Source organism: Xenopus laevis, chromosome 1L (assembly GCF_017654675.1).
Source record: "Xenopus laevis strain J_2021 chromosome 1L, Xenopus_laevis_v10.1, whole genome shotgun sequence".
Classification (NCBI taxonomy): Eukaryota; Metazoa; Chordata; class Amphibia; order Anura; family Pipidae; genus Xenopus; species Xenopus laevis.
In genome coordinates this window covers 50,909,183-50,981,271 of record NC_054371.1, presented here as the reverse complement: position 1 = coordinate 50,981,271, position 72,089 = coordinate 50,909,183, and the positions used below count along the sequence as shown (strand labels likewise).

General features: G+C 36.9%; 1 protein-coding gene across 1 annotated transcript; it reads right to left on the bottom strand.

Moving 5' to 3' along the window:
- Window positions 1-25,937: 25,937 nt before the first annotated feature.
- On the bottom strand, window positions 25,938-65,269 carry hpgd.L (15-hydroxyprostaglandin dehydrogenase L homeolog). The gene is given in 7 exon segments (NM_001093507.1): window positions 25,938-27,431; window positions 35,708-35,871; window positions 44,100-44,176; window positions 48,182-48,278; window positions 58,845-58,951; window positions 61,921-62,044; window positions 65,088-65,269. Coding segments are annotated over 7 exon segments (795 nt in total). The 5' UTR covers window positions 65,181-65,269; the 3' UTR covers window positions 25,938-27,298.
- Between the last annotated feature and the right edge of the window lie 6,820 nt (window positions 65,270-72,089).

Genomic DNA, 72,089 nt, shown 5'->3' with positions numbered 1-72,089 from the left:
GCAAAAAATATATTTATTGAAATTAATTAATTTTTTTATATTAATTAAAAAAAAACTGACTGTATTCAGTGAAATTCCCCCCTTAATTTTGCTTGCTCTGACAACTGTGGAAAGGAAACTTCAGATGGCGCCTAACTGCACTGCAGGGAAATGATCATACTTTCAAATGGCATGGGGAGCCCCCACCTTACTTCCCAGAACTTGAGCAGCTTTGTTTATTTCCCTATAAAGCAGCCGGCGACTGTGTAGAGATTTGTATCCGCAGACCAAGTGCTCATATTCTGATTATTAATCAGTCTTGCTGTAGTAATATTATTTGACTTGTGCTATTTTGATAATTTATGAGGATGCCTAAGCTTAACCTCCCAACTGTGAAGCCCAGATCACACTGAGCATGTGCATAGTCTTGGTCTTGTAAAGATGTATAACATAGTTACAAGATGACCCCCCACGGCCAACTGTGAAAGCATAAATCATTTGTTTAACAAGGCTATGGTCCAGTAAGTTCATGTTTATGTTTTGTATACAAAATACAGCTTTTTTAGTATTATTCTATTTTAGACTTTAGTTCCCCTTTAAGTCCTTTCCCTAGGTTGAAGCTATGAACCACTAATGCCCCTTTTGCCCATCTCCTTTAATATTTGTGTAGTTATTGTAATAGATGGGTGCTACTGTAAGGTGACATGGTAATATTTGGGTGCTTTGAGTTTTGTGCTTTTCTAGGTAGGCAAAAAATAATATGCCAATATGACAAGTGCTATTAGGCGATTACAAAGCAAAGCAATGAATACAGATGATTTTAGCCCTTTGGCACCATTTATTTTGGTTAAAACAAATGTTGACTCTCAAACAGCCCAAGAGCTCCCCATCTGATATTATCCTACATGCACTATTGAATATACCGTTTATTTGAAAGCTTCATTTCAATGTGGCAGTTCAACTCTGAGCCATTCTACAACTGAATTTATTTGATATTCCTTTAAGCGCTTTAAGGAATTCATACATGCTCTTTAATATTTCATTATGCATACATAGGGATAGTTTATTATTTCTTCTGCTCATCAAAAATTCATCAGTTACTCCTGATCATCATCATTTATTTTTGTAGCGCCGACAAGATACGCAGTGCTTTACTCCTAATCGTTTGTCTCACTGGGAAGCCAGCTATGAGTATGTTAAATTTAATTCAAGCCCTAAGCTGTAGAAATATGAAGGCTGCTTGCAACGTTACCTGAAGGCAAAGCTGCTGAACTGAAAAGAGAACACTGAGTGCCTTTAGCAGATTTAACCTTTCCCGGATTGTTCTCTGCGTGACATGTGCGTATTTGACATCTTTTTGTGAAATGCTCTTTAAGGCAAGCTCAGTCTAGTACTTCTACGCAACATTCAGAATCATGGTTTGTCATCAGTTAAAACAAATGAAACTATATATCTTCAGGTTGACTAAAACCTGAAAGAAATCATTAGAAGAGAGGCACACTTCTGTTTCCTGTGATGCAATGATAAGGCATCAGCATGGCGGGTGCCTTCTGCCTCATTACAAATCTAACTGAGGAGGTATTTATAATAGCTGTAATAATGCTAAAAAAGAATGAAAAAGATAATATCATAATGTATTCATATGCCTGTTGAACACAGGCTTCTATGCATTCACAGACAAGAGGCCTGCCCGAGGAAGGTAGACAAAACAAAAGATTCTAGAACAGAATTCATCTGTAGAGGATTGGTTCCCATGGGTCTCCCAAATCTACCTGCTCTTGTTAGATCTGTGAGTCCTTGAAAAAATAAGTACAAAAAAAAAGAGCACAACCCTGCAAAAATATAGTTAACTACCTGAGTGCTGGTCAAATAAAATAAAAAAAGAAGACTTAATACAAAGAAAAAAATGTATTACCAAAAATCCAACGTTTCAAGCATAAACGGTGCTCTTCTTTAGGTTTTATCCCTGAGGAAGAGCACCATTTGTGCTCGAAACATTGGATTTTTTTTTTTAATAAAACTTTTTTTATATGTATCTCAAGCTTTGAAAGACACTGTCTGGGTGGGAATATTTTCTGTTATTTGGAACTTGCCACTGAGCAGCTGGAAGATGATCTTTTCTATTTGCCCCACTGTCAACTTTAAGATTGATTGATTGATTTACAGTGGTAGTCCTCTAGTATGGTTACCAGTTAAAAGACTGTGTATGGACCAGGGGAAGACCCAAATCATGTGGAACTTTCTATTTTCTGAAAATGTTTGGTGGAACTATTAGTACCATCATCAATTCAGTTGTTCCCCAGAAATAAAGACTTTCCTCAATTGCTTTCCATTATTTATTTTTTACTGTTTTTCCAAAATCTAAGTTTTAAGTTGAATGTTTGTGTCTTTGGTGTTTGAGTCTGGCAGCTCAGTAATTCAGGTGCAGACTCTAAACTGTTACAGTTTTGCAAAATTTAGTTGATATGTTTCTCAGCAACATCTCTGGAGTATTAGCAGAAAAGATCCCCCATACAAAGGAAGTAGAGACAGTCACACGAGTACCAGGAAATACACTCCCCCGTGGAGATTACAGAAAGATCCCTCATCTGTAAAACCCCAGATCGAAAGCATTTTGGATAACAGGTCCCATATCCCATTTTACGCTTTTTAAGCATGATTTTGATTTCTCTGTAATAATAAAACACTACCTTGAACTTGATGGTAATTAAGCTGCATAAATCCATATTGGTGAAAAAACAATTCCATTGGTTTATACAGGGGGTTATTTACTAAACTCAATTTTTTTCTGGTCAAGGTTTTTTGGGCAAAAACTCAGATTTGTAGAGAAAAAAAACCTTGAATTTTTCAAGATTTATTATACTCCAAAGAAAAAGTCAGAATCCGAAAATTTGCCATCTCGAACCTGTCGAGGACATGTATAAGTCAATGGGAGATGTCCCTTTTACAATTTGAAGATATCGCGATCTACGCTGGGTTTCGTCAGATAATCCAAAGAATGTGGGGGTTTTGGACAAATCAAGCGATTTGGACATCAAATCTGAAAAATTTGTACGATTTGGATTTTCACTTGATTTTTTTTCCTGACCTGACTTTTTTCAATTTTTTATTGATAAATACGATTAAATAGTGGATAGGTGTTTGGTTGAGCTTGGTTAATAAAAAATTAGCTAAATTTGAGTTTTAGTAATAACCCCCCAAACTGTTTAAATGACTTTTAGTAGACCTAAATTATGGAGATTTAAATTACAGAAAGATCCCTCATCTGTAAAACCCCAGATCCCAAGAATTTTGGATAACAGGTCCCATATACAATAAATAGTGCCTAATCGAGAATTTATTCTTTCTCTATATAAGATTATCTTGTGAGGGCTAAACATGATTTATATGTAAGTATATTTAACATTTTCAAATTTTTGTATTCCGTATTAGTGATATAATAAGTGATTTCAGCAGGCATGGGTTTGCGGCGAAATACCGCATTTCGCCATCTGCAAAGCAGCTTAAAAAATTTGTAGCGGCAAAAAGTAGCTGCAACAAAAAAAGTTGCCTCAAGAAAAAATGTCCATTGACTTTAATGCATTCAGATAAAAAGTCACTAAGGCAAGTCACCGCATGAAAAAAATGCCCATTGACTATAATGCATTTGGAGCGAGAAAAAAAGTTGTGCGCATAAAAAAAAAGTTGTGCGCATAAAAAAAAAGTTGTCACACGTCAAAAAAATTTTGTCGCCTTTTGACTTCAATGCATTTCGCAGTAAAGTCATTACAGAACATTGAAAAAAAAAGAACTGGGTCTCAAAAAACGGAGGTAATTTTATTTTGCTGTAAAATCTCGTGATTTAGGTTAAACGTATTTTATATTATTCTGAAAATATCATTCAAAATAATTAAATTTTTTAAAATAACTAAAAAAATCTATCTCTAGAAGAGAAATAATTTGAGAGCATTTGGCTTGGCTTCCCATATCTGCCAGTGCCACATTCAGTGCATATCTGCCACCTGCAACTCTTGCCCTGCTCCCAATAACCATACCAGGAAACCTGCTTGGCATACAGATAAATAGGGACATTTCGCTAACTCAAAAGGGCCATGCATATCTCTGTCTATTAACAAACCCAACATGAGATTTTCACATGATTTTGCACTGATGCACAACGATGATGAGGAGGAAACATAGAAAACCTTCACCATTATCATCTAGATTGACGACTGCCCTTCTGCCCATACCTGAAGGTACAGCCTCTCCTCCAGAATTTCTACTAGGCAAAGGAGATTGTTCAATAAAGATATGGGACCTGTTATCCAGAATGCTTGGGACCTAAGGTTTTCCAGACAAGGGGCCTTTCTGTAATTTGATCTTCATACCTTTAGTCTGCTAAAAATTAAATAAACCCAATAGGATTGTTTTGCCACCAATAAGGATTAATTATATCTTAGTTGGGATCAAGTACAAGCTACTGTTTTGTTTTTATAGAGAAAATGGAAACATTTTAAAACCGTCAATTATTTGTGAGAAGACCTTCCTGTAATTTGGAGCTTTCTGGATAATGGGTTTTTGGATAACAGATCCTATACCTGTATCTGAAAAAGAAAAACTTTTATCAGTTCCTGTGTAAGGTTTACAGCATTATTATTACTGATAAGCTCTTTCAAAAAATGAATTAATATATGTCAGATTGAATACTGGGATTGAGTGAACTTGAATGAACATATGAGGGTCACTTTAAAGGGGAAAAATCATACATGGTTTAAGCATTTTTGAAGACTGGGGAAATGTTACTTTCAGACATTCTTGTAAATTAAGCTATGAGAAATTCCAAATCTGAGCTGAAAATGGAATTGCAGAGGTCACATAATAAAAAAAGAACATTCAACAAAGACTAATGGACTAGGCAGCAAGAAATAGAAGTAATGATACAATCATAATGAGTATATTAACTGCCATAGAAACTGTGACATGAGTATCTTTTCAAGCCCTGCTCCTGAATTTCACAATAAACCTAATGTTCTAGATGAATTGTTCGAAGAAAATTAGTTTGTTCTTCCATTCTGCGGGCTATTTATACGAGGGAGCTAAGAGATAACATATGATGCAATTTCTAAAAAACGAATATGCTGTGGGTGAGATGAATAAAAAGCCTTATAAAACAGATATTTTTTCTTTAGCTGCATAAAGAAACAAGTCCCGTGTTTTGCTGAATTTGATATCAAAAGAAAATTCTGCCAAGAGTGAGAGTAGGGGAAAAAATTAGACCAAAAGATTTGGAAATATTTATGCTTATTTAAGAGTTTGTTAGTTGGCATGTTAGTTGGCACTTTCATTACGGTGGTTGAGATTCTAACCAAATTGTAATATATCCACCTCACCATTTTGTGCAATCTGCAGTATGTATCTAAATGAAAGGAGAATTTGAGATGGTAATTGGTTATACCCCCACCCTCCCCAGTGAATTTATTCGCTAGCTTGCTAGGTGGGGCTAGTGCTTCTATTCTTCCAAAAATGTTCTTGCCTGCCGTACTTTACAGTGAGTGTTCAGTTGTCATCTCCAATGCTCCTTCCAGGCATCCCTGTGTTTAGTGAAGCCTGGCACATGAACTCTACAGAAATCAGTGAAGATGTATGACACCACACATGCCCTTGCCCTGGGAGCAACTGTTTCGAGTCTATTGTCTGTTTCGAGTCTATTCTGAGTGTTTCTGAAACCGAGACCCAATTTATAACCTGCGTCCGGTACCAAAATCCTTACTTTTTACTGGTACCTGATCTGACATACAACTTCCTTATCTGCACCACAAACCACGAGTCACAATGAAACTGGAAATGCTGTTGCCACAAACTGGAAATTACATCATCACAAGCCACAAGTGACATCATCAATGATGTGGGAGGTGAAAAAAAAATACAAGGAGTAAAATTCACATATATTGCAATTTGACCTGCAGCCCCCCAGACCTGCACCCAAACCCAAGGGCCACAATGAAACTGGAAATGCTGTTGCCTCAAACTGGAAGTGACATCATCACAAGCCAGAAGTGACATCATCAATGATGTAGGAGGTGGAAAAATTTAGGAGTTAAGGAGTAATATTCACTTACATGGAGACAATTTGACATGCAGACCCTCAGACCTCAGTACATGCTTTTTTACATGTAACCCAGTGGTGGCCAATAAAAGGGCAACCATGTTTAGAAGTTTTAACCTTGAAAGCAGCAAGTAAGTTGCACGTAAAACTTAGTCTCTGTGTAAAATGTATAATGAATTAATAGAATTCTTAATGAATCAGATGAAAATTGAGTGTAGGACTGGCCAGATATGGGATGACTTTGACGTAGTTGGCCATCTTAAATGTATTGCAATATATGGACAAACAATCCCTGTTTTGTTTAAAGGGTAATGCATTTTTATCAGCTTAAGGGACAAAATGTCTGTGTCCTTAATATATTGGTAATGGATTTAGTACAGAGGACCTCTTGTATTTATAACCTGCTGGTACCTTCAGACACCTGACTCAATGTCTGGGAAAGTGTAAAATGATGGTGACACTCAGAAATACCCATGGTCAGTACTGAAAAGAGGGCCAGTACTGAAAATAATTATAATGGAAATACTTGTATAGAACCAGCACTCAGTCCAGGCATGAGAAGAAAATAGGTAAGGGAAACCAAAAGAGGTCTCTATTTAAAATCTTCAGTCCTTGCAATATAATAAAAATAAGTGGTATTGCATCTGTTATCTGGAAACCTGTTATCCAGAAAGCTCTGAATTACAGCAAGGCTGTCTTCCATATTTTATGCAAATAATCCAAATTATAAAAATGATTTCCTTTTTCTCTGTAATAATAAATCAGTAGCTTGTACTTGATCCAAACTAAGATATAATTAATCCCTATTGAAAGTGAAACCAGCCTATTGGGTTTATTTAATGTTTACATGATTTTCTAGTTGACCTAGGGTATGGAGATCCAAATTACAGAATGATCCGTTATCCAGAAAACCCCAGGCCCTGAGCATAACAGGTTCCATACCTATATATAACTGAATTGAAAATCCCTTGGGATTAATGGTGCCATCTCATGCACATGAAAATATCTTATAATGTATATGCATATAGTGGCTATCATTTAAATACATGCCACAGCTTTGGATATTATGCATGGAATGTAATCAAAATCATTAACTGAATAAACATTGACAATAATAAGAAGGAAACATTACATTTCACAATGTGATACTGATCTTGAAATGCTTAATTACATTTCAGATTATAAATGCCCATTAATCACAGACCAGACCTGTTTGATGGCGGCATATCATTCTGCTGCAAAATAATTACTTTTTCAGTACAAAGTATTATTATTTACACTGTGTATGGGTTCAGGCTATATCATGTGCAATTTCTTTCTCTGATAGTGGTTAAGGCAGTGTACATACTAAAAATCAGTTGCATTGTGGATCTTTTTTTTTGTTAGAAATTTTTGTTATATACAGCCACTGGCATTCATGCAGTATTCATCTGTATTAACTGTCAGTTTGCTATGCATAATAATGAGGATTATTGTGTGGTTAGTTTAAAATGAATGAAAAGCAATCCTTCTCAAGCACAAGATTAATCTGCTTTTACTTACGGTAGATTCATGTTCTTTTTTAATGCAAACATTTAGCACCAGCCTGACTGCTTGTGGCAGGCTTTAAATGTTTTCTATAGGTTAGCATGGGCTCTGATCTATTGTATAGGCCATGTGGCAAAGGTCTTAAAGGGGTGGTTCACCTTTAAATACATTTTTAGGATGATATAGAGAGTGAAATATATCAATTTGCAACTGGTTTTCATTTTTTTATTATTTGTGGTTTTTGAGCTTTTTATGTGCAATTTCAGCAAGCCGGTTGCTAGGGTGTAAAGTAACCTAGCAATGATGCATTGATTTGAATGAGAGACTAGAATATGAATAGGAGAGGACCTGAATAGAAAGATAAGAAACAGGAAGAAGCAATAACAATAAATTTGTAGCCTTACAGTGTATTTGTCTTTTAGATAGGGTTAGCGACTCCGAATTGAAAGCTGGAAAGAGTTTGAAGAACAAGGCAAATATTTCTAAAACTATAATAAATTAAAAATTAAGACCAATTGAAAAGTCATTTAGAATTAGCCATTCTATACCATGCTAAAAATAACTAAACCCTATAAATGAATGTGGCTAAAAATGTCAAATTTTATATACTGAACTAATTGCACCAGCCTAAAGTTTCAGCTTCTCAATAGCAGCAGTGATCCAGGACTTCAAACTTGTCACAGGGGGTCACCATCTTGGAAAGTGTCTGTGACACTCACATGCTCAGTGGGCTCTGAGCAGCTGTTGAGAAGCTAAGCTTAGGGGTCGTTGCAAATTATCCAGCAGAAAATGAGGTTTGTCTGTAATATAAGCTGATGCTACAGGGCTGATTATTAAATTATGATGCTAGCATCCTGGCGATCCTGGCACCTCCGCCGCCTGAGGCAGCAGCAGTTGCTGCTGCCCCCCCTCCCCCGGAAATTCGCTCTTAAAGTACCAGGAGCAGCATTTTTGCTGCCCCTGGTACCTAGTGGGGCGCTGCCTGCTGAGGCGACAGCCTCAACTCCCCTCATTGGCGAAGCACCCCTGGATGCTAGTTGCACTGGTTTCTGTGCTGCCATGTAGTAATTATCTGTATTAATTACTAATCAGCCTTATATTGTGACATTTCTATTCTATGTGTACTGTATATTGTGTGTCAGTCCCTAAGCTCAGTAAGTGACAGCAGCACAGAGCATGTGCAGTGAATCACGAATCCTGTTTTTATTGTTTTCTCTTTATTAGCGTTTTAACAGATGAAAAAAGAACAACTATACAGAAGTGCTAAGAGCATATTTTGCATAAAGTACCTTTAATGAAAGTGGTTTTTGCACAAGTCACTGCAGGAAAAAGGGCAAGTTATGGACTCGCAGTCGTAAATGAGCACTAATATTCAAAAATGAAGACTATGAATCCCATTCCAAAATCCTAATCTGTTTTCTTTAATAGTTATTTGATGATTTTGTGGTATGTTTTAGATTATTGTAATATCCAACCTATCAAATTTAGACATTTCACTGTCAGTGGGACATTAGCATTAAGATTGTGTTCACACAATGCCACTGGCTGATACACAGCCCCAGAGCATAACAAAGTGATCTCCAATCAGTGGCTTGTGACATGTTGCTCACCAACCCCTTGGATGTTGCTCCCAGTGGCCTCAATGCAGGTGCTTCTTATTTTTATGCAAATTTTGGTTGCATAAAAAAACAGTTATACTGCCAAACAGAGCCTCCTGTGGACTGTCAGTTCTCATAGAGGCTACTAAATGGCCAATCAAAGCACTTATTTTGCACCACCCATAAATATTTTTTATGGTTGCGTTGCTCCCCATTTTCTTTTACATCTGAATGTGGCTCACAGGTAAAAAAAAAAAAGTGAGGATGCTAGGGTGAGATAACTATTCCTAGGACCTAGCAGAGGAATAAATAAGAAGTTGCTGGGTGCTCTCCTGGCCCTGTGGGTAGAGCAAGCAGCTAGCCCCCCCAAGGATCAAACCCCTGCAGAGCCTAGCGGTTTCCTTTCCTTTTTTGTTACAGAATTACAGGAACAAAAAAAAACCTAATTTGTTAGCCATTAAGCAACAGAAAGAAATTGAGATTCAAATACATTTGAATACAAGCTTCTGGTTTATTCTATATTAGACACTGTAGTTAGGTACATGTACAAATATAAAATAAAAAGAGAGAAACCAGAAATAGAGGTAGGTTCTTTATAGTTACAGTATATTTATCTTCATATTTAATGTGTTTGAAAGTACAATAACTTTCATTTGGATGTGTTTCATGTATGAATCAGCATTATGTATCTGAATACTCTGTATAATTTCAACTTGTATTTTCCAAGAACTCACTCACACCCTTCCTCCCTCAGTTCTTATTTTGCCTGGCTCAGTTCTTTAAATTCTGGGTTAAATAGGTTTTCCTTACTTTGGCAGATCTAGGGGAAATTTGGCATGAAAAGGACCATAATAATAGAACCTGAGGCTGCTAGCACACAAGTATAGGCTCCGCAGGGTTTTAATTGAATGCACAATATGGAATATATATATGCAGGAAACATTTCTACTTCACCAAGGTTTGGTATGTGTATGTAATGGTTAATTATAAACGGTTTTGCAGTTTTGTTTCTAGGACCTCCACCTTTGGGTATTAGTGGGTAAAGGCTCTAGATATCTGGATATATTTGATTGTCCTAAGAGGAATTTATAAGTATAGTGGACTCAAAAACCAATTTGTTCCAGGAAATTATTTTTAAAAAATATTTTTATTCATCCATTGTGCCTTTTTGCTCTGATATTTGTAGTTTATTCTGTGTACAAATTGCTATTCAGTCTTTTGCTTTGTTCAATTTGTCCTAATTATATTTGTTCTTCTCTTATGAAGAACAATCTCATCTGTATTGTTCTAATTCTGGCTTTTTGGAATTTATTCTAATGTATTGTTCCTGTCACTGGCTTGTTTATGAAAATTAATAAGTATGTTTTAAAAAGAAAGTGGCATGGACAGGCTTGGGAGGCATTTTCATTTTATTTTTACCCCCTAGTGCCCCTTCACCACAGGCTAAGGACATCTGCTTCTACAGAGGGTAGGAAGGAGAGGGTCTTTTTTTGGAAAAACCTATTTTTAATACCCCATGTTCACCAGTTTTTATGTACCCCTACCCCATAACAAACAGAGGCTAGTGAAAGGATGTTGGAGATCATATCAAGCTTTTCCCGCTTTAAATGGGGCTTAGCTGTATTTATATCATCATCACTGGATACGGGTCAGGTGTATGGTGCTCCTGTTAGAAAGGAGTCTAAGAAAACCAGTGTCGGACTGGGACAGAAGGGGCCCACCCAAAAACCTTAGACCAGGGGCCTACAGTCAGTACTATTATTCTTCCTCTCCTCACTCAACCTCTATTCTCTTTATCTCCTTTCTTTGCATACTATAATCTATTATTTCATCTATTTAGCTTCTAGAAATATGGACTGACCATGAAATAGGCCACACATTTAACAGCACGAGGGCCCACTGACACCTGGGCCCACCGGGAGTTTTCCTGGTATTCCTGTGGGCCAGTCTGACACTGAAGATAACATTGTTTTTCAGATACCTTTGTTGGCTTAGATCTGCCAAATGATGGTTGGATAGTTGCATTTTCCCAGAGTGTCCAATATCTTGGCCAACCACTTGACCTTTTATATATATACTGTAAGTATGGGGCCTGTTATCCAGAATGCTCATGTTCTGGGGTTTTCCATATAACTGATATTTCCGTAATTTGGATCTTCATACCTTAATTCTACTAGATTATGTAAACATTAAATAAACCCAATAGGCTGTTTTTTTTTCCAGTTAGGATTAATTATATCTTAGTTTGGATCAAGTACAAGATACAGTTTTATTATTACAGAAAAAAAGGAAATAATTAAAAAAAAATATGAATTATTTGATTAAAATAGAGTCTATGGGAGATAGGATAAAGGATAAAGGATTCCCGGATAAGGGATCCTATACCTGTACTCTATAGTGACAGTTTGAGTCTTCATTGCATTTGGACTAATCACGTGCAGTATCCTTTTCTAAGGACCATGACTCAAACAGTGAGTAACTATCAAGTTATCTGAAATGATCAGTGAATACACTACTGGCTGACTTTAACTAGGACAGGGGTGAGTAAATTCTAGTGAAATGAACTTGTAAATTATACTAGGAATTTGGAGATGTAATGATGATTTACCCGTGAAATTATGCCAAATAAGGCTCAAGGGGCATATAAACACAAGTACGTTTGCTTTCTTTTTTTTATTCGGGATATTACATTGCATTCAACCTTACTTGAACTGCTGCATATGTGAATATATCAAATGGGAAACTATGATTTATTGTACACAGTTGACTTATGGATATATGCTCACTTGCCACCAGAGCTTTAAGGAACATATGAGGGAAAAAACAACTTTGTTTTATGTAATGAATAACTGGTAATAAATTGTGATATACAGAAATGTAATGTAATACAGAGTTTTCTTTTAAATTCTATGATTTCAAAGCCAGTATTTTTTATACAGATATAAAACCCTGTTAACATCTCATTCCCAGACCTATTTCCAAGTATTGCATTTAATATGGTCCTTGTAGTACTAGAAATGGTCACATTATCAAGGTGGCAGTTATTCCAAACTGATTGGAATGACATTGGGTGATTAAAATAGCAGTAAACGCCCATGAAGTTTGAATGGGTCATCATCATAGTGGGGTTTATCTAGAACAATGTACAACATGCTTTAGAGTTTTTTATCAATGTGATGTTTTTGTGACACACACAAACTACAGTCAATTTCATTAGTCTATTGCTGTGGATGCTGGAGAAAATTGTTCAGTGCAGAATGTGCCCTGCCTACAATTGAACCAAAAATCCTTGTACCAAGTATGGGATATATATCTGAAACCCCATAATGCAGAAAGCTCTGAATAATTCAAATGTTTAAAAATTAATAATAATAATAAAACAGTATCTTGTACTTGATCCCAACTGAGATATAATTAATCCTTACTGGAGGCAAAACAAGCCCATTGGGTTTAATTAATTGTTTATTAAAATTATATTTTGGGAGAGGAGAAGAAAAGGCATGTTATACTTGGGGGTGCCAAAAGTTAGGCACCCCCAAGTATTTATTTATCTGAAACCCCAGGCCTTTTTCAGCAGGATTCAGATTCGGCCAGGCCGAACAGAATCCTAATTTGCATATGCAAATAATGGGTGGGAAATTGTGTGACTTTTTGTCACAAAACAAGGAAGTAAAAAATGTTTCCCTTTCCCACCCCTAATTTCCATATGCATATTAGGATTTGGATTCAGTTTTGTATTCGGCCAAATCTTTCGCAAAGGATTCGGGAGTTATGTTGAATCCAAATAGTGGATTTGATGCATCCCTAATTTCGATCTACTGCGCATGCGTCTGCCCTGTAAATTTGAAAAACTGAAGAAGAAAGAGTATTGCTCCGTGGTGCTCGATGGAATAACCCCGTGCCATTGCAGTTTTCTGATAGGTGCACTGTGCCAGGGTGTCAGGTAAGTAGATATAATCATTTGGGGTGACTAACTTTTGGCATCCCCAAGTAAAATGCATTTCATTCTCCTTTAAGGTATGAAGACCGAAATTATGGAAAGATTCCTTAGCCCGAGAATCGTAGGTCATAAGCATTTTGGATAACTGACTCCATCTCTGTACCACTTACCACTATACTGTAATCTCTACATTACAGAAGACCCTAAAGCAGAAAGTCCTCTTGTTCTCTTGTCCCATGTAGTGGGATCCTGGACTTTACCTGGTGTTTCCCCAAGGGCAGCTCCATTGATAGGGCAGTGTAATTAGGTATCATAAACTCGTTGGCAATAAAAGTCATAAAATAAAAAAATGCATTTCACAGGGTAATATTCTTTTTAAAATTTAGGAAGTTATTTTTCACAGGTCCAGTTTGCTAGGTTTTTTCTACCTTGAATAAACTCAATTCAATGCAATCGGGGAAAAAAACTCAAATACTTCAACTGATTGAGTTATCGTCAAAAAACCTCGAATGGCTCGAATTGATCGAGTTTTCGACCGCAAACCACTGAAAAAAAACCTGAAAATTAATGAAGGCTAAAAACATCTTCAAATGGTTCAAGGGACCTCTGCCCTTGACTTCTACTTGGCCTTGACAGGTTTTAGCTGGAGTATTTTCGGACTCAAGCTTTTGGCAGCTTCGGGGCATAATGAATCTAGAAAAATTGTATTTATTTTTTTTCCTGAAAAATTTGAGTTTTTGCTGAAACTACCCTTGAAAACTCAAATTCTTCAGGAAAATACAACTTGACCTTTAATAAATAACCCCCTCTTGATTGAGAATGGAATATATTTTTAAGATCTTCTTAAAGTTGCCATATTTTTGGTGCATAAAATAATTTTTCAGTATGAGGTTTCATTACATACATTGCACACTGGGGCAAACTATAAATCTTATTGGTCATTTTTGGCCGGCATATGGGTAACAGGATAGCAAAATATGTTAAATATACACACAAAGTTGGCGTATTTACAGAGGGTAGCATTATGATGGAATTCGTTCAGCATTCTTACTGATTTAAAGCATTCCGCCAATTTGGTCACCTGAAACCAATGTCTTACATGCATTTCTATTTTTAACTTAAAAATGTGCAGAGAAAGGCAGAGTCACCTAAGTCCAAATTCACTGCACATGTGTGTATATATATATATATATATATATATATATATATATATATATATATATATATATATATATATATATAAAATAAAAATGTTATTGTGACATGACCTTTAAAGCTTGCAAGATTTTCTTAAGTTATTCATTAGATGTTTTTTTCATCTAATCAAAATGGAAGCTAAAGTACCCCTACTCATGTCTGTAGAGGCTTATAGGAAACAATGCCCCTTCCTTAGTGGAGAGATATGGCTATGCTTATCCAACACAGCAAAAAGATCAGTATAGTGCTAGAATAAATAATTTCATTCTGAATACAAACAGGCATATTGACAGTGTGCGTGCGTTGCCAGTTTACCTCTCTACATTAATAAAAAATTGAAAGGCTTCCTAAAATAGATATCTTCAGGGGATATTTTATATTGTGCTTGTATATGTATATTGTTATATTTATTTTCAGAGGAAGGTATATAGCCACATGAGTGTGACCAAAAAGAGAAGATAAGATAATCATGGACCTCTGAATTCAGTTCTAAGAGAAACATCAAAATATGAATAATTCTAGTGAAGAGGCAGGCTGAGTTATGGAAGGAAATGAATTTAGCATTTGAATTAGATAACTGTGGCGTATTTGCTGTGTGGGATGTGTGCTATGTAAAATGGATTATCTTCTTTTTGATAAGCTTGTGTGACTTTTGAGATTTTTTTTGTTTAACACAATCAAACCTACACAGGCTTCGCACTCTCTACCACAGCATATTGCTAAATGTACCTTGCTGTGTAAGGTTTGTATATGGCCTATAAATGGCTCTTGCTATTACTAGACAAACATGTCAGAGACAATGCAGTATCAATTTCCCACTGCATCATACAAAAAAAACATGCTAAAGTTCAGGTCAGAAAAGACAGGTTATGTTTGTGTCCAGCAATCTTTTTTTTCTATATTTTATGTGCAATTATCAATATTTGTTCAAAAGGTGGAAAAGAAGGTTGTGTGTATGGGTTGGGTTCACATATGATCTACCTGGTATTTATTCAGTTAATGATTAGGCTGAAAGGAATTACAATCGGCAGAAGACAACATTTGCAGTGGATGTGTTCTTGGTCAGTAGATATACATGGAGCCTCATTTCATGCATTTGTTGACCCATGGGATGACTGATCAGATCAACATGTTTGACCCCAGGACCGCCATCAGAAATCGCAGGGCCTCATACGACAACATTTCCTGGGCCCCCTGGGCTGCACCCACCGCAAGCCCCACCTACAGGTTCCCCTTCCCCACCACAAAGTAAAAAAACAAATATTGGTGGCTAGGGTTCCCACATGTTAATAAAAAATAAAAAGATATTGGTGGTCAGGGCCCCCCATAAAAAAAAACATTTGTGGCCAGGGCCCCCCCATTAAAAATATTGGTGGCTAGGACCCCACATGAGAAAAAAAATTGGTGGCCAGGGCCCCCCCCCCATTATGAGAAAATTGGTGGCAGCTCTCAGAAAGATGGGGGGCCCGGCTAATCAAGTAAGTGTGGCGTAGTCGGGCCCCCTTACCCTCAGGGCTCCCTACAACTCTCCCCCCTGCCCCCCCCTGATGGCTGCCCTGTTTGACCCACATGGGCTGCCAAAGAATAAAGCAGCTGGTGACCTGGCCAAATAAAGGGAACTTTTTGTGCATGCACAGCTTCAAGTTAAACTGCCTATCAATACATTTTGTCAATAAAGTATAGTTTCACTGTAGCATTTTGCCCTCCAATGGCTAATTAATACTGTTTTTGGAAGTTTGGGAGTTCAACCAAATTTCCTTACCATTGCTATGTTTGTGGGACATTAAGGAGGCAGTTGCAACAAACTGTTCTCTGTTGGTCTGTCCAGAAAGAAAATCCATTGTGGAAGTGGCAGGCTGCATATCTTTGCATTCTTCTTTCCAATTGAGCATATAAGTGCAATTTTGAAAGACTGCAAGAGCTGAACCAGAGCTGGGAGTGCTGAACTTCCAAAGTGTCATCTATACAAAACAATCCTCATCAAGTCTTTTCTGATCTGAACTTTAGCATGGTTTATTTGTATGATGCAGTGAGAAATTGATACTGCGTTGTCTCTGACATGTTTGTCTAGTAATAGTAGCAAGACTTGGGTAATGAGGGGGAAATAAAAGAAAGAAATGCAGTAACCATAACCACATTTTTTGCAAGTTTCTGCAGGTAATAATAAAGGCAACTCATGATTAATGCTTGTCTTGAGGTCATGAATCTGGAAAAAAAAAAAGTGAACAGAACACTCGAATTAGCAGAGGAAGTTGTGCAATAACTGTGTATATTCTGGGATTCCATGGAACTGATTGCTAGAAACTCTTTAGGGTTTAGATGAACGAAATTGTGATGTTTTCCAGGTATTTACATTTTTAGACTATTTATTACTGTTTGGCCACTCATACCTAAAGATAATTGTAATGATTTGTGATTTAATATCACACACAGACATTCCGTTCTGCTATATTATATTATTGTTTATTGGCCATGATCCTGATCCTTCACATTTAATGTTTCCACCTCTCAGCACCTAGAGAAATCCATTAGATTTAAAGTTATCAGACAACAGAGAGGCAGTAGCTGTTGAATGAACAATACTATGGGCTATAAAGAACTCCAAGGCCACAGGGGGTTGTTGTAAGGACCTTTCTGCAATGTTCCAGTGCCCTTTCTGTCTGAGCTACAGGGGGTTATGTTCCTGATTTGTGCCCTATTTATCTATTTTACCAGACTTTGTCTATTGTCTGCCATCATGGTTTGTGTTCTGGACTGTCTCTGCCACCTGCCCTAATTGATGGCTTGTTTCAACTTGATTCACTACAATGAAGCCAGTGCTTAGAGACAAATGTACTCATTTTTTAAAGTTTTTTTCAAAAAAGAAAATAAATAAATAAACTCGATCAAGCTTTTTTTAACTCAAATTTTAAATAGCTTGAATGTTAAGCATGCACCTCCCATTAACTACTAGAGAAATTTTAAGAAAGTTACTAGGTTCAAATTTTCAAGATATTTTTTCATTGCTATAACTTGAAATTTCTTTTCGAGTTAATATCAGGATCAGTGGATGAAGACAGGACTAACCTATGATCCAATGGGAGGCACTCAAACATACAGGTCTTCTTCCTACAATTCTCCCATATATCACATACCAATCAATTGCTGTTCCACCAGGTTAACCTGCTCTGCTAAATCAAGCACACGTTTGCCTTATGATGCTGGGGAACCCTGTGGCTAACACCACCATGAACGTGGAAGGAATTTTAGGGTTCCCATCAACAGGACCCCACCAGGACCACCAGGACCCATTAGCAACCCCCTGGGCCCCCTATCCCAGTTGCAACCCCCCACCACCTCCCCTTCCCAGCACTTATCTTGTTTCTTTCTTATCAGGGCTAGGGGGGTGGGTGTTAGGGGACAGCTCACAAGGTGTCAGGCATGGAGCGGCTTCAATAGACAATACAAACTGGCGGCAAAATAATTACACACAGCAGTAATGATGTTTTAACTATGTGTACTGGAAATGATGCAATCCCCAATCATTTTTTAGCAAATGATTTGCTAAAATGGCCCATTTGCAGTTGTGTTCATGTTACCACATTGCCCAGTGCTGGAATTGCAGGAAAATACTGCATTGTGGGTCAAAATCAGGGTGCATTGTGTCATAAATTGCACTTTGCAATGTTAGTAAATAACCCTTTTAGACTATGATGCTCCTCCTGCTAAGCCTTCTTCTGCCTTGATATCCAGATTTCACCAGACCGATGGAAACGCATTTCCCATAGAGTCCATTTTAAATAATTAATTCTAATTTATTACAATGTTTTCATGTTTCACTGTAATTAATTAAATGTAAGTACAGTACTTGATAATAGCTATTTATTTCCGTATTGGTGGCAAAACAATTCTATTGTAACCCCAGGTCCAAAGCGTTACAGAGGCAAAAGCATTATTTCGTTGAAATATTTGAGGCTGCCATCTGCTTCTCCTGCTTAGGAAAGCCCAGGTGTTTAAATGATCACATCACGTTTCCTGGGTTTTAACAACCATTTACCTCTGAATAAATCATCTCTCACATAGCGGCGCATTTTTGTTTTTTTAGTAAGATAAACCATAAAATAAATGACAACAGCCATGAGAGTTCAGCACAATTCACTATGTAAACTAGGAAAATAGCAGCCTCTATTCAGAGCTAATATAACTTCTTACATAACCCACCTATTCAGTCTGATTTCTGTATATCTGTATATTCTCTGTACAAACTGGAGATTGTACTGTAACAGGAGGTACTCAAGGAACACAGCAGCTACAGTGCACCTTGATACATATTTATTCAAAGCTTATCAAGCCTTAGAATTTTTTCCTGAAACATACAGGTTGTTCACAAATAATTGCAAAGAATGATCTTTTCCACTGCTACTTTTTACAGAACAACGGGGGCCTGGGATATAATGTTTCTTGTTCTGCTGAACCAGAAATTATGAATACAGTTGTGGGATCTAATAACCAAACTGTTTGCGAATTGGATCTTTTTGGAACCTGGGTTTGAACCAGTGCAGGACTTTTTGTAATGTGAAGCACCAGGCAACCGAAATGGTTTGCCATCTATATGAATTCATGTTTACATTAAATACAAGCTACTGTCTTTTTATTACAGATAAAGCAAATCAGTCAGGAATGATGAATATTTGTTTAAATAGGATTCTGTGGGAAGTAACACTGCCAGGTTCGGTTTGCTGGATTACAGGTTTCAGTGTAATAGACTTCATACATGTACAACAGAACTGTGTTTATCTAAAAACTTATAATTGAAAATGGAAATCTATTAGTTGTATAATTTAGTAAGCTAATGTACTGTATATACAATGTATTCCAAAATACTCTTTCACGTCTGAGCTAATTATGGGTAAACATGACATGTACCAGACTGGAAAAAGAACTGTGATTCAACCATTACACTCAACTGATTATTGAGAGAAAATCACCTGTGAAGCACACAAATTAACCTTTCTTATAACCTTAAAAGCACGTTAAAACAAATAAAAAAATGTTAACATTATGCACCGTAGCCATATACAAGGATTAAAAAAAAAAAAAATGCATTGAAGAATGATTAGGCGCAGTGAGAAACCGCTGCCAAGAATGTATGAAAGGGAGTCTGGTGGCATCCAAGAAGAACTCTCACTATTTAATCCGAGGGGCAGAATTCAGTTTCTCCAAAGACCTGCGACTCTCCCTACAAAAGCCAATTCATGAAATTAGGGGTAAAAACATATTTCATGAAAAAATATTTAGTATAAAGTGGGAGGGAGGATAAATGTCAATTCCTGGTTTTCCAGTTCTGTATCCACACAACTATAGGAGACAACATAATCCACACAACTATAGGAGACTGGCAGACAATAAGGCTCATTTACTTCTGGAAGTGCAGTGGACATTTTGCCCTATCCCCCTTCAGTGAGTTGCACATAAAAAGCCCTTTCATTAAAGGTACAGTACTTGTGTCAAAATGCACTCCTTGTATGTCAATATAGTTGCAGTTGTGCCGTTCTGCCTTTCATTCTGAATTTGGTGCTACTGCACCTATTGACGCATAAAAAACCCTGGAACTATGGCGACCTCTTGACCATGTGGTAGATTCAGGGTTCCCTTTGCAAGCAGCTTCAATAAAGGATCGGGTGCAGATGTCACACGGTGAACACCGGAAATGACTTCTAGTGGACTTCTGGCATTTTGACAAATTGAACGTACTTGCTGTAGGTGCAATGCAATGGTGTCAAGAGAGTTACTTATTTGCCTCCACAATGATGGAATTCTGTGAGAAAAGGGTGCAGTGTGGGGAAAAAAACATGGTTGATTGTGCTTGAAATTGCACTTATTTTCTCTTGGGAAGGACTGAGTAATTTTTATGGTTCCCATCAACAGGGGCCTGGACAGACACCGGGCCCTTGTCCCAGTGGCAATGCCCCTAGGCCCCTGTCCCAGTTTAAACCCACCACCAACTCCCCTATCCGGCATTTACCTTGTTTCTTCTTCTCACAGCAGTGATCAGGGCTGGGGGGTTGAGATCAGGGAGCAGCCCACAGGTGTAAAAAAAACATTACAAACTAGCTGCAAAAGAATTACACACAGTAATGATGTTTTTTTTAATGCTGTGTACTGGAAATGAGGCAATCCACAATCTGAAAAATTTGAGTTGTGTGCAGGTTACCACATTGGCCTGGGCTGGAATTGCAGGAAAAATACTGAATTGTGGGTAAAAATCATGGCGCATTGTGTCATAAATTGCACTTTGTATTGTTTGATACCCAGATATCATCAGATGATGAAAAGGCATTTCCCATAGAGTCCATTTGAAATAATTAATTCTAATATATTACAATGATTTCATGTTTCTCTGTAATTATACAGTATATATATGTATGTGCCTGATAACAGCTATTCTGTTTAATTCCTCATTGGTGGCAAAACAATACTAGTACTGGAAGATGAGATGGCATCTCAAACTGCCCAATCAAATGATTATTTATTAGTGTGTGATGAAACTAAGCAATATAAGAACCTCAGCTATATTTTAATTCAACATAACCTTTTCATTATAGGGGTAATAACCCTCATTTATTTTTGCAAGCACAAGTGACAAGCTTTTAAAAGGGACCCAAAATCTGAGCACTTGCAGAGAGCACCGGTGCCTAGTCCATGCACTGATGCTAGAGAACCCTAGAATAACCTCTAGAGGGGGAATGGCAGTAGTTCCATTTTCATCTAAATAAAACAGAACCAGTTCACTAGTATCTCCACTGCTGACATGGCAAAGTGAATTGGACATTTATGCCATTATTTATATTCATGCTGTTTTCCAAAATTGGTGGCATTCTAACACAACTACAGGGGATCAGTGGAATAACTAGCTGTTACTGGGCCCCCTATACCTCGTGGGCCCACCTGAAGCCACAGAATCTGCTTCCTCTGTAGTTACAGCCCTGCAGGGGAGTGATTTGCCAAACGGATACTACCTTTGTCACATTATTGGTGTATTGCATACAAATTGCAAAGCATACAACTTAGGCTGCACCAACAAATATCTTGAAATCGGGCCTGCAATTACACTTGGATTCTGGGGACAATATTGCATTGTGGGTTTAAAAAGTTTGATTTGTGTTTCAAAATTGTTTGCTTCATAATCTGGCTTCACAATGATGCTTTGTGTGTTTCATACTTTCTTTAGGTAGCGATACAGTTAAACTGCAAAAAATATATAAATACACAGGACTACGATACGCATACTCTGATTGGAGTGCTATTCTAAGTACTGCCAATAAAATAATGCTACCCAGATGTACAAATGTACAAGCATCACATGTTTTCATTACAGCTATGCAAGAATTGAGCGGTGGGAAGTTTTCTTTGTAATTTTGTGTATTATTTACACAGATGGTCCTGGAAAATAAATATTTGGAGCACAGATTTTAAAAGTAGCTGAAAATGTACACAAGAGCGTGAGCTGACACACAGACTTACATTAACAGTACTTGGACTCCCCTGGAGATGATGTGCTATGTTTAGAGTAGATGTGCATGAAATCACAATGCATGTGCACATTTCATAATTTGCTGGCTGGATACAAATAGCTGATGTAGGTGGGTGCAACTCTTTACAACAAAAGATGTAAGATTAATATCTAAAACACACACTAGTCAGTCAAAATGTCAGGAAAAGATTTATGAGGTATGCACAAGGCTAAATAAATAGTTATACTGAAAGAAAAAATGGGGTTTTCGCAGCTGATTTGGTTCTTTGAGGCTGATTGAATAGACGCCAATGAGCCTATTAATCTTCATTGGCTGACACAGTGTATTGTATATTGTAGCATGAGCATTAGGTTGTGTATGGACATGATTGCACCACCCTAGAATTAGATGGATGACTCGCTCACTCTATGGAGGGAATGTAGAATGTAGAAAATATGGTTTGTACAAAACAAGAATTACTTTCCAAAATTTCCAAATAGGACATTATGGAAACAACTCTTTTTTACTATCAAAGCATTACCTACTCTAGTCAAGCCTTCCACTCTTCTCCAACAGGTAGCATATCTTTTCACCCCTTTTCTTGCTATGAAGAAGGTAATAAAGATATGCTTTTACACTTGAATTATAAAAGGACAACACAGGGTGATACAGTTAGTGCAAGTTATGGTGGTGGAAAACTTAACAGTCCATTGTGCACATGCAATAACTCAATGGTTTCATTGGGAAGCACTCTGAATGTTACCCTTTAGGCTTAAAGACCCTTCCTACGAAAACATAATAAACACAGATACAGTACATTATTTTTTAGCATCAAGGCGCTGTAACTGTAAAACATTGCAGGTTGCATGTATCCTAATCAATCACAACACATAAATGTCAAAGGGACATGTATCATTATGAAAGGCTATGCCTCGGGCACTAAAACAATTTCAGAACATAAGAAAATACCTTTACATCGACTCAACAGAATAAGTCAAACAGAGATATATTTTAACTGATAGGAAACTTAAGTGAGTCAGAAAAGAAAAAACTAGGCTATGGTTTGTCAATCAAAAGTCGTGCCAAGTATTAAGCACAGCTACAACATAGTTGTTTATTATATTAAAGTGGACCTGTCACCCAGAAACAAAAATCTTCATAATAAAAGTCCTTTTCAAATTAAACATGGAATCTGAAATTTCTTTTTTTTATTAAAGCATTTATAGCTGTTTTAAGCGCATTTAAAAATCTCAGCTGTCAATCAAATATTGTCTGCCCCTCCTCTATGTCCTGGGCATAGAGGCGGGGCAGACAATTACTTTCACTTTCCATATAGCACTTCCTAGATGTCACTACTCTCCACACATTCCCCCATTCTCTTCACCATTTAATTGTGTAGCCAGGGCATGGGGATGGACATCAAGTCCCCCATTCTGGTGCACAAACAAGATCCTGAGATGATACAAGGCTTGTCTTAATAACAATGTCCACAAAATGGCTGCTGCCTGCTTGCTATCATTTTGAAATCCCAGACTGGAGGAAGCAAGATTCAAATAATTTATATAGTGTAATTAAAGTTCATTTTGCTGGACTAATGTGATAAAATAGGATTTGGAATAATTGTTTTGGGTGACAGGTCCCCTTGATTGAAATTGATTTGGTTGAAATTCAGTTGAAAAAAATTATAATGCTCTCTACTGTGGTTACATCAGATAATTTCCCATCAGAAAATGCTAGATAGGAGATTGAGAGGAACCTCCATATGTAGCATTGTTACAGGATTGATTATGAGCAAATAAAAGTCAGTTAGAAATCGCTTAGCCCTTAGTTTTATTCCACTTATCTTCTTGTGCCCTCAAAATGACCATTACTCTAACCCTTGCACTGATGCAGCTGCAACCAATCATCATTTAGTGTGCTGTAAATTCGACCATGACATCCAAATGCTTGATATGGGCTAATGAACTAATGCAAATCCATGTTCAGAGCTCAGATCTTTAGGGGGTCCAAATAAGGGTAAATGTCCAGATTCCCTGAACTTGTAGGAGGATGGGTGACAGAGGGGACATATAGAGGGGCTTGATGGAGATAATATTTCCTTATATCCTTGTTGTTCAGTGTGAATCACATCTGTTAATAAATTGCAACTCTCAACTTGGAACTGTATTTTAACATCAGCTAAATGGCATATGTCACTTGATCCTGCTTTATCCTTAATTTAATAAAGTTTTGATTAACAGGAGAAAAGGTTAATTATTCCCTTTTAGGTGAAGTCTCATGTTTCATTACCTGGAATTGAGACAGAGAGAGTTTGGAAAAGGACAACTAAGCTAAATAAGGATAAGGAAAGTTCTATAGAAACTCCTGCCAAGATTGCACGGTTTCAATTGCAGAAAAAGAATTTAAGTAGAGGTATGATCATTACATATAAATATACTGTATAAGAGGCAATAAACTCTCCAGTACTTTTCACAATAGCAGATTATCCTAGAGACAGAAGAACAGAGTTGCCCATCTGAAGGTGCAAAAATATATTTTTATGGGGAGAGCTGTGAAGCTGTGGAATTATCTCCTGAAGGGAGATAATAGCATAAATATTAGCTTTAAAGGAAAAGGAAAGGCTGCGCCCCAAGTCCATAGTATCTAATAGAAGGCCCAAGGCTGTACCTGATTGCTGAAATCATTTTTATATTGTTCCATTTTTTCCTGTAGTAAGCGCTCTGTCGTGGTTGCCATTTTCTTTTAAGTTACATCATCAAGATGGCGGCAGTGAGCCATTTCAGCATGCACAAACATTACAACTACTGAGAGCTGGAGGGAGGATTTGCTGCGTCCGTATTTGGTAGTGGTCTTGCTGAAGTAGAGGTGAGTTATGCTTTTTTATATTGTTCCATTTTTTCCTGTAGTAAGCGCTCTGTCGTGGTTGCCATTTTCTTTTAAGTTACATCATCAAGATGGCGGCAGTGAGCCATTTCAGCATGCACAAACATTACAACTACTAAGAGCTGGAGGGAGGATTTGCTGCGTCCGTATTTGGTAGTGGTCTTGCTGAAGTAGAGGTGAGTTATGCTTTTTTTTTTTAAGGCAGCGTTTTATTTATACAATGTAGCTTTACAGTATAACAGGAAAAGGGGTTAAAACAGAGGAGATTGAATAGCACCAATGTCAGCAATAGATGTAAGCCTTTCAATAGAGGTTAACTCTTAACTAGCTTTTCCTTGTCCTTTAAAGGATTGCATGCTGGAAAATATAAGGTTATTGCTACTAATATTCTTAGTATGGCATATAGCCAATAAGTGATCTAAATTCCATTCTGAGGTTTGGAAGCATATTTTTTTACCTTCTGAGGAAAACGGAGAATTCTTAGATAGGGAATTAGCTTTTTCTGCATCAGCTAGAAGTGAGATAGGATTTAATAGACAATTAGATTAAGTTTAATTGATTTGTCCTAGCTCACTTCTAGCTGATATGGAGAAAGAAAATTCTCTATTTAAGGATATCTCCATTGGAGTAGTATTTTTTAACCAATGTACTATGTCATACCTCCCAAAATTTGAATCCTCTAATGATGCAAAACTTAGACCACACCCATATTCCACCTTAAACATGCCCAGTTTCAAGTAGACACTCCCAAACTCTGCCCACTTTCCCATAAAGCACCAACCTTTGGGGGAGCTGTCCCACAAAATACAGGACAAAATACAGGACTATTGGGAGGTATGCTTTGTGTAATAATTCATTAATTGTATTTTATTTGTTGCACCGCATAACAGAGCAGGTTTTGTAATTTGTTTACCCAAAGCAGCTGCCATGCTAGATGTCAGTATAGATGAATGTAAGTAGGCATGAGTGCATATATATATATTGTATTTTCTGGGCACAATTCGGTATCCATTTTAGTGCCTTGTGCCAGACCTAGAGATCACAAACCACATCCTTATGTCTTTCTGTAATTAAGGTAAAGATGTAGGTAATTTATTTTTCAATATATCCTACTAACTGCTATAGCACTGTAATTACCCACAGCAGCCTGAGAGTTATTGAGCTAAATATGTATTGATTTTCTTGTACTTCGAAATAAATGATCTGCTCCAAAAATTCACGGCAACAACAATAGGTAAGCATGTAAACAAATTTCATATTTATTTGAAAAAAGATTTTTTCAAAGATAAATGATTTAAAGATAAAATATATGTAATTTTTAAGGATTTTGATTCTATTGTGGATATTAAAATTTGTACAAATAAGAACTATACGGATATTTTTTTTTTTTAAATAAGAAAAATCCTTAGAAGGACTCAACAGTAAAATAAACTCACACAACAAAGTATTTTACAAGAATAACATTTAAATAACTGTACAAGATTTACTTCACTATACTGTACAACATTGAACATATCAGTGTAATATTCTTGTCATTGTTTCATGCTGGAAGATGGCGCCCATTTGCTGTCACCCCATAACCAAGATCATATATTCAGCATTGTATTGAATATGCATGTTCTGCTACATAGGGAACAGTGTACTGTTGAGCTAATTAGTTCTTGAACACTTAGGGGCAAATTCATCAAGGGTCGAATATCGAGGGTTAATTAACCCTCGATATTCGACTGGGAATGAAAATCCTTCGACTTCAAAAATCGAAGTCGAAGGATTTTGCGCAAATACTGCGATCGAAGGAATAATCGTTCGATCAAACAATTAAATCCTTCGAATTGAAAGATTCGAAGGATTTTAATCCAACGATCGAAGGATTATCCTTTGACCAAAAAAATTTAGCCAAGCCTATGGGGACCTTCCCCATAGGCTAACATTGGGTTCGGTAGCTTTTAGGCGGCGAACTAGGGGGTTGAAGTTTTTTCTTAAAGAGACAGTATGATTTTTAGTTCGAATCCTTCGATACGAATTCATAGTCGAAGGTCGAAGTAGCCCATTCGATGGTTGAAGTAGTCAAAAAAACACTTCGAAATTCAAAGTTTTTTTTCTTCTATTCCTTCACTCAAAGTTAATGAATTGGCCCCCCAGAAGATAAAAACTTGGATTAAACTAGTGCAAAAACTGGAAAAACGTAAAAATAAATTGCTGATTAAGTAATGCTTTTTCTAAATGGTACCAATTAGCATCAGTCTGCCCCCTCCACGAGGAACCAGTGATTCCAGGGGAGGGAGTAAAGCACTAGGGTGCTCCACATCAGCCTTAAAAATCAAACCTTGGCAGGTTGAGGTGACAGTGAGGTGACACCCCCTACGAGAGACCTTTGCTAAGGACACATGGTTAGTCTTTTAAAAAGGCAATCAGATGAAACAAATATAAAATCATTCAAAAACAAAAACAGAAAGTATAATTAAGTTGCAGATGACAACTTAGATAAAAATGTTAACATTCTTCAGGGCCAACTTGCATTGCATTGTAGAAAAGCTTAGGAGGTTTTAATAGAATTTTAAGACAATGTCAGTGTCATTTTGGTTCATTTATACTTTTATATTTTTGTCTTCTGTTGGACCCCAAATTCTTCAAAATGAATCCCCCGGGAAGTTGTGATTTTCATTACGGCCCCGTTGGACGCATCGTCTTCTATAAGATTTATCATTCCTTTGGCAATAAGAGATGGACTAAAAAAAAAAAAAAAAAAAAACATAATTAAGAAATTGTTTTTGTTACTAACATTTAAGGTGACCCTGATGCAATTGTACACTTAGCACCACCATACAGCTCTATTTGTTGTGCTATTAAAGTTTTGTTTCTTGCTTCTATCTTAGTGCTTTTTTATTACATATAGGGGAATGTTTTTATTAGATTTTGACTTTTTTTGAACATGTGCTTTCTCTGGCAGCAGCCTAAGAAATAGGCCCATTGCAGCTGAGGTTTCAGGTAAGAGCCTGCTTTATAGAAGCCACAAAAATCAAACAATATATATAATCAACTTACAAAAATCAGAATGGCAGTGCTTAATATTCCCAGGGTGACAGTATCACTTATATGGTAAGGTTTCCTTTCAAAGGAAGGCATTTCTTATTGCAAAAACATGGTTATAACATGTGACAAGCTTTCAGAAACAATTTAAATGTACATAAACGTAGAATCATATTTTGCCATTTGGGCAGCAGGACTATATATCTAGAGGGACAGTATGTTATCATAAAACATATCCTACTATCTGGCAGTCTCAGTTATCTGTAATAACATGTTTAACCTTTTGTTGTAGAAGAAGAATGGCTATAAAATGCTTAATAAAATTATTTTAGCGCATTGCTGTCCAACTGGCCCCCCACCTGAAAGTCTGCCTGCTGTGACTGCTAAATTTGTATAAACTTTAAAAGGTATCAGTACAGAGATTAACTGGCCCCTGCATTTTTCAAATTCAGACTGTAAAATCCTGCATTGTTCACACCTCAGACTAAAAGTGCCAACATTGTTCACACCACAATACAAACTGCTGGAGGGGCAGAAACATTATGTCAATGTAAGTGGTCCTGTCTTTTCCATGCTCCCTGTGTGTGCCATACTCTGTCTGCTCTATCCTCCCTGTTTGTGCCATACTCTGCCTGCTCTATGCTCCCTGTGTGTGTCATACTCTGCATGCCCTATGCTCCCTGTGTGTGCCATACTCTGTGTGCTCTATCCACCCTGTGTGTGTCATACTCTGCCTGCCCTAGAGTTTCCTTCACCAGCTTAGACCCGGCGAACAGATAAGATAAAGCTACATCTTCCTCAATCTTATGTCAGTGACATCATATCCTATATGCCGAAAAGTCATAAAAATTCTAAAAAAACACTGGTGTTTTTTCATATTTTAAAGCGGGATTGTCTTTAAAAGTTGTAACTAATAAAAATGTTTGTTTTAACTTTTTTAACCACTTGAGGGGAAGGTCACATTTGTTTTAGGGTGGGCTCATGTCTAGGGCATTAGAGGATCTCTTTTGTCTTTATTTTGCTTCCTTGAACATTTTTAATAATAAATGCCTACTTTTTCCCGAACATCGCTAAAAAAGACATATACAACCTATATGTACCTGCACTATTCAAATTGACCTAAGTGTAAGATCGAATTAAGTTTCGCTGGGCAGAAACGAACGCTAGCAAAAGTTCACTAAGAAATGCTTGCGCTGACAATTTCTCTTCCACACTGGAATGATTTGCTCCAGATCAGAAAAGATTTGTCCAAATCTTTAATCCCTGTTTACAATTTGCATCAGGAATTAACTCAGAATCTGCTGAACAGATTCTGAGTAATTGACACATACATTTATAAAAATGTCAGGGAGTGTGTGTGTGTCTCTCTTTAATGATGAATTCTAAGTACTGGATTGTTCCAGTTGCATAAATGTTCTAGTACTCTAATTGGCTTCCGGTCAGTTCGGCACTTGGCCGCTTGAAATGTAGCCACCATGGAGCCAAAAGAGCTAAAAGTGCAATCAGCAAAATTTTGATCAAAGTCACAGAAAAAAATATTTTTAAAAATCATTTTTTAATCATATATATTCCCATGTGGTTATTAAGCAGCAATTTATTTTACAATGGGTAATAATACTGCACACTTGTGCTTTAATATGTATAAATATGACTAAAGCAATTACACTGACCCCACTCTCCAAAGAGTCCCAGGAGAGGAAACACAAATTGAATACTGAATATAACAAAAGCATTCAGTGCTCCGACAGGGAGGTTGCCAAATACATAATAAACAATGATTAATTTAACAAAGCTATATTAAAGTGTCAGTATATGCCGTATGGAAAAAGCTTTGCAACTGTAATGCTGCAACTACAGAAAAAAACTCTCTGCAATCAGCATTGCTTTTCTTATGTTCTAACGTTCAAAGTATTTTCTCTATCTTCCATCTAATGTAACAGCCCTCTTAATCCCACTGCTGCCGTGACTCCTGAATCCCAAACCCTGGCAGACACAAAACATTTGGCTTTGTTTATGTTTGTAAGGCTTGCTTAGCACAACCAATGCTGCTGGTCGGATTAAGCTGGATGTCTAAATGCTATCGCCTTGTTATCACTAGTAACCTAAGGACAGTTTTACACAAACAGAAACACAATATAGCATCACATAGATTTTTAACTTCACGTTTCTCCTGTATGTTTTATATTGCACTGCTAATGGTGTTGATTAAACAGTGAATATTTTTCAAGAATAAAAGGTTTTGTTCTTCTTTTAAAGCAAAATCGGCCTATGTTTTTGTTGCAGAATGAAAGAAACTGTAGCTGCAAGCAACATCAAAATATACATTTATTACAAATGTTCCATTTATAATGTTAAATAGGAATGAAAGCAATATTTGTTTCTGCACTGCTACTGCTGACTCTTGAAACAATTCTTGTCCAGCCAGTTCCCACAATGCCTTGCACGCTTCTTCACGGGTCTGTGTCAGAGCCAGCAGTGCAAGCAATCGAAAGAGTGAGACAAATACTGCTTTCAAGAAGCGAAGAATGTATATTGGAAATGTCCATTTTCTTTCACTATGAAAAATACATTTGGGTGAAGTTTAATTAAATGAAGAAGCAATGTGGCCTAAAACAGCTATGGATGACCCGTTTGCATAACTCGATTCCTTATACAGAATATTGGTTGCAAGGTAGAAAATGCTGATTTATTTTAAAGCATTAGTATAAGGCTCAGTTCACAGACAAATGTTCCTCGGAAAATGCTGTGCTTAATTGGGCCATTCTGCTTGGTTCTTATACACTGACATGACTTATATAGACATAGTATACTGCACAACTTACACATTTCCACAAATTCTATGTTTATACTAGAAACGGTTCGGGATTTTGTAGAAAGTAAATGTTGGAAGGTATAACACGCTATGAATATGGCCTTATATGCTACAGCATATATCTTTTTGTAAAAAAATTACTTAATTGGGTTGGGTATCCTGGACAATCTGGCAGATATTGGCATAAGCAGCTGGGCCCGGGCCCATGATTATACTTTTATTTCCTTCATTTCTTATTGCTTGTAAATATCAGTATTAGAGAAGATGCCGTCTCTGGCAGATTAGTGTTGCCATGTGCATGGGCAGTCGTCACTTTCTATAACTGGAGTTCACGCTCCCATTTTGTGCTCAAGTGATTTTTGTTCACTTTAAATAATGCATTTATTTTGCATTACAAATAAAAGGAGTGTCAGGAAAGGAAACACAAATTATCCTTTAAACCCATCACAGTGATAGGGAATTTCCTTGAATTAAGGCATTTGAGCATAAAATAAACAATGATAAATGGGCTGTAATATAGACTGTAGTCGAGTGCTCATACATGTAGTCCTTAGGCACAGATCACACCAGTTAATTCCTCAGTAAATGCTCTGGTGCTACTTAACATTACTACCATTATAACATATCACAGTGCAGTGTCGGACTGGCCCACCTGGATACCAGGAAAACTCCCAGTGGGCCAAAGTTTCAGTATTATATGAGAACAATGAGGCTAAATAGATGGAATAATAGATTATAGTATGTAAACAAAACAGACTAGGAGAATAGAGGTTGATTGAGCAGATGAAGACTATTAGTACTAAGAGTGGGCCCCTGGTCTAAGGTTTTATGGTGGGCCCCTGGTCTAAGGTTTTTGGGTGGGCCCCTGGTGTCCCAGTCCGACACTTTCACAGTGTCCTTTCCTCTACTGACAGTTCAGTAATGATTCACTATAGGGCACAGGCGTTGGCTAGTTTTGGTGGTTATATACATACATAAAAGTGGCCAATCAAGCGGATCTCTCCCCGATATGCCCACATTGAGCTGGGCGATATCGGGCTGATCCGATTGTGGGCCCAAGGGCCAAACGATTGGATCAGAATGAAGGCGATACGGGTGGTCAAATCACGGGACCGCATTAACAAACAGATGCGGCCACAATCTGACTGGATTTTTTACCCTGCTAGATCTGCGTCGGCCCAACTTTTGGCCAGATATAGTTTGGGAACGCCCGTCGTATAGCCCCACACACGGACCAATAAGATGCCGACTCGGTCTGTCTGCCTTAAGACTGTAACATTTTGGCATGGTGAACCTTCTGGTACAAGTGCGTTTGCTCATGGTCCTGCAGATTTATGATATACTCGTGATAAGTTCCAATGTGCCATCACAGAAGAAAACTGCAATTCTTATGGAAATGTTGGCACCTTTGTTATATACACTGCCAATGTTCAGTGTAACATGAGAGGTTTAACTTTCCTATAAATATCCGATTGACTTTCAGCAGCTCTCCTTTTTCATTGTATCTTGCATTTCCCTATATTTGTTGGTATTTATGGATATTTCAAGTACCTGTATGCTGCAACATCATTTGCACTTGTAAAAACTATGTGTAGATATTGTAATTTTAGCATTTATCTTTCAAATGAAACATAAATTACTATAGAGCTGCATATAATAAGCAAGATCAAGACCCAGCTCCAATTGTTTGACATTAAGGGGCACATTTACTAACAATCAAATTTAGATTTTTTTCTCAGTCTCAAATAATTTGCCTCTTTTTATTTTTTTTAAAGAGCTCTAAAAGTTTGTCATTGCCCTATAGAAGTCAATGGGAGCTGCGCTAATCCTATTTGACTGTTTTAAATCAATTCAGAATTAGAAGTTTTCAGGGTTTTTTTCGCTAGGAATTATCAGAAAATATCGAATTTTTAGAGACATTATTTTTCGTTTATTCTTTTTTTGTGAGTTTAGATGTGGTTTCAAAAACCTTTAAAACAACTAAAATCCAGCCTTTGATAAATAGGCCTTCACAGTGTAGTTGTGCAACATTTTTGTGGCCAAACAGAGATTACCAGGCTTTATGTGGCTTTATGTGTCTATAACTAAGCATTCAACCAACAGTACACTGACTTTGCTTTTTAACCAAATCCATAGCTTATTGACATGTGTAGGGTCAGCATCTATCAAAATATCCACTAGGAAGGCTAAGAAAGTTCTTTAGACTATGGATAAGCTCCTTGTCTGGCATGTCTGCCCATTTGTGATATGCTTATAGGGCCACGGCTGAGCAATAAAATCAGCCCAATTTGGGCCCCAACTTTATGACCAGTTTAACATGGAAATTTACACATTTAAAACATATATAATCAGTAGTTTGTTTTTGTTTTTAATACTGTATTATTATTTATATAGCACCATCATCTCCCACACATCTTTGTAGTGTCATAACATCTACATTGAAAGAGAATGGATTTCTCAGATTAGATACACACTGCTACAACTGAAATTTGTTGAGACATTGGGGCAAGACCCCGCATAAGGGAGCATATAATCTAAAAGCAGGACAAAAGGTGAGGGTGATCAGTGTGGTTATCCTTTTAGTCAAGATAATAGTGGTAATCAGTTTTGCAAAAACCCATTGGAGTACCAAACCCTGGTGGGCCTCAGTCATTGTGGGCCCCTCTGACATAAACTGTCCTGACTTAACCCAGAAGCTTTAAATATATATCTTATATGGTTGAGGTGGGCAGGTGGGTGGCCGACCAGCATTAGCCCAGTGGACCTCAGGTTCCCAATCTAAAGCAAATGGTAAGTTTGTAGTGGAAAAATGGAAAAACAAAGTAGTGTGTGGGGGAGAAGAGTAAGGGAATTAGGAAGGTGGTAAAGCTGCTGAAGGGTTTGGAGTATTAACTTGGATTAAAAGGTGGGTTTTGAGTGATTGTTTGAAGGACTGGAGTGTCTAAAAGGATGAAGTAGGGAGTTATAGGGGGATTGGTGCAGCAGGTGAAATGTCTGGATGTGGAAGTGTGAAGATGTAACAATTGAGGAAGACGTCATGTTTAGACCGATGGCTCCATTTTGGGATTAACTTGTTAATTAAAGAGGCAATGTATGATGGTGTGACATTGTTGAGTGCTTTGTGAGTACAAGAATCTTCAAGATTCTGTGTATAAAAAAATCCTCGGGTGACTTCCTAATAAAACCCTTGATTTTAAATATGTATAAACATTAACATAAAAGGGCAAACTGATAGGATATTACTAGACATTAAAGGAATTGTTCAGTGTAAAAATAAAACCAGGCAAAATAGATAGGCTCTGCAAAATAAAAAATGTATCTAATATAATTAGTTAGCCAAAAATGTAATGTATAAAGGCTGGAGTGATTGGATGACTAACATAATAGCCAGAACACTACTTCCTGCTTTTCAACTCTCTTGGTTTACACTGACTGGTTACCCTGGTTACCAGGAAGTAACCAATCAGAGAATTGAGAGGGGCTACATGGGTCATATCTGTTGCTTTTGAATCTGAGCTGAATACTGAGGATCAATTACAAACTCACTGAACAGATATGTCCCATGTGGCCCCGCTTCAAGTTGCTGACTAGCTCAGAGTTATAGAGCTGAAAAGCAGGAAGTAGTATTCTTGCTATTATGTTAGACATCCAGTCACTCCAGCCTTTATACATTACATTTTTGGCTAACTAACTATATTAGAAACATTTTCTATTTTGCACAGCCTATCTATTTACCCAGCTTGTTTTGTCACACTGAACTGTTCCTTTAATGTGATATAGTAACAAGTCTTTAAATAAAAGCTTCACGCCCTGAATTGTAATTTTTTTTTTGCTCCATAGGTTTTTGCTATTTTTGAAAAAACAAGATTTAAAATGAGAAAGCTTTAAATATATGTTATTTTCTGATTTAACACCCGCCAATTTCTTCTTTTCTACAGTCTTTACTTGAACATTCAGGTCAACTTTAAATGATCAAGCTGAAGGCAAAAATGACTCACAGTGCATCAGTTCTAGCTATAGTGCAATGCAAAATGATAAATAGAGGTTTAAGCTCATCACACAAGAATCTGAGATTCAGTTGCTGCATCTGACCTATTGGCTGGTGGGCTGATTAGTCAGATTGTGTAGTTCCACCACATGTAAAAGGCCAAATTATACTTTACTGATCTGATATTGTGTCTTTTTACCACGTGTAAAAAAGGCCAAATTGCATTGAACTGAAAAACTGACCTGTGGGTTAAATGTCCAGATTGCTATGGAGCAGAACTGGTTGTTTCGTGGGAAGCATTGCTACTAAATTGCATTAGGGTCTTACTTTCAATCAAATGAAGGCACTATCTGTGGAGCTTGCAGGTCCTTCAAGTGCTTGTCTATGTTTTCTCTTTGTTCAAAGTGTATGTCTAAATACATACTGGTAGCTTAAATGATTTCTTATTAACCTGACACTGTGTGCATACATTTTCCAGCCTCTGGCAAATAACTTCAGAAGTCATGAATGGTGTTTTGAGGAAAATGGGGCAATGAAAACAAAAATAGAGTAAACACTTGCAAATTTCCTTGCTTATTTTGTTTCTAGGTCTGACCTTCTTACTGTTCAATAATGTTATAAAATCTTTATTTTCATATCGCACATTACTCTCCATTTTTGAGAACACTGTTACATCACATCCCTTTTGAAAATGTCAGCTTTACTAAGAAGAAGATATAAATATAAAAACATAGAAATATGGACTCCTGTCTGTTCTGGGTTGTCTTACATACATATGTCCTACTAGTCATAAACAATGAAGAACCCAGTGTGCAAAGTACAAAAAAGCTGCAATCTGCCCTTTTATTTTTTTTGCATTTTGCACAATATATTCTGCATTGTATGTATTGTCATAGATGTCCTTTTTTCAGAACACAGAGACCTGCCACTTGACCCTTGAATAGCGCACTGCCTATACAGGACAGGCCATTCTTTGACCCTCCATCTGGTGTTGATCTACAATTTTATGTTAGTTATTTCATCAAATTCACTGTCTTCCAACTGTTATAAAAACATAGTTAAATATAGGGCTTCTGTTCATTCATGGGCTGCAAGAATGCCCTTTCAGATACAATTCAACATTGCCTTTGAAAGCCAAGAAGCAATAAATAGATAAAAAAGATGATTGTACTCACTCTAAAACACCATAGCATTTCATCATGTCCTTTATTCTATCTTTGTACTTAAAAAAATCCCCCATATTTTCTTCCTTTTCAATAGATTCTAGAAGAGGTGTGTCAACAAAGGCTGGACAAACAGTATTTATCCGTACTCCATAATTTCCAATTGAAGCAAGTGCCTACAGAAAAGGGTGAAAAAAGTAATATGGTATTAGACTGGATTAACTGAATGGTATCTTTTGGTGCATATGGAATATATATCATTAGTTTAAAAGTGTAGATGAATAAAGAGTAATCAGCCCACTGGTGATACCAGAAGGGAAACATTGTGCAACTAACTATTTTATCTGTTGTTATATCTGTTAACATATAAACTCGTTTGCTCTTCTGCTCCTCACTTGTCTCCCTGTACATTCCTGGCTATCTCCTCCACTCCTTCACTTTCATACCATCAACACCCACTTCCAACTCATGTCTGAAAGCTTTATCGTGTTGCTCCTTACCTCAACAATTCCATCTATTCTTTGGAAAACACTCTTTCAACATTTTCAAAAAGAAGCCAATAAATAACCAGCTAGGGCCTGGGCCAGAATTACAAATTCATCAGCAATGTAATTGGCGGTATATTTGTAACAGCCTATAAATCCCCACTTCCCAAACCCTCTCCACTGACAATAGCCGCTGCCCACTCTGCCATTTTCTCACCCACTCCGCCCATTTCCCTACCCATTTGCCTTCCCAGTGACATCATCTCCCCACCTCCACATGACATCACCACACACTTCCTGACCCAAAGGACGTTTTTAATGAAGCAAAAACGTGACATTTCCATGGGCTATGTCATTGTTGATGATTTTCTTGAAAAACACTCCTATACCAGCAGACTTAACAAGGGCATTCTTAAATAGTAAGTATAGAAAGTAAAAATCAGACTAATTGAGTGATTCTATAATTTACCACAATTGGTTATGCATATGAAACTTACTCTATCAATAGGTCTGTATATGTATATTAGTATACACAGTACATGCACTAGGGATAATTGGGAGAGGTTCAACTTGATGGACTATTTTCTTTTTCCAACCCAAGTTAACTATACAACTATTAAAGCCATATATTATACAAATATTAATTATCTGTGCAAAAGGCAAAAACAAGTGATCTTATGGCCTTTTTACAAGGACATAACTCCTGTGCTCTGTGATCAACAATAAAAATCAAGAATATTAAACTTAATAAAGTTAACTGGAAACAGATATCAAACTGTGAAAAAAAAGAACCTGCCTAAAACAGATGGTATTTTTTGAAACTGCCCAGAGGCATTTCACCCTGTTCATTGACCTACATTGTAGTATGGGTAATTGACCAGTATACAGCAGCTGGAAATACACTTGGGCAATGGAAAGTCATGCTTCCAGTGTCCGTTACAGAATAAATTGCATATTTATACCATTTTCCTTGTGTTCATGGCTCAAATGCTTAGTGCTCTCTTTGCCTTGACCATGTTAGAGAACAAATTGTTCAACATCTTTCTCAGTAGCAGGAACAAAGACCAAACGCATGGAAAGAAAATATGTTACAAATTCTACACACACGCAAAGTAAGCTTATTTTGTAATGTGGGGCTTATGGGATCACACAATGCACCCTAATAATCGATGATGTAACTGGAAGTAATATGGAGGTCAGTCATCATTTTCCTCAGGGTTGCTCCAATAAAAGTAAGACACTTTGTGGAAAATAAATATGTCTTTGGCAAGTGGCTCATGAATACAGTTGGTTGTTAACAATTTTGTGGGTTGCCTTGTCCTTTATACAAATTCAAACCTTTAAGAACCAATTTTTTTATTAATACTCTGAACAAGGAGAAATGAAATACTGACATTTTGTAATCCGAATTATAATTTTTATCTAAAATTATTCGCTATCTTTATTTGAAGGCAAAAACTGATGTTGGCCAGGCAGAGAATTGTGAAGCAAGATTGAATGACCAAAATGCTAAACAAAGTGGTCAACCTACAAACCAGTTCAATTAAAAAAAGGCCTAATTAAATGCAATCAGTCTGTGTGATTAGCTTAACATGAATTACTATAAGTCAGTTCTATAAGTTCAGTTTGATATATAGACATAGATCAAGCAAAAATAATGGAAATATATACAACATTTTAGTGAGTCTTGTGATGATGCCCTGTTCCTTCTATTTCCTCCACTCAAAAGGAAACATGACAAGGGATTCTAAAATAATAGTTTTCAGGTTTAGTTACACATAGCGAGACCATTTACTCGTCATTTGTTTAAAAACACACATCTGGTTGGTTGTTATGTGATACTAGACCTGTGTGGCCACAAAATTCATACTTGATGTATATCCATATCCCAAGGGCCACAAGTGCAATATCGTTATCACTATGGATAGATTACCAGCATTTAGATTCCTGACTGCTTATTATTATATTAAATTTGTTATTACTGATTATACTCTGACATTTTTAATGTAGTAATTTCTCACTGGTTTTAAACAGCATCATTCATTTAATAGAATTATGTCCGTTGCATTCTGCTTGCAATAGGGGGCAGATTTATCAAGTGTCGAATTTCGAAGTTGAAAATACTTCGAAATTCGACCATCAAATTTAAATACTTCTAATTCGAATATTGAATTCAAAGTTTTTTCAACAAATTTGGCAATCCTGCGATCGAATAGAAATCGTTCGATCGAATGATTAAAACCTTCAATTTCAGCGATCCTTCAAATCGATTGAAGGATTTTTATTCAATGTGTAAAGACTTGGAAAAAGTTTGTAGAAGGTCCGCATAGGCTAACATAGCACTTCGGCAGGTTTAATTTGGCGAACTATTGAAGTTGAAGATTTTTTAAAGAGACAGTACTTCGATTATCGAATATTCTAACTATTTTTACTTCGAATCGAAGTCGAAGTAAATTCGAAGCCGTAGTATCCAATTCGATGGTCGAAGTATCCAAAAAATTACTTTGAATTTCGAATTTTTTTACTTCGAAAATTCCCTCGATTTCACTTCGACCCTTGATGTATCTGCCCCTAGGAGTTCGAACAAGATAAATGAACATATTGTTCTCTATGATTTTTTGTTTAAGGAAAATAAAAGGAAAATAATCCCAACATAGATACAGATAGTAGTTACTCTTTAATGAATGGTTATGTGTAGTCAATGTTCAACTACACTTTTGCTTGTACAGCCATAATAATAACAGCGCTATATATTTTTCTTTTACATTTATTTTATTACAGAAGAACTGCAGGGGGGGTTAGTGAAAATCATAAATCATATGACAGCACTGGAGTTAAGTGGGGGATCTGTAAGTGGAGTTACAAACACCGGAATTTCAAACTAAAGGAGGTTCAAACTAGGTCAAAAGTTTGTTCTAAACCCTCATTTTTTATATATTTATTTTCATTTTTTCCTGTTTTGATCTGTAACTGGGATAATGAGTGCTAGCAAGATTGAAGGTCTAACTCAGTGCACAGTCTGCCATATGTATGCAGATTTGGAACAAGAGATCCAAAATGCTTACCTCTGTGGTGGTTGTGAGCAAATTGCCACTTTGGAGGCTCACGTTAGAGCACTAGAGCAACAAATTGCAACATTGCGGTCGATTGACAATCTTGAAAGGAGTCTTTTGCTCACTGAGCAGGACCTAGCGGGGTCAGATAGTTTGGGGGGAACAGAACAGCAGCAGGATATTGAGGCAGCTAGCTGGGTGACAGTTAGAAAATCTAAGGTGGGCAAAAGGAAAATGGAGGCTGATCCAGAGATTATACATCGCAACAAATTTGCCAGATTGTGTGAAGATGATGGGAGTATGAATTCTGGATTGGCAATTCTAGATGGGGCTGATCTCTCTAACAGCCGGGAGACCAGTTTCTCTAGTAGTGGTGGGGAGGAGAGTAGAGTCAGGCCTAAGCAGATTGTGGTTGTAGGGGACTCAATTATTAGGAAAGTGGATAGGGTAATTTGTCGTCCGGATCGCTATAACCGAACAGTTTGCTGTCTACCTGGTGCTAGGGTTCGGCATGTGGTTGATCGGATAGACAAATTATTGGGTGGGGCTGGGCATGACCCAGCTGTCTTAGTGCATATCGGTACTAATGACAAAATAAATGGTAGATGGAAGACCTTAAAGAATGATTTCAGGGATCTAGGCTCTAAGATCAAGGAAAGGTCTTCCAATGTCATCTTTTCTGAAATTTTGCCTGTGCCACGTGCAAGTTTAGGAAAACAGCGGGAGTTTAGGGAGCTAAATGCGTGGCTCAAGTCTTGGTGCAGGAAGGAAGGGTTGGGTTCCTAGAACACTGGGCTGATTTTTCGTTGGGGTACAACCTATACAGTCGTGACGGTTTGCACCTCAATGGAAGGGGGTCCGCGGTGCTAGGGGAAAGAATGGCTAAGAGGTTGGAGGAGTGTTTAAACTAGGCAAGAGGGGGGTGGGTGAGATAAAGAATTATGGGGAAGCTAGGGTAGACGGGGCAGTGGGGTTAGTAAGGGGTCATGGGGAGGAGTAAGGGGGCATACAGTTTACCAGCTAAGAAGGTCCCTCTGTTACAAGGAAAACAGAATAATACTAACTTAACGTATAATTCTTCACTAAGTAATGCAAATTTCAAAAGTAAAAGTAGTAACCTCCGCTGTATGCTGGCAAATGCACGGAGTTTGTCAGGTAAAATGGGAGACCTGGAATTAATTGCATGCTCTAAAAATTATGATATAATTGGTATCACTGAGACCTGGGGGCAAATTCACTAAGATGCGAAGTTGCGCCATGCGCAACTTCGCCGCACTTCGCCAGGCGTAGTTTCGCCAGGGCTCCGCAAATTCACTAAAATCCGAAGTTGCGCACAGGGGTAGCGTATGGTTGCGGAGTTGCGCTAGCGTTGATTCGCTATATATAGCGAAGTTACGCTAGCGAAGGCTAATTTGCAAACGGCGCAAAATTCAAATTTCAATGGAGGAACACGTATCTGCACTACAAATGCCTAGAAAACCTTCAAATCAGCAAATAAAAATTTTATTTCGCCCTACACATGTGCCCACTGTCTAGGTAAGTTGCCATGAGTCAGGAAATGTAGGGGGGAGGAAGGGGAGCCCCAAAAAATTTTCAATCTTTTTCAGCCTATCAGCCATCATGTAGAAAACACGCCAGCGTTTTTTGGGACTTAGAAAAAAAATTGACTTTTTTTTAAACAATCCCTATCTACTCTATTGTCTGAGGGGGCGAAGGAAGTCTAGCGTAAAAGGTAGCGTTCAGTACACTGTGCAAGTTAGTGAATTTGCTTAGTTTCGTCACTAGCGAAACTTCGCCTGGCGTAAGGGTGCGAAGTAACACTAGCGAAACTACGCCAGCGTTCGTTAGTGAATTTGCGCAGTAGCGAAAATGCCAAACGCTAGCGAATTAACGCTAGCATTCGGCGCTTCGCGGCTTAGTGAATTTGCCCCCTGGTGGAATGAAACATGTGACTGGATTGTGAATTTAAATGGTTACACCCTTTTTAGGAGGGACAGAGGGATTAAAAAGGGTGGAGGAGTGTGTTTGTATGTAAAGCCTGAATTAAAGCCATGCGCTAAAGAAATAACAATAGCTGGCACTGGTGAGGGTGTAGAATCACTCTGGGTAGAGATTTTGACTGGGCAAAAGGTAACAAAAAGAATTATCATTGGTGTATGCTATAAACCACCTTGTATAAGTGTCGAGTATGAAGCCCAGCTACTCTTGCAGATACAAGCGGCTTCACAGCTGGGTCAAGTTGTTGCTATGGGTGACTTCAATTATCCAGACATTGACTGGGGTAATGGGGTTGCTAAGACAGAAAAAGCTAGTAGGTTTGTAAATATGCTGAATGACAACTTTTTATTCCAGCTCGTTCAAGAACCTACTAGGAATAACTCTCTTTTGGACCTTGTAATAACTAACAATACTGAACTCATCTCTAACATTTGTGTGGGGGAGCATTTAGGGAATAGTGATCATAACATGGTCTCCTTTGAGATTCTGTTGCAGAAGCAATTCTATAAGGGAGTAACTAAAACACTAAATTTCAGACGTGCAAACTTTGACAGTATAAGGGCATCTCTGCAACATATTAAGTGGGAAATGCTTTTCTCAGGGTTAAACACAGAACAAAAATGGTAAGTCTTTAAAATGCTGCTTAATAAATATACCTGTCAGTATATTCCACTTGTAAGCAAGGAACGTCGTTGCAAAGCAAAACCTTTTTGGTTCAATAGAATCGTTGGTGTTGAGGTGGGTAAGAAAAGACGTGCTTTTAAGGCTTTCAAGTTAGCTGGTACAGCCGAAAGATTTATAATGTACAAGGAGGCCAATAAATCATGTAAAGAAGCTATAAGGCAAGCTAAAATTGCTATAGAAAAGGATATTGCAGCAAGCAGTAAAAAAAATCCAAAATTATTTTTTAAATATGTTAATAGTAAAAAAATGAAGCAGGAAGGGGTGGTACCCTTACTATCAGAGGGGGGTCAGCTGGTTGATGAAAACAAAATAAAAGCGCAGATTCTGAACTCATATTTTTCATCTGTCTACACAAATGAGGAATCAGTAAGTGAAGGTTTCCTTCTTAACAGTCCCAATTCTAGTAATACAACTAATGATGCATGATTCACACATGAAGAAATTCAAAAGAGACTAGAACATGTTAAGATTAACAAAGGTCCAGGGCCAGATGGTATTCATCCCAGGGTAATTAGCGAGCTTAGCTCTGTGATTGCCAAACCTCTTTACTTAATTTTTCAGGATTCATTGAGATCTGGCATAGTGCCGAGAGACTGGCGAATTGCTAATGTGGTGCCTCTATTCAAAAAAGAATCCCGTTCTCAGCCTCAAAACTATAGGCCAGTTAGTCTGACGTCAGTGGTAGGAAAGCTTTTCGAAGGGTTAATAAAGGATAAGATACTGGACTTCATAGCAAATCATAATACTATGAGTTTGTGCCAGCATGGTTTTATGCGTAATCTTGCCAGACTAACTTAATTTCTTTTTATGAGAATGTAAATAGAGACCTCGATTCTGGGATGGCAGTGGATGTGATTTACTTAGACTTTGCTAAAGCATTTGATACAGTGCCACACAAAAGGTTACTGGTTAAATTAAGGAATGTTGGCCTGGAACATAGTATTTGTACCTGGATAGAGAACTGGCTAAAAGATAGACTACAAAGAGTGGTGGTAAATGGAACATTTTCTAATTGAACCAGTGTTGTTAGTGGAGTACCGCAGGGCTCTGTACTAGGTCCTTTGCTTTTCAACTTGTTTATTAATGACCTGGAGGTGGGCATTGAAAGTACTGTTTCTATTTTTGCAGATGATACTAAATTGTGCAGAACTATAGGTTCCATGCAGGATGCTGCCACTTTGCAGAGTGATTTGTCTAAACTGGAAAACTGGGCAGAAAACTGGAAAATGAGGTTCAATGTTGATAAATGCAAGGTTATGCACTTTGGCAAAAATAATATAAATGCAAGTTATACACTAAATGGCAGTGTGTTGGGAGTTTTCTTAAATGAGAAGGATCTAGGGGTCTTTGTAGATAACACGTTGTCTAACTCTGGGCAGTGTCATTCTGTGGCTACTAAAGCAAATAAAGTTCTGTCTTGCATAAAAAAGGGCATTAACTCAAGGGATGAAAACATAATTATGCGGCCTCTTTATAGGTCCCTGGTAAGGCCTCATCTGGAGTATGCAGTGCAGTTTTGGACTCCAGTCCTTAAGAGGGATATAAATGAGCTGGAGAGAGTGCAGAGACTAAGTGCAACTAAATTGGTTAGAGGGATGGAAGACTTAAATTATGAGGGTAGACTGTCAAGGTTGGGGTTGTTTTCTCTGGAAAAAAGCGCTTGCGTGGGGACATGATTACACTTTACAAGTACATTAGAGGACATTATAGACAAATGGCAGGGGACCTTTTTACCCATAAAGTGGATCACCGTACCAGAGGCCACCCCTTTAGACTAGAAGAAAAGAACTTTCATTTGAAGCAACGTAGGGGTTCTTCACAGTCAGGACAGTGAGGTTGTGGAATGCACTGCCGGGTGATGTTGTGATGGCTGATTCAGTTAATGCCTTTAAGAATGGCTTGGATGATTTTTTGGACAGACATAATATCAAAGGCTATTGTGATACTAAGCTCTATAGTTAGTATAGGTATGGGTATATAGAATTTAATTAAAAGTAGAGAGGGGTGTATGTATGGATGCTGGGTTTTCATTTGGAGGGGTTGAACTTGATGGACTTTGTCTTTTTTCAACCCAATTTAACTATGTAACTATGTAACTATGTAACTGGAGCTAGAATCTTCCAAATGTGTTTTAACTACGAAGCCTTGAATGATAATTGATATCTATGACTTTAGTTTACTTACAGCGATTGATCGTGTAAATCCAATAACCCCATGTTTTGAAGCCGAGTAAACTGGTTGATAGGCAGCAGGTGTAAGACCTAATAAAATAAATAATAAAAAGGTATAAGTATCTTGGCAAGACATTCATTTAATCACAGTGATACATTTAACATGTTTTGGATTGCTATGGTGTACAATAAATTGCTGGCAACAACAGTACATTTTTTAACCAATGGGGACTGACCTTAACCTAAACCCAAATGAAGACTGAGGTGGACTGTGTCTATGTACACATAGATATTTATATATTTATATATATAAGCTGCCATATGGCACACCTCAGCTGTTGGATTCTTTACCGATTATTATATTATTTATAATTATAAAATGAGTGTTTTTGCTTTCATTTATTTTGTGGTCTTACTGATGCTAAACACAGATATATACAATAATGAACAGAAAAGCAGGTCTTTTCTTTTTGAAAACATTAAAGTTGTCGTATGCTAGTTACTGTGAGGATGAAATCACTCAGCTCATGTAAAAGCAATTAGCTTGCATTCAGAAAAATACAAACCCATTATAAAGAAGTATAGCCCATAGTGGAGATAAGATGTCGTTTTCCAAGATATAGCATTCTGAAAGGAAGGAAAGGCTATTCGGTTGAAAATTGCTTTGAGGGGCCCTCGGTAGGAAGTGTTGTTTTTAACTGATAAGACATAGCTCATTCTAGCAATACTCAAAAGATCTGAAGGTTGTGGCTTTCCAGAGGCCTCTAGCATACATAAGATATGGTGCTTAAAGGAACAGTAACACCAGTCTATTTAAACATAATGTTCTGTTTTTTGTACTTGTATGTAAACATAAATAGTGTGTTTCAGATGCATTAATGTAAGTTATAGAAACCAGCACATCTACAGCTGCCAAAAATATATTGTAGGGGCAGTTAAATATTTACAAAACAATTGTACATTCAGTATATAAGAATTCACAGGGGTTCAATGATATTTATTCCTAACATTATACAAAACTAAACAGCAAAGTCATTATATTCAAGCGTTCGATCAATATATAGGCTGGTCATTTTACCAGTTATTGCTTGGTAAAAGAGTACAGGGGGTTTATGATTAGCAGTTCATTTTCTGCATTGGAATAATTGTATTATTTTGTAATTGCTTGAATCCTTTCTCCTCAATGTGAAATACAGTGGGGAGCAAGAATGCTAAAAAAAAGGTGATAGTGATCAGGGCAAACAGTACCATTCCTTATATCAGAATGAGTTTCAGCTTCTTCATACAAGCTCAACATATTCTGAACAAATGGCACAAATATATATTGTAATTAAAATGCCATTTCTGTCAGGAAACTGTTCCTGCTAGGAAAGCTTTGATAAATGGACAGAATGTTTAACTGTTGGGAATCCATCAGAATTCCCCAGTTTGATATTTGATAAGGCAGTCCCTTCTAATTATAAATCATATACTCATAAACTAAAAATGGACAATGAACTATACATCTCCTACATCAATTAACATGACTATGTAAAGCTTATGCTGTCACATCTAGGACATCCGATTAGTGATGGGCGAATAAATTCACCAGGTGCAAATTTTCGGCAAATTTCCACATTTCACCGACAGCGAATAAATTCACAAAACTGCGGCGAAAATTCGACAGCGAAAAATCTGCTGCGTCAAAGAATAGTCGCGCGCATAAAATTGTCATGCGGCAAAATTATTCTGACGCCCATTGACTTGTCCATTTGGACAAAATAGGTGCGCGTATAAAAATCATTGCAGGCACCGAAATTGATGCGCATCAAAATTATTTTGACACCCTCGTTTCGAGAATTTTGCAGTAAATTTGTGAATTTTTTGTCAAAATGCGACAAATTCGTCCATCACATAATGCTCAGGAATGTTGACTGTAATAGTTTCTTTTAGTTTTTGTTGATTTTTTTTTTAGTTCCCATGACCCATTGGTGGCAGTCTTCTTATGTATATTTGCATGGCTGGATCTTTAGGGACTATTGTCTTTTTAATATTATTGCATCACAGTTTCTTTAATTAGGAGCTTTGTTATATTTATTTTGTAGGTATACTTTTGGACTTATGGTTCACTGAAATGTTATATACTCAATGGAACTGGTAGTTGTAAAGTCATCTGTGATTGGACCAGCTTCTACATTAGTAACAAATACTGACTGCAGTGTCTCATGCCAGTGGCTATAACAGTAGTAAATTATTATGTGCAGAGACCAGTGTGCTTCAGTAACAGTATATAAATGTGTTTCAGATCAATCTTTAATTCTAAATTTGGGCAAAGTATCTACTAGATATATCATCATTAATGAGCATAATTAATCAATAATTCAGAAATATGGATTTTCAAAGAGCCTATGATTACAGATATGAACTAAGATGGGGTTTGGATACATCATTGTTCATAATTTGCCACAGAGCTACGGTCAGCTTTATATGTGCTATTAAATTCAAGGAACATAGTGTTCATAAAATACAGTCATTCAATGTGAGGCAACAATGGAAGTCTTATTTGTTGAGTGTTTATAGCCAACAAACTGGACCAAGCTTATCTGGAATGAAGTCAGATCAAAAACAAAACAGCAAACTATGGACCATGACCAAAACAAATTTGCGTCAATGCTTGTAAATAAAAGATAAGAATATGAATTGGCTTGATTAAGTGACAAGTGACTGAACTTTGTTTTAATGATAAAAAAAGTATTAATCTGACCCTGTGCCAGGGAATTGCAGGAGAAAACTGTAACCTACTCAAATATGCTTTTTTCCACACAGCTTACTCACTTCTCTGTTTTATAGAGTATAGATCTGGACCAGTGGTAAACTACGAATTGCCTTTCATTTCAAAATGGCTAGTTCTAAAAAACCCTGAAAATGCAGTACATGCTCAGACACTTTAGGTAGATTTGATGATCGCAATATTAGTTCCGGACATAAGCCATCATTTCTGAGGAACACACAATAGAGCATAGATCCCTTTCCAATACACAAATCAACTGCAGGCCATTTGGTCAATGGACTCAACTTAACGCTCAAATAACTTATGCATTTATGATATTTATGTTTTTCAATATATGGCTTCTGATTAAAGCTCTTCAGTTTATTAAAAAAAAACTGCTAATTTGAAATAAAACAAAGGCTTACTTATTTGGCTCATATTTTAATGCATCCATGTGGTTAAATTGGCCAAAGAACCATGTATAAAACTCTATTGTGATTGTACCTTGACATTTCCAATAAAAAAACAAGTTATATAAAATTGGCCAAAGTTTGCAGATTGCACCATTTCTTAAAGCTTTATATCAATAATAGCAATACATTCGGAAACACTCCAACTTCACCAAAAGCTTTTTCAAGCTTTATAAACATTTTCAACATTAACTGGAAGTAATGGAGTGCCTTAAATAGTAACATTTACTACCATGGGAGTTTCTAAACTTTATTTGCATTCAGTGTTTTAGATGACCAGTTTACTAATTTGTTTAGAATCCCCAAAAACAATTTTCAGAGATTATAACGTCATACATTATTTGGCATAAGTTCAATGTGTTTGTTAATAACATTATAGAGAGATAGCTGGGGAGATTTTCTTCCTTAGAAAATATCAAGGATCCAGGAAACCCCCTTAGACTTTAGAAACTGAATTTTAATTTGAAGCAGTGGAATGTCCTGCTGTGTGATGTTGTGATGGCTAATTCTATTAATGCCTTTAAGAGTGGCTTGGATGACTTCTTGAACAAGCATAATATTCAAGGTAGTATAGATATGTGTATGCCTAGTTTATGTATGCAATTGTATAGATAGGTCTATATATATGTACTTGGGTTCATTTGAAAGGGTTGAACTTGACGGACTTTGGTAATTTTGCGACCCAAATTAACCATGTAATTATGAATAAAATGCTTAGTTTCCCATCCCAGGGGTTCTTTGAAATCATTCAGCAAGAATGATATGGTTTTTGGAATTTCAAACAACATACCAGATATCAACACATAAACAAACTGCCTGCAGCACAGTCACATTGTCCTGTCTAGAACATCAACAGTGAAGAATATGTTTTCTTACCGGCCAGAGATGAAATGTTGATTATTACTCCACCATCACCCCCATTCTTTTTGCTCATAAGTTCTAAGCCAAGATAGGTTCCTCGAATAACTGAAGTCTACAAAATAAGATTCAGATCAATTAAATTGAGATACAAATACACAGAAAAATGCATTGGTTTCTCTTGGTACTTATAAGCACTTGGATAGAACTACAGAGGAGTCTCTAGCTAGTTTTGATACCACCATGAAAAACTGAAAAGCTCTAATAAATGCTGTAGACTGGATCTTTCCAGTGCTGGTCAACTTTTGTAATGAGCCCAGGTAATGTAATGAGGTGTCTGCTTGCCGGATAGTATCCTCTCTAGGCTCAACAAAATGCTTGGAAAACTATACAAAATTCTTATGTATCTTGGTTATCACTGGACAAATACAATAGACAATATTTAATAGGTGACTTAGTGGACCACATTGCTAAAAGACAAAAACACATTGATAAAAACAAGCAAGGATAGAGCAAACATACTGAATAGACAACAGATTTAAAAAAAAACTATGGGGCTGATCATTATTTTCTCATTTCTACATTACTTCATATTCATATTAAAAAACAATTTTAACCAATTTAAAAAATGCTCATAGAATTATCCAATGTTTGCTCGTTTAAGGGGCACTTTATGTATTGATGGAGTTCAGAGTTGCAGTCGATTAAATTCTGACAAAGTTACAAACTGATCTACTTTGATCAATATATCAATTCATTAGACATGTTTTTTGAGAAAAAATTTGAACTGCTGGGAGATAAATCCTGTACATTACCCCATCTGGCAGGAGAGGAGACTGATAACTAAAATAACAATGTTGATTGATTTTAAACCCCAGTATTTTACCTTTGAGAGAGTTGTGAAGAGACCCAACAAAGAGAGCTAAGGTGAATACAGTAGTATGTGTATCAGATGACTTAGAATATGTTGTTTAACAAGCAGGTATTGCAGGTCTTCCAGCTTGTCAGGAAATAATATAATATAATAAAGCAGGAAAATATCATAGTGTTAGGGACACTTCTAGAAAATCTAGTACGTCAAGATTACATGAAGTTGTTCATTTTCAGTGACAGTGGCATTTGCAGTTGTCCAACCCTGATCTAGAGTATGCAGCATTGGACCACTTGTCACATAGTATTGTTTAGCATGAATTAAAATAATGTTTCTGTCTTTGGTTAAGTTTGTGAATTTGAAATCCTCCATCAATATATAATCCAAAATAGTCCAATAATGACTCATGCCACACAACCGTTTTTGACTGTCAAGAACTCTATTCCATTATGTCAGTCATCATGGTTTGTAGGCATGAATATTTAATGGATATAGCAGTAATGTACATTTTAATTATAGGAAGTCATTTCCAATTACCTGTATATTCCCCAAGAAAATGATTAAGATCTAAGTATTACATGTTCCATTGCATTAAACTAAACATAAATACCAAATAATAATATTTTACAAACAATATTGCAGTTTAGAAAACATTTGTGTTCTTGTATTACAAACATTTTGGGAAAATATGTGACTTTCATCCTTACATACTGTAGTATGAAATGGAATGATAGAAGAAAGAAAAAAGCAACCATCAACAGCCCCATATCTTTCTTGCAATGGTTCCCAACTGTAGGGGTTATCGTCTAGAGATGTTTCTGGTAAGGAATTCTGAATGCCTGTTATAATAAAGATGCCGGTTTTCTTTCTTAGTACATACTGCTTTAAACTCAACTTCAATTATTGCTGTATGACTGATACAAATGTAACCTTTGTATAAGCTTGTAAACTCGAAACCGGCTAAATGTTGCACCTCAAAGCAATCAACTGCCTTCAGGCAACTATGTCATCTGCATAAAGCTAAGAAGTAATCACCAGCATGTTTATCTATAGTGGGGAAAGATTTCTACACTTATAATGCTCTTTAGATCATTGTTTTTTTAAAGTGCTTCTCTTGGGTGCCTACTGTATATGATGAGAGGACTCAGCCCAGGGACCCCCAAACTTTTTTAACCGTGAGCAACATTCAGAGTTGGGGAGCAACACAAGCACTAAAAAGTTTCTGGGGTGACAAGGACTGTAATTGGGTATTTGGTAGACCCCTATGTGGACTGGCAGCCTATGGGAGGCTCTTTTTGGCAGTACACCTGGTTTTTATGCAACCAAAACGTGCCTCAAGCCAGGAATTCAATAATAATCACCTGCTTTGAGGCCACTGGGAGCAACATCCAGGGGGATGGTGAGCAACATGTTGCTCAAGGGCTACTGGATGGGGACCACTAGCTCAGCCTAATGGCCAAACATAACAAGATTTGGTATGATAGCTTATTTACCAACCCAAAACATCTCCCATCATTACAAAACTTTGCAGAACATCACAACTAAACAACCAAACAACTAAGAATACATATTAGATCCCATCTCAAATCCATCATGATCACATCTAGTTACAATCAGATAGACCCCAAAACGTTACCCACTTAAATTGGTACTGTATATTGAACATAGTCAGTGGAATGGTATGCTAGAACTATAGCATTAATATTTATTTATTTACTTACTGACTTTGCTGAATAGCTAAACAAGTAAGACTCTCTTTGATTGAGGCAACAATCAGCTAATCATTACAGCATAGTCCATCCCCTGATGGCACACATCTCACTCCTGACATTACCCACCCTGCCCTGTGACATCACCACCCCCACCCCATGATGTCACTGTCCACTTCTCTGTCAGGAAATGCAGAAGCCAATATGTGGCAACCCTAGGCCAAAGTCCAACAATTTCAGGGATGACTTTGAGAAGCCTGAAATTCTCCACCAGAGCTTCAATTTGCTTTGTTGCACTTAGAGTCGTTTTCTGACATAGCAAACAATAGTCTATGGATTCATTTATTCATTTATGTGTTCTTTGGGTCAAATCCAATTTGACTGAACAGAAAGGAGGATGTAAGCTGCATGAAGGTGACCTAAGTTTTATTCACCTACTGTTGATATTTTTTAGAAGCTTAAGAAATGTATTCACACGTACTTGCAATGAGTAATTTTCCTTTGACACGTAATGATGATTCTAATATTAAGAGAGAGGCATGTTTACACTAATTTTGCAATCCTTTATTCAAAGGAAGAAAATATGTTTACAAAATATTATACACGCTTGTCAAAATTTGCCCAGAAATGTTCATTCCTCACAAGTCTGAACAAAGCATGTACTTGCTGGATACTATACCTTTTGCTGATACCATGTTTAGGCAATTTTAGATTTTGATGATAACAGATGCAGAACTTTGGAATGCTTTTAAATGATGGAGTGCCAAAGGTCATTTGCGGTGTTCTAAGTTAGGGTATACATAGTTTGCTCATGAAAGGACTAATTGAGCAAAAATTATATATTTGTATAGTTTTCATGTTTCTTAACTTAGCCTTTGATAATAACGAAAATATAGCATCATAACTAATGGGCATAAAAGAAGATCCAGAGCATACATTAAGGTGCAAATTTACTTAAGGTCGAATATCGAGGGTTAATAAACCCTCGATATTCGATGGTCGCAGTTAAATACTTCGACTTCGAATATCGAAGACAAAGGATATAGCGTTATTCGTTCAATCGAACGATTGAATCCTACGAATCGTTCGATTTGAAGGATTTTAATCCATCGATCGAACGATTTTTGTTTGACCAAAAAAAGATACAAAGCCTATGGGGACCTTCCCCATAGGCTAACATTGACTTCTGTAGCTTTTAGGTGGCGAACTAGGGGGTCGATGTTTTTTCTTAAAGAGACAGTACTTTGACTATCGAATGGTCGAATAGTCGAGCGATTTTTAGTTCGATTCGAAGTCGAAGGTCGAAGTAGCCCATTCGATGGTCGAAGTAGCCAAAAAAAAAAACATTCGAAATTCGAAGTATTTTTCCTCTATTCCTTCACTCGAGCTAAGTAAATGGGCCTCTAAGAGAGGGTCCTTTCTTTCCAAGTGCTCACTATCACTCCTAGCACTGGTCAGACAGCAATATGTATGGAAAGCCTGTAGGTGGACAATAACTCATAAACGAGTAGTAAACCCTGTCTGGAGCAGGTTGTCTGGATCCAAACCATACATGCGGCAACCCTACATTGATCCCAAAACACAATACAAGTGTACAGCACCTTGCTCTTTATACATGAAACAAAATGTATTTATTCATATGTGCCGAACTCACTATTATAATTAAAGTAGCCTGAAAAATCCTTTGAAATAACTTTATCTGATGTAGTAGAACAACATATCAGGATTCATTTCCCTAGCCACTAAAGGCAGCTTTCTGTTCATTACTTTTTTGGGGGGGGGGGGTAAAAATCCCAGCAAATGTGGGTATTTGCCCTAAATTTCTTGGCTTAAAGGGGTTGTTCACTTTTGAGTTAACTTTTATTATGATGTAGAGAGTGATATTCTGAGACAATTTGCCATTGGTTTTCATTTTTTATTATTTGTGGTCTTAGAGTTTTTTTAGTGTTTCATTCAGCATCTTTCCATTTTGCAATTTCAGCAATCTGGTTGCTAGGGTCCTAATTACCTTAGCAACCATGAGTTGACTTGAAAAAGAGACTGGAACATGAATAGGAGAGGGCTGACTAGAAAGATGAGTAATAAAAAGTAGCAGTAACAATAAAGTTGTAGCCTTTGTTTTTAGATGGGGTCAATGAAACCCATTTGAAAGCTGGAAAGAGTGAGAAGAAGAAGGCAAATAATTAAATAACTATAAAAAATAAATAATAACAACTAATTTAAAAGTTGTTTATAATCAGCTGTTCTACAACATACTAAATGCTAACTTAAAGGTGAACCATCCCTTTAATACTCAATGAGAATTGCTGGGTGAAACACCCAGTCATTTGCAGTTTTGGGTAATAATCACTATCATGATTGCGCAAGCTATTGTGGTTATGAACCTTGTGTTCCATTGCACTAAATTAATATAAATATTTTCAAGAAGTTGCTTAAATTGCTATTTTGGATACAGTACAGCGTGGTTATCTCATACGTTACATAGAATTCTAAAGTATTGAAAAACAGAGCACAAATGAGTCATTTATTGTGGCTTATTAAAGATATACACGAGAAACAGATGTTTTGTGTGATCATCTGAATCATTAATTCAGCCCTTTTCCATGATTCTAGTTGACTTGAACAGACAGTACAGCCTTGACAGCTAAATAAATCACCACATGCTGACTTATTTCACAGGAGCAGCTTGTATATTCAATTTTTATCTTATGATAACATTTGGAATGTGCATATTTGTAGGAAAAGTATTATAGTTCTTGTTATGTAAGATACTGAAAGTAAAAACGAGGGCATCCCTATGACTGAATTATGCTGTAACAAATATGCGCCAATATGGATATTGGTTTTATTTCTGATAAGGCCAAACACAAAAATCTGGACACTGTTTCATTAAGGATGATACTATATCATTCTGCTTGGCAAATTATATGTCAGATTCCATAAATATATATATATTAATAAATACAAATACACATTTAAATATAATGTATAGTAGTAGAATTTATTCATATATACTTTTTTTTCTATAAAATAGACTCTGCTTGCATATGGGATATACTTTCCTATTATATGAATAGAGGTACAGGATCCGTTATCTGGAAACCCGTTATCCAAAAAGTTCTGAATTACGGAAAGGCTGTCTCTCATACAATCCATTTTATCCAAATAATCCAAATTTAGAAATATTTTATTCTTTTTTCTCTGTAATATTAAGACAGTACCTTGTAATTGATACAAATTCAGATATAATTCATCCTTATTATCCTTATTGGAAGCAAAACCAGCCTATTGGGTTTATTTAATGTTTACATGATTTTTTAATAGACGTAAGCTATGAAGATCCAAATTACGGAAAGATCCATTATCTGGAAAACCCCAGGTCCTACACATTCTGGATAACAGGTCCCATACCAGTACTAACATTTTATTAGGTGGTTATTTACTAAGCTCCAAATGCCAAAAACCTGAAATATTTGTGTTTTTTAAGTATAAAATCAGAATTTATAGTGGGAAAAAACCCACAAATTTTTCGGGATTTATTATACCCCGAGGATGGAAAAAGTCCGAATCTGAAAATCCGGCAGCTCAGACCTGCTGTGGTTGCATATAAGTCAATGAAAGTAGTCCCAAATATTTTTTGATCTGCGCTGGGTTTCATGCAATAACCCGAAAATTTCAGGGTTGTTCGGGTGGAAAATTTTCATGATTTTTTCCAGTTTTTTCCCACAAACAAATATTATGGAAAATTGTATTAACAAATAAGGTGAAAAACCTGTATGTTATATTACCTTACAAAAATTAGTGATGGCTTACAGTGTTTTGTTTGGTCAGCCCTCTAAAGAAAAACGCGTGACCATGAAAGCTCTCTGACCAGTTTAAAGTTACAAGTATTTTGTAATAACAAAAGCATTCATACTCTCTCAGGAGAATTGTCCTACTGTGTTTTCCTGGGAAGACTGCAGAAATCAAAAGCGTATGTTTACCCTTTTATTTTTAAAACATAACACTATGGAAGAGATCAAAGAAAATACAGATATGGTAATTACATAAACTGTAGCAGAGAAAACACAACACTTTGTACTTTCAATAAAGTTTCGAGCAAACATTGGAAAGGTCAGCAAGGGAATTTCTAGATAAATCAAACAAATGCTGAGAGAAGCAAATAGAACCAATATAAAGAACCTATTATGTTAGATTTAAAAATGATTTTTCTACTTCAGTTGTTTATACGCTCAATAATATGATAGTATTACTTGTTTGGGATCTACTACCTGGAAACCTGTTATCCAGAAAGTTCTAAATCATGGGAAGGCCATCTCCCATTGAGCCCATTTTCAGTATGGTATAATACTACTGGTGGGGAAAGCAATATTACATTAAGGACATAGTTCTTTGGCTCTGCGTATAGTCTGTGTTATAAAATGAAGGATTGTGTAATAAAGCAATGGCTTGTATAATAATCATTTGATGTAACATTGTACATACACAGTAAATGATGTATTAACACCTGATTGCTAACAGGCTCCTAGACTCAATCAGTGTTTATTTAATAAAGTTATGATCAGCACTTTATCTGTTTAATTAGATCAAATGTTCCACTTTAATTTGGTAATGGATGTTTGCAGAAGGCAGCAAATAAAAAACAATTTGCTTCTTAATTGCCATATATTTCATAACTTAAATTTGCTGGGAACCCTCCTGAGATGATTCATTATTACTTCAACTAACTAAATCATTCTGTGGAAATGTCCTGGTCAAGGTCTTACATCCCTTTTTTTTCTTTCTTAGCCCAGCAAAATAGAATATGGTTTTATACTAGAATGAACTCTGTGAAAAAGAAAAATCATCAACTTTTGTTTATGCTAAACTAATGGATGCCTGGCTGCTCGGGGCGGAACAGCAAAGTACAGAAATATTTAGGGACCCTTCCAAAACAGCATAGATGGAACAGCAAATGTTTAAATTAAAAACAAAAAGACCCCTTGCCAATGGCAGTTTTACCCAATTGTAAAAGTCTTTTGAGTTGGCACCCACTCAGTTCTTTATGGTGCTCTCATTCAGGCTATTGCTTGAGTGTTAGATTTAATGGGATTTCAACAAGAATGCATGGCCAAGAATTAAGTGCCAGACATACTTATACATGACTAAATATACAGAGGCAGTCAGAGCAGAGGTACACCTGTAAAGATACATGTGAAGTACTGGGTACTTTTGAATTAAACATGTTATGCATGGTTTTCCATAAACTTGGGCAATGCTTGGGGACAATATTTCCATAAAGGAAAACTAAACACTCATAAACAATAGATTTATATCCTAATAAGTGAGTTATCAAAAGTGCTTAAAATCTTGGCATGTACAAATCAGAAAATATTGCCATTTTATATCATTGACATTGTGAGACCTCATGGCAGAGGGAGTCTTGACAGTGAATAACAAGAGTGTGTTCTGGGAATGGCTGGTTGAAGTTGGTGTGTGGACAAGCATACGTTGTACATAGTTGGGATGCCCTCCCAGGAGTAGGTCACTATATTCTATGGGGCCCTATAGAATATGGTGGTAGTTTTATTTTGTCCTTTTAAAAATATATCTCATACAGGGGCCAATGAGGCAAGTTGAGAAAATCGCCTCAGGTGGCAGCTTCCCACTGGTTACAAGGGGTGGTAAAAATGCTGCTCCTGGTAATTTTAAGAGGTTCTTCTAGTGCTGTTCTATCATTGTGGACCCCCAACCCCTCCTGAGCTGAAAAGGTGAGCACAAGAGGGGGAAGATGGGGTGGCAGCAGCAACCCGCCACAGGCAGTAGAGGGGCTAGGCTCGCCCTTGGGTCCATTACTGTTAGTATTAATAAGGGTATACCAAAACAATGAACACAGGATGCTTATGAAATATATCCAACCTACATCTGCACAATGCATTTTAATAAAAGGGATTATTGCCACATATGCATACTGCATGTCATCAGATCAGCCCTTTAAAATCGGATTCATATTAAATCCCCAAGTTGCTTTATGTAGGAGCATCTATTTTCAGTTTCTGACTATAGCTAGCAATGAAACCATATGTTGTTTCCAACACAGCTAAGAATTTCATGTCCCACCTTTATCCCAGTATCAGTGCAAGGCCATAAATCACTGAACATAATGTTTACACAGTTGCTGCCCTTCTCTTGAAAAAAGTCAGAGAGTGAATTTATATTTCTTTTTTAACATTAAATGAAAAATAAAATGCCTGTGTGCATGCAGCCTTAATGCCTGAATGACTGAAATAAAATTTAATACATCAAAGTAATCACAAACAACTCATCTTTTATCACAGACACACACACATATATATATATTATTTATTTATTTATTTTGCCGCTTGCATTTCACTCCTATCTTTTTATCATTATATCCAGTTGTCCCCCAGCAACTGATTTGATGTAATATTTGCTGATATAATTATAATACATTGGTAAAATGCACTTCCTCTTTTCATGTTTCTGACCTTGATCACACTTTTTTGTTCCTATCATTCACACTGAGGACCAATTGAGTTAGTTTGATGAGTCATATGTCACATTTTTCAGTCTACTTCCCTCTTATCATATGTATTCTTTTCTGTCCCCTTATGTGGGTCAGCAACTTTGCGAAATACAATTAAGGGTTGAACATGATTGACAGTTGTACTCATATCGTGAATGAAATATCCTCTTGTACAATGAAGCCATAGTCTGTCACTCTGCTCTTCTATTTCCTTTCTTATTAATATCATTTTCTTTTGTAAAAACTTTTCCATCTTTCTATTTTATTGCATGTCTGTGATTTGCCTTTTTTATTAATAACTAGTCATTTTAATAAATATTCATCAGTTTACAGGCTTTGAGTCTAGCTGCTTCTCTCTCTCAGACAACAGATAGCAATGTGTCACAATGTATGCCTATACAAGTATGGTACCTGGTATCCAGAATGCTTGGAACCTGGGGTTTTCCATACCTTAAAGGGATACTGTCATGGGGAAAAATTTTTTTTCAAAATGAATCAGTTAATAGTGCTGCTCCAGCAGAATTCTGCACTGAAATCCATTTCTGAAAAGAGCAAACAGATTTTTTTATATTCAATTTTGAAATCTGATATGGGGCTAGACATATTGTAAATTTCCCAGCTGCCCCTGGTCATGTGACTTGTGCCTGCACTTTAGGAGAGAAATGCTTCTTGCAGGCTTCCTTCTCAATGTAACTGAATGTGACATGGCTTTTTACTATTGAGTGTTGTTCTTAGATCTACCAGGCAGCTGTTATCTTGTGTTAGGGAGCTGTTATCTGGTTACCTTCCCATTGTTCTTTTGTTTGGCTGATGGGGGGGAAAAGGGAGGGGGTGATATCACTCCAACTTGCAGTACAGCAGTAAAGAGTGATTGAAGTGTATCAGAGCACAAGTCACATGACTTGGGGCAGCTGGGAAATTGACAATATGTCTAGCCCCATGTCAGATTTCAAAATTGAATATAAAAAAATCTGTTTGCTCTTTTGAGAAATGGATTTCAGTGCAGAATTCTGCTGGAGCAGCACTATTAACTGATTTATTTTGAAAAATATTTTTTTTCCCATGACAGTATCCCTTTAAGTCTACTAAAAAAACATTTAAACATCAATTAAACACAATAGGATTGTTTTTCTCCTATAAGAATTAATTATATCTGATATCATCAAGTTTATAATTATTTGATTAAAATCAAATCAATTAAAGATGGTCTTCTTGTAATTTGGAGCTTTCTGGATAACAGGTTTTTATAAAAGTTATCCCAAACCTTTGTTAGAAACATTTTCATATTACATGTGCCTCTTACCATGTAAATTGTGAATATGTACCCTTATGTTCCTTAAAACATGCCAACATTCTTGGCATGTTTTAAGGAATATGGCAAGTTTGGGGTATACTGAAAACTTTTCTTTGCTGATTGAATATCTTTAGCTAATAAGCTGATAATTAGAAATGTCCACCAATAGGGCTAGGACCACTCTTCATTCAGATGGAGGTTACAGCCACTTTATGTATCTATGGTGGCCATCAAGTCAATAAGCCAATTTATACAGTCTGAGATGAACACATGAAACTTACCAGGTTAACTTCAATTGTTTTTTCCCAGTCCTTTTCGTTATTCACGCCTGCATTGTTAACAAGTATGTCTAACCTTCCAAAATGTTCCACTGTCTTCCGAAAAGCATCTAAATTATATGAAAGGAAAAAATCACTACATGAAAATAGAAATTCTTTGTAGAAAAGAGATTTTTGTACCTTTCGGTCACAGTAGAATGCCCGTGTCACGGCCTCTGTCCCAGGTAGAGGCTAGTGCAAATGCGAGTTAAAATAAAAAACTTGCAGCACAGCATCTGCAGTTTGGAGCCTGTTTGTTCATAACTCTAAAGATTTAGAAATTCCTTGTATGTTTTGAATGGTATGTTTGCTGTCCCTATTAAATTAAAAGGGAAATCATTTGGGGTTTTTAAACTTGGAAAGCCAACTGCAGGTAAAACTTATAGAAATGCCTAAAAGTATACAAGAATTCTTAGTGAGTCAGAGAGTGAAGGGCTGTCAGATCAGGGATGACTTGACACAGTTGGCCAGCTTGAATACAGTATATTGCAATATATGGGCAAACAATCTTGTTTTGTTTAAATGAGAGGACATTTACACCTACTGTTATTATTTGATAGGGATTTTCAAAGCACTTTTGACTAGCAATAATATGCAAAAATACCAATTGGTACAAGTAGAAGAGGTCTATATATAATATACAGTAATTAAAGGCACAGTTTTTGTCCGTCACTTGTGTGTTTGTGTCATGTTTCGGTATCCCAAAACCCAGAACAGACGCCAAGGATCCGGTCATTGCTCACACTTCTGCTTATAACAGCTACGTAGGGAGGAGCCTTTTGCTACTTGTATGCCACCGGGATTTAAAGTAAGAGAACCAAGACGAGAGTTCTGGGCAGGCAAGGGAACCCGTACATGTAACAGGAGTAATGGGGTTAGAGCATTGTAGAGGAAGAAACAGGCCGGGTCAATAACCAGTCAGACAGCGCACGTAATTGGGTAATGGTCAGTTTTGGCAGCAGGCAGGAATGGTCAAGGAAAGGCAAGGGTCTAGAAACAGTAAACCAAACCAGAATCTTACCCAGGAACTATCTTAACAATAGACCTATGTTAGACGATGAGAATTGGGCCCTGGCACCTTTTAAATATTTAAATTTTGCACCAAGCATGATGACGTTATGTGGCACACTGAAGATAAAAAGGAAGATGCAGTCGTCCCCACGTGTAGCATGGTGGGCATCCCCTCTGCCCCACTAGACCACAAGGTAACCTTACAGTTTGCTTCAGAAACACTATACTTTTTATAAACAAACTGCTGTGTAGCCATGGGGGGAGTAATTCAAGGCTCAGGTTACATAGCAGATAACAGATGCACACTGTAGAAAGCCAGAGTATTCTATGATAGAGCTTATCTGTTATCTGTTATGTCTTTTCTTCTTTTTTTGAATAGCTGCCCCCATGGCTACCTGGCAGCTTATTGCTATCAACTATAGCAGTCTTTCTAAAGCAAACAAATAACTTATACCGATGCAGGGCTAAAGTCAGGACCGCCATCAGAAATCGCAGGACCCCGTACGACAAAATTTCCTGGGCCCCCTGGGCTGCGCCCACTGCAAGCCCCACCTACAGGTCTGCCCTCCCCACCACACAGTAAAAAAACCAAAAAAAAAATATTGGTGGCTAGGGTTCTCACATGTTAATAAAAAATAAAAAGATATTGGTGGTCAGGGCCCCCCATAAAAAAACATTTGTGGCCAGGGCCCCCCCATTAAAAAATATTGGTGGCTAGGACCCCACATGAGAAAAAAAAATTGGTGGCCAGGCCCCCCCCCCACATTATAAGAAAATTGGTGGCCAGGGCCCCTTAAACGTCCATGCCTTCCCGAAGTCAGCAGCTCTCAGAAAGATGGGGAGCCCGACTAATCAAGTAAGTGTGGCGTGGCCGGGCCCCCTACAACTCTCCCCCCTGTACCCCACGATGGCTGCCCTGGCTATAGTACATTATATTTTAATTACTTTAAAATGCTTTTATTTTTGGTGTTACTATGCCTTTAAGTAAAGGGTAGCCCTGGAATTTCTTAATGTTTATATTCTCTAAACAAATTACTGCTTGCTGGGTAACTATAGACTATATTCTCTAGATTTTTCTGTAGAATAGTATTAGATTTTACTTTTAGATTTATGTAAAATTGCTTTTATATTTTATGTAAACATTGACAAGTTTCCCTTTTAAATGAACACTAATAAAAACGTATCTCCTTAATTTGAACTCTTATTAGTCCCTGGAAGCAACAGTGTGCTGAGAGGGATGGATGGACACATTTCTCCTATTCTGTACATGTTTTGTTTTCTTTACCAGGAAATGACCCATTTCATATAGGAAACTAATTAAAGAGATGCTGAACTTGATCCTTTCAGAATTGTGTGTGGAAATCTATTCTAGACTTATTGTATTGTACTGACTATTATTATATTACTGTCTGATGCAGAGTTGATTTTTTTTATTTTTGGTTTACCATGATGGTTTTAGACTTTCACTACAGCACAAGTATCAAAGAAAAAACTGGGCTATGGCAAGGAGCTGATTAGTGGAAATCTCACCCTACTCATGGACTGATTATCATGTATCTGGTCTGTCTGCAGGATGCAATTTCTCTTTTAGGCCATCAACTTAGACCAAAGTCATTCAGAGGGTACTTAAATGGGCCAGAGAGAGAATGGTTTCAGATATTGTGCTGTTTTATGAAGTCAATAATCTGTACAAAGGTGAAATTCAGAACAAACATTTTAACTTTTTCTAGAAAAAGGGAGCCCCCCCCCTGTTGCAATACTTTCTTTCCTACAAGTGAGTCCTGAAACCATCTAGTTAGAGGAAGAATTACCTACAGGTAGTTACCTTCAACAGACATCCACATATTTTTGTATAATTGCTGCAACAGGCACTATTGTACTACAGTATATTACTCGTATTCATTGTGAGCTTTATGTATTTTAGCCTGTTCTCAAAAAAGAACCTTATCAAAAGAACAATGAGGCCAACTCACTGCTGTTTTGGAACCATATTATTATGTTAGCAAATAACAACCCCACCCATTTGTACCTTTTAGCTGCTTCTGATCTGTGACGTCACACTGGATAAACAATGTCCTGTGACTTCCAAACTGTTCATCCAAGGAAGCTTTGCACAGTTCGCCTGCTATGCGATTTTGATCCACTAAAGCCAACTTTACAAAAAAAAACACATGTGAAAATACATTAGAAACATGTAAGGGAGTTTCTGTGATCTATTACCCCTATGGAAAATGAATATAGACATATAATTTCACAGAACTCACATTTATCAAATATGAAATATTTTGCTGAGTTTACCCAACATAAACAACACTTATGAAATACTTTTGGAGCTTTTGGAGGCCTGCTATTTATACATTAAATATTATCACTTGCTTCACTTAAAGGTACAGTATACTATCAGCTGAAAAAACATATTCAAACTATATCAAATGTTTAATTAGTGCTGAATTCTTTTTTTTTTTTAAAGATTCAGCAAACTATTTGTAGTTGCATAAGGATTTCATTCTACTTTGCAGGCAAGGAATTTGAGTTGTCTCTGTACAGACATGATGAGTGGTACTTCCATGTTGACCACTAATAGCTGTTCCACGGGCTGGGGAGTCAAGGAAAGGTGAAGGGGTAATATAGTCCTGTGACTTGTGTTCTTACACTTTTCTTGTGCAAATAAATCAAAGAGTATAAGAGAACAAAGGGAACTGAGACCAGTAACTGTTAAGCAAGACTAAACTAGAATTCACATTTTTGTGACAGCAATGATGCCCAGGAAAAACTGAAGTTTATTTTTTGCGTTACTCTGATTAATTTAATTGTATACATTGTGTAAAGGGTAAAGGGACAGTAGCAAGAAAAACATGTTTACATATTTACCCTGAATATTAACAATGAGTGCCCTTATATGTCCAATGTACATCATGTAGAAAACATAAATTGGCATTTATTGATTTCCTAAAGGTTTCATTGCACCTAAATGGACCATGGTGGGACTCTACTAATTCCTATTCTTCTTCTATCCAGAACGCTGCAGGCAAGGCAACAGCTTGTTTCTATAGAAGAAGTACTATACTCCACAGTGGTTGCTATGTATGGACCCCATTGCAATAGCGCTGCAGCTATAAACTTATGTAAGTACCCCTACCTTGGTCCTGAGCTATGTCAATGAATATGCTACCTACTGTCCATCTTCAATGCATAGCCTTTGGCTTGTTACAGGTACAGGAATTGCATTCTGTTGAGTTCCACGATGAATGGAGAACTTGTATCTCCCCCTAAAATTACTCAAGCCATGGAAATAGCACCCTGCTGATTGCCCGGCATGCTAGGGTACCACATTCAGCTTGGTGCAAACATCATGAAGCAATTGAATCTGTGTTGTGCCCTTATGTAAATGACTAATTGCCTCTACATGGTGTCCTTGTCATTGGGCTAATTTATGAACATTTATGAAGTGTGAGTATCTTTAATACAAAAAACAAACAAAAAAAGCATGTTCATCTGTGGCACCAAGGCTGCAAACTTGCTTTAACTGCAGTAATACCATATAAAAAATGTATTTGATGATATAATGTTGAAAAGTCTGCATTAATACTCAAGGAGTTTCAAGCCATGCAACTGAGATCACTACAGGGGAGGAGGAAAAGTGATTTGCTAGAAATCCAGAGCAGACTTTGCCACGATCCAGTGTGCAGTAAGGGGAGTGATAACAGTTTGATACATGTAGATAAATATGAACAATTATAAAAGGAATTGAGAATAACAGCTAAAGAAGGAATGCAATAATGAGAGGTGCAAGCATGTGGGAATATAGCATGGTAAGTGCATGAAACATGAATATGGTAGGTATTAGCTGCCTATGTTACCAAGTCATAAACAAGAAAATTATGTGGAATGTGCAACGTGAGTGGGGAGATTACTGGGGGTTTTGCATTGTCCAGGTGGTGCAGTAGGGTCACTTGCATCTATGGAAAAGCAACATAAGACATTCTAAAGTTAGCGAGGCTAGTTTAAACTTGGATCTGTGCATCTTGTAACTGAGTGTATTGCTGAAACCTCACTTGTCCTGTGAAACTGCACATCTTTTACAGGAAAACTAATTGCTGTCAATTAAAGTGGGACTTTGGTTTTAAAGATTCAGTTCAGGCTGTGGGAGAGACCAGTGTTTTGTAAATAGTATTGTTATACAAACTGTATGCGGAGCCTGATCCTTTGTGTAATTAAAATCCCATTTGTTGTAAACTGGCTGGTCATTTTGCACTGAATGAAAGAAAGGGGTGTGACTGCCTGTGGAGAGGGCGTAAAAGTGCCTTATGATAATGAGCAGGATATATTTACTCTCAGGTTAGAGTTTCAGTGCAGCCACTTTGTGTGAATGCAGGGCTAATACTTCACTCCAGCACTGTTTTGACTAGTTAGGAATGCAGCATGACACCACCTCACTCTATCCCATTATCTACTCTCTAGCCAAGCAGCAGCAGCACTCTATATCAGACCATGCCTGTAGAATGGATATTAAAGCTACACTATTACTGGCAGTGGCAATCAAGTGTGATGTAATTGCAGTACAAAATGTGCCGCTGCCTGTGCAAAGTGTTACATGTACCATTAACATCCTGCCAGCTAAGGACACCGGAGTAGGAACTTGTGGGATCTGTTGCTATGATAAACAGGGCAGTCTGACACAGCTACACACTTGACAAACAGTACAAAATGTGATAATAAAGCAGCGTAACCTGGCTGAATCACACTTGAGACACTTTTATCATGTATTCTGATCAGGGAAGCCCTCCAGCTGTTGCTGAACTGCAGTACAACTCCCAGCAAGCATTGGGAGACACAAGCTGTTGGGGGAGATGGGAATACTAGTTCAACTGCAACTAGAGGGCTGCAGATTGAAGAACCTTCAATTAGATTTTAAAATACAGTATTCAATTCTCTCTCTCTCTCTATATTTATATATAGCAGCTGTTAATACAGTAAAGCAAAGCAGAGAAGTTTGTAGAATGAGTACATATATATATACAGTACACAGTTGTGCACAGCTGTTGTGGGATTGTAGTTTCAGTAAATACACTGTTGCACACAGATGATTGGAATGCCTTTGCAATCAATAGCTCACTGCACAGTATCATTATAAGCCAATATAAGATCTTTTGTGCAAGATAAAGTGCTCCCACCAGCAAAGTGCCCAGGACTTACCGCAGCCCCTTTCTGCAGAAGTTCTTCCACCATAGCCCTGCCAATACCCTGAGCTGCTCCAGTCACCAGAGCCACTTTTCCGTTGGCATACATGATCCCCTGATGGCTCCCCTGATTGATACAAGGGTCCCAGGCTTCAAGCGCAGTCCACAAGGGAGGATGCTGTTTGGGTCTCTGCTGTCACCTTCCAAAGCTGTGTGTGTGACCAAGCCTCGTCTCTGAGCTTTTGTGTTTGTCCTCCCCCTCCCTGGAGCTAGTAGTGTGTGTGTGTTATCTGTCTGTTTTCCTTTCTTTCACTCTCTCTACAAGTGGGCGGGAATGAAATGTGCTGAATGCCTCATGCTGGCTATAGGTACAGACGCCACTACCTTACCTGCCCTTTAATCATTCCATCCCTGTTATCTAATGACACTATACCTGCTTGGCTTTTATTCTTCCAAACTACCAATTTATTGCTAACTCATTTAGTTCCCCTTTCTGTGACTGCCAAATGCCTTTCTTTTTTGATATGACTTGTTAATGTCACTGTCTGTGTTCTAACACATAAATGATGTATTCTGATATTTCTTTGTCCTTTAATATTTTACATTTTTGGATTTCCTGTATAAACATGTTCCCTTTTCATCTCTTCTTTTACCTGTATTAGCTCCCATCATCTGTGACAGCCAAGAGCAGTTGGGGCCAGTATTCTTTAAACACAAATCCCAGAACCAAGCTGACAGAAACTGACAAGACTTTTTGATTGTGGCAGTTATTTTATACTTGAACGTTCTTTGTCTCCTTAACCTTTTAAGTGCCAGTACACTAAATGCCGGACGTTTTTGAAACATTTTGTGCTCTCTCACTTTAGGGGCATTTTCTGAGGGAGAAACCTTTAGTTTACCTAGGAAATCTCTACATTGTTTTTTTCGGAAGAACCTGAGCTTTCTAAATCTGTCTGACTTTTCATGTATTTCCACCTCTGCAAAAAGATTTATAGCGCTAAATACCAAAAAAAGTGAAAACTTCCTATTTTTCACAATATATGAATCTATACCAGAAAAATATTTTATTTTATGCATGAAAATCCAGCTGATTTGGAAAGCCTCACATCTCTCGAACATGCCAATACTTAGGGGGCAGATTTATCAAGGGTCGAAGTGAATTAGAGGGAATTTTCGAAGTAAAAAAATTCGAAGTAATTTGTTGGATACTTTGACCATCGAATAGGATACTACGAATAAGAATTTACTTCGACTTCGATTCGAAGTAAAAATCGTTTGAATATTCGACCATTCGATAATCAAAGTACTTTCTCTTTAAAAAAACTTCGACTTCAATACTTCGCCAAATTAAACCTGCCGAAGTGCTATGTTAGCCTATGGGGACCTTCTACAACATTTTCTAAGTCTTTACACATCGAATAAAAATCCTTCGTTCGTAGGCTAAAATCGTTCGAATCGTTCGTAAATATGATTGCCAGGGGTTATCCAAACTGTTTGATGCCCATTGTGCATAGATTTACCAAAAAATGAAGTTAGTGCATATACATTTCTTGGCATAGATTTCTACTACCAATAAAATATACTGCCTGATTATTGTGTGGTAAAATTGGCAAATAAGAAAGTCGTCTCAAGAAAACATCATATTTTCAGAAAATTTTCTGCTAAATCTAATGTTGGTAAATGTATCTTTGTATGGCAAAGCACCAAGCAGCAACACTACCCTAAACTTTTTGGTTTTAATGTCATTTCTGAAAATTATCACAAAGCTTGCATTTTACCCCATTATTTACCCCACATTTCGTAACGTACCATCCTAATTATGAACATCAGTGGTCTACAAAACAGTTTGATGCCCAATATGCACAGATTTACCAAACTAGGTGGCATACAGAGACCCCCAAATCCAAATAGTGCATATGAATTTTCACGTATGACACTCTGGCTGCTACTATTTAAGCTCCCTGTATGTGTATTATTTGCCATGAGCCCCCTAACAGTATGGATACCATAAAAAACCATATTTTCTCCAAGTACACATTCTGACGGATCTAAAATGGGTAAATACATCTTTCTACTGCAAACTACCAAACTGAAAAGCTATGCTAAATAGAATGCTTTTTATGGATTTTCTGAAAATAGTCACAAAGCTTGCATTTTACCCCATTATATACCCCACATTTTGTAATGTACCAGCAAAAGGCATCCTAAATATGATTGCCAGGGTTCTAGTGAACAGTTTGATGCCTGATATGAAAAGACTTGCCAAACTAGGTAGCATACAGAGACCCCCAAATGAAAGCAGTACATATGAAATTTCACATATGTGTGAGTGTTGTGAATGTGTGTGATGTGTGAAACTCCCCCCTGATCTCCCAGAAATGTATGTGATTGTGTGCAAGTGTAAATTTAAGGGTGTATTTCCATAAAAAAGTGTGTAAGCACATTTCGTGTGTGCTACACTAACCTTTGTGTGTTGCATGTGGCAGAAAACTGTTGAGACGTGTCCCACGCAGATCGAGGTCCAGGGTCGGTGCAGGGAGGAAGAGGAAGTAGGTTGCAATACAGGAAGCAAAAGGCATGCGTAGAATCTATGTTCTGTGGCATTTCAAGTTACTTTCAAGTTACTTTAATTTATTATCATTTATTTTTTTTTACGCCGGAGTGCGATTTTTTGGATGCCGGCGCATTTTCGTCAAAAAACGAGACGCCGGCGGAGTAAATTATTATACAGGCTGAGAGGGGTTCCCAAATGTTTTCACATGACTGTATGTGAATATAGGTATGGGATCCATTATCTGGAAACCTGTTATCCAGAAAGCTCTGAATTACAGAAAGGATGTCTCCCATAGACCCCATATTATCCAAATAATCCAATTTAAAAGAAAAAGATTAGCTTTTTCTCTGTAGTAATAATAGAACAGTAACTTGTACTTGATCCAAACTAAGATATAATTAATCCTTATTGGAGGTTATTTAATGTTATTTAATGTTGAAATTAATTCTAGTAGACTTAAGTTATGAAGATCCAAATTAAGGAATGATCTGTTATCTGGAAAACCCCATGTCTGAAGCATTCTGGATAATAGGTCCCATACCTGTAATAATAATACACTGTGTTCAGATGCCAGAAAAAGATGAACCTGTCCCTGTGATCTGGCCAAATTGTGTTCCCATTATTTATATTAGCCCAGCAGTCTTGCAGAGGAACAGCTATTTTTAATTATAGTAGTTATGACAGCTTTATAGACTTAGGTCCCATTTGTAGTCCAACATTTGGTTGGGAATTATGTTGCTTCTAATAAATGTAATACTATTTATTAGAGTATTGTCATAATGGTTATTTTTATGCATTTCCAGGAGTATTCAGTATCAACACATATTGAAACTACATTTTGTTTATTGGTATGTGTGTAGCCAGCTCTATCCAGTGTGAGGGACACACGTATTAGAGGCCCCACTAATGCTTGAGAACTTTATTGAATTCAGTGAGAAAAAGGTTTATCAAGTGAAAACTTATGGACGCGATTCATTTTGAGATGCATTTCAATTCAGAAAAACGTATCTCTCGTTTATCACGTGAAAATTCTATTGAAGTCTATGTGAACAAACTGGAACTGAATCTGGAGAAAAGTTTTTTTCTCCTCAAATTGAATCTCGTCCATGAGTTTTCACGTGAAAAACCACTTTTTTTTTTCACTGAATTGAATGTGGCCCTTTATCAGATTATCTGGCACAGATCACAATGTCAAAAACATCTTCAGGGACACCTGCCGTTGATTTTTACTTGACCTCAACAGGTCTGAGATAAAGTATTTTTGGATTTTTAGCAACTTTGGGGTTTAATAAATCTCCAAAAATGTTGGGTTTTTTTTCCTCGAAAAATTCAAGTTCAAAACTCGACCATAAAAATTCAAGGTTTAATAAATTGGCCCCTAACTTTTCTTTTTACCAGAATGTGATGGGTGAAGCCAAGTTCTGCTGCAAAATGAATACCAAAACAATTCCCCAGAACCAGGTTGATATTGATGTTAATCATAGGGATTAACATGGATTGTTAATTAAATAATTGTTCCATCAGTTTGCAATTTGCTATTGTGAATGCGAATCAAAGGGCAATAGTCTTGCTGCTAAAATATTAAATTTTAGTGCATTTAGTGCATATCTAAATGCTTTTAGGAAATGTTCATCTGCTGGATTTACTGGCCCATAAATTGGAGTGTCACACTGAAACAGCTAAAATGAATCACAACCACCAGTATTTTCTGATATTACCTGTAAGGTGATGGTAGGAGTTCTAGTTCTACAGGAAGATGGATATCCCTTACAAATGGACAAGCAGCTGGTCTAAATTCAGTGTTTCAAGTTATAGGCAGTATTACATGTAACATTTATATTGTAGACCTTTCATGAAATCTGCAAGCACTGCACTTTCCTATTTAGCATATTAGATTACTGAATTATGAGCTCAATACAGTGAGTACATTTTGGGTATATGTTGCCATGTTTTATACAGCATTTCTTCCCACAATCCCAACATAATTTCTGGCACAAGGTAGCGACGCAATTGAGACTGATTAAAATGTGTGCATTTGCATGTAATTGACCTGAACATCTTTATTGTGAATTTTTCATTGTGAAAATTAAGTCTCCATCCAAACCTTTAGCCGCAATTACACTGTGTCTTTTGATACTGATCTACGTGTAATTCGCAAGAAGTGTGGGCAGACCCATCGGCCCTCAGCATGACTATGGAGTAGTGCAGCAGTTTTCGATGCAAAAACCTCTAATGAATGTCATTATTTTTCTCAAAGAAGTCCCAAGACTGCAATTGTACATTCGGGGCATGAATGAACCCTATTTTCTTAAACATTACAAAATATTCTTTGTATTTTCACATTTAGAGTTTATTTACTGTAGATCCTTATTTTAGCACAACAAGGTATGAGCCCATACTAGTCATGCAATAAGCATTGTTTCAATGGCACCCACATTAAAGGTAACATGCTGTATTTCAGGTGAAACTAGGCATTTCAAAATGTACAGTATCCAAACAAAGCCCTGTCATACTGGTAAATCAGGCAGTGATCAGTGAAGAATTGGGAATCATGAATCATACAAACCTTAAAAAAAACATGGTTACTCATTGCAGAGTATCACTCACATTATTTATTTGCTTGCTTTATAGCAGGTTGCATAATTTTGTAATAAAATGATATATTATCTGTAAAATACACAGATGCCAATATTTTATTGGTTTGTATTTAGTTCACATCCATATTCTTAACATTAAGGGGCAGATTTATTAAGTTTTGAGGTTTTTTTCATGGAAATCTGAGTTTTCAAGTTGTATTTTTTGGTCAAAACACACATTTTCAGGTTAAAAAACCCTAAAATTTGTTCAAGTTTTTTTTTCAATAAAACTTGAATTTGTTTGAGATTTATTATACCCCGACCCTGGAAATAGCTTGAATCTCAAAATACACTATCTAAAAACTGTCAAAGTCAAGTAGGAGTCAATGGCAAAGGTTCCTTTAAACATCTGAATATGTTAACAGCCTGCATGATGTTCAAGTTATTTTTAGAGGGTTTTGCCCAAAATCTTGAATAATTTGAGCAATTTGAGTTTTTTTCCATCAGAAAACTCAATTAATTTGAGTTTTCTGGTTTGGGGACTCAAACTCGCACAAATGGGTTTTTACCATTTAAGTTTTTTCTTAATTAAGATAACATTCAAGTTCATTCGAGATATAAAAACTATAACACTTCACCTTGATAAATAACCCTCTGATTCTATTGCGCCATATTATCACCAATAACCTCTGTCTGAGATATGGGCAATGCAAAATATTTATGTTACAGTAAGAAGAATTGGTCATGTTATTTGGGCCTGCCACAAGCCACAATGCAGGTTCTTATTTGGCTGCAAGTGATAAGCACAATTTTTTTTCCAGACACAGACTTGTGGCAACATTCTGCATTTAGCGTTTTGTGCAAAATTTCCCCATGAAAAACCACTTGAGAAAAAAATGTCCATTGATGCCAATGTATTTTTGGCACAAAAGAAATGCCTATTGACAATGCTTTTGCTTAAAAAAGCGATTTGACTCAATTTCATATTGCACAATACAAACTACGGCAAAAAAGTGCAAAGCGCAACAGATACTCTCATCACTACTGGCTGCATTTCAGATAAATGGGTTTCTTTATATTGCATTTTCCAAATTGCAGATGTTTTTTATTATGTAACCTTTGTTTGTTCAGTTATTGATTGCAAGACCCCTGTTTGTTATAAATGATTGTAAAGATGTGCGTATTCATAAAAAAATCTCAAATTATTATCAGTTAATATGTTGTGAAAAATAGTAATCATTTTTTTCATGCATTGTCAATCAAGATGATTAATCACAAATGGCGCAAAATCCTGAAAAAAACCCTTCATTTTCTACTTGAAGATACATTCCTCCACTTACTACTGGGGGAAGGTGTTAGGTGGAGTTATTTTCATTCTGTGATTTTGCATGAAATCGTAATCTCATTTTCATGGGACTTTACATATTCATGGAACTTTAAAGGGGCCTCTCTTTCATCTATTTTTCAAAAAACAGTTTTATTGTGTTAGCTTTAATTATATTTACATAATTCAGGGCTCCAACCTTCATTCAGTATCTTTATTACTGTATTGTTTCTTGGGGGCAGATTTATCAAGGGTTGAAATTAGAGAACGCGAAATTCGAAAAAAACGACCAATCAAAAATTTATCAAAAAATTTACATTTTTCAAACTTGGGTGAAGGGATTGACCCGCAAACTCGAATCAAATTAATTTCAAATCAAATTCAATTTGAGTTTTTTTCTCTAAAAACCGCGTTTTTTAGGAAGGCTGCAAACAACTCCAAATTGATCCCAAGACGTCTCTCATAGGATAAAACAGCAATTCAGCAGGTTTAAGGTGGCGAAGAATCAAACTTGAATTCTTAAAGTTTGAACATCGAATTTGAATTTTTTTAAAAACTCGAATT